Genomic DNA, 60,007 nt, shown 5'->3' on the forward strand with positions numbered 1-60,007 from the left:
AAGGTATGCATGACACCCATATTAAACTATTAGATGTCATTCATAAGAACCATCAATTACAAGATTACACAATATGAAAATCAATTGCACTAAAAGAAAATAAAAAAGATAGATTAGGCAATGATCTAACCCAATAATAAGGAGACCCACTCTCAACTCACATATCAAGAATCACTACAACCTCGGTAAGAAACTCTTGTTCGCCCAAATCATGGAAGTCGTAATGAATGCACGCGGTCATGAGGTTGGGTATGTGACTTACATGGCAAGGGCACAAAATCATAGATCATTTTCATTGGGATACACAGGAAAAAGATGCGTTATTCTGTATCATTTCCATGTTAGTCGTATATCCAACCGCGTACCAAAACCGTATGCATTCATCATTATTCTTATAAAAATAGTTATACTGTAGACACCCAATTTTTGCACCCGCTTGATTCAACAGTCTGTATTCCGGTTGTTGTGAATTCCTAATGATGAGCGCAGAATATGCAAATAAGTCAAAAGTTTGTGAGAAGTCATCTCCATATTTCTTCTAATTCTTTCTTAGTCCTCGTGATTTCATTTTTATTTGTTTCTCGTCAGACTCGACGTAGAAATTACGCAGGCTTAGAATCGTCACACTTGCTATTCGATTTAGCAAGTTCATATACTTAAAATTACTGCACATTTTGATAACCCAAAGACCTTGCAACGTTAGGAAAATAGGATCTTGAGACTTAAACATAATCACATTTAAACCAAACAAAGCCTCTCGTTGAAATTAACATAAATTGATAAAATGACAAAAATACCCTTGACGTTCAATTCATACTTGAAAAGTTCGCTTCGATAGAAAAACATGACTCCTAGACAAAACTAAACTATCTGACAATATTTGTAAGATCTAGAAACCCTTGCACTTATAATAACATGAAATGACAAATTCTGTGGTACGGAATAACACTCATTGTCACATAAAATGACGATTTTCATAACATGAAATGTCACCCATCGCCACATAAAATTATAAAAATTAAGTTACAATCAAAAAAATTAAAATCTTAATTCAAGAAAAATAAAAAATTTAAAAATTTGGGTACTGAATATGTGAATTTGTCAAATCTTAGAATTTTTACTCATCGCACTCCACTTTCAAAAAAGATGCGATGAATAATCGAAATTAAGTGAAGATGAAGTACAAGTATCATTTCTCTAATTAGGACTCATTATCAGCAAATCATATAATCGAACCAATCGACAAGTAAAAATAATATATGTATCAAGATAAAACCAATTGAATTAACAAAAAATTTGCATGGTTTAACCAACTTCATCCACCAAACATTGAGTTAAAACTTTAATTAAATACCCAATCAATTTAAAAATAAAAAATAAAAAATAAAAAATAAAAAATAAAAATGTCAATGCTTATAGATTAACCCCCAGTTAAACTTCTAAATTTTAACCAATCGAATCGACCAATAAATCAAGATCATCAATGTAAGATTATTTAGACCGATTGAACTGATCACCAATCAACTGAGCTCAATCTCGACGATCTTAATTGATTAATTGCAATTGGTAATGAAGTCCTTACTACACACATGTGATCCATAGGATCAATATCCACTCTAATATTTTCGCACGTATTATAATTATTAGTTCGGAAAAGCAAGACACATGATAGAAGGAAATCAGAATTTAATAGATCTGGATCAAATAAAAATCGGAAATTTAACATGCATGGTGGTCTTGAAATAGAGTTATTAGTTCGAGCTCACCACTTTTTGTTTATTGTCAATGCCAACATTTTTATTGTCAAACTCACCACTTATTATTATTGAGCTCACCACTTTTATTTATTGTTGTTGAGCTCACCGGTTTTTATTTATTGTCGGGGTCACCACGTTTTATCGTCGAGTCCGACATTTTTTATTGTTGAACTCAATGATTTTTAAAATTGTCAAACTCAACAATAAAAAATGTCAAACTCAACGTTGTAAAACTCACCTGATATTATTTTTCCAAGATTTTTCGACTAAAATACATGGAAAGATCGACTCAATTCAAACTTAACATAACAACTTGTTATCTAGATGAATTCTAACAAAAAAAAAACCATCTTTGATTGATTTTCTTCCGAAAATGAAGTAAAAATTTGAAAAACCCTGACTTCTTTCTTCTCAAATCCTTTAAGTTGGAATGGAGTCTCAGAAATTCAATGGATGTCAAAAATCCAATTTTTTTTATGCAAATGGTAAGTTCGAATGGTTATAGCACATTTCAGCGATACAATCATGAAAAATGTGACAAGTGAGATTCAAAGGACTGATTAGAAGAAAAAAAAAAGTTTTACCAAACCAACTACGCACATCTATTCTCACTTACTACCAACCCTCACCAAACATTATTTAAGGCTTCTTCTTTTTCATTGATTCCTTATTGATCAAACTAACTCCAATCCTTGACTCACATGTAGATCAGTAGATGTTAATCTCGATGCAAATACTCATACATCACAAAATGTCGGACCTTTCGACCTCCTTTATGAGTTGATTTGATCGTAGACCGTCCATTTTTTGTAAACAATTTTTTATATGATTAAAAGTTTTAGAATGAGCTGATTTTTGGTGAGAATGATCTCCTTAACATTTAGACCATCCTCGCCAAAAATCAGTCCATTCCAAAACTTCTAACCATGTAAGACAAAACAAGTATGGCTAATAATATGGTGCCGACCATTTTCCAAATCAAAAATCAAAATTTTGGGATTTGATCCAAGGTTTTGAAAATGAAGAGTAACTCCCACCAAACTCCAAAATTTAAAATTAAAATTCAACAGTAAGAAATAATATTTTTTTGAACCCGCAAGAATCGGATCATATTTTTTGTGATGTTACAATATATCACAATGTAATCTAACTGCACAATGTTTTTTGTAAGGGTAAAATCCTTAAATGAATTAGTAAGGCTGCAGGGACCAAAAAAATAAAAACAAAATCTATTTTGTCTTCTTGCATTTTGTACAATCCAAATCACAAACCCACATGACCCAATTTATCAAACCATAGATTTTAAAAAAATGACTGCTTGTTTATTGAAAGAATGTAACAGTAACATATAGTCCTCTCCCAAATAATTAAAATATCTGAATTACCCTTCCACAGCTTTAATGAGCCCAAGGACCGTTGCACGTGTCAAGTTGTAAGTGGGTCCCATTGACTACATTATATTGGACTCTTTACTCCTACTCACACCAGATCCAATCCAAGCTTCGAACAGAGACAAGAATGGCGGACACGACCGTTGGCAAGAGACTTGAAGGAAAAGTGGTGATCATCACAGGTGGGGCTAGTGGCATTGGCGAAGCAACAGCTCGTCTCTTTGCCCAACACGGTACACACATGATCATCATCGTTGATATCCAAGACGAGAAAGGCCAACACGTGGCATCTTCCATTGGTCTCAACGTATGCAACTATATCCACTGCGATGTAACTGATGACATCCAAGTCAAATCCATGGTAGAATCAACGGTTCAAGACTACGGACGCATAGATATATTGTTCAGCAACGCAGGTATCATCAACCCAAGTCAAACCATTCTGGATCTTGACTTCTCTAAATTTGACCATCTCTTCGCGGTCAACGTCCGTGGAATGACTTCATGCGTGAAACACGTGGCGAAATCTATGGTGGATGGAGGTGTGAAGGGAAGTATCGTGTGCACCACAAGTATACGAGCGAGGGTGGCTGGCGAGGCTTACGTGGATTACATTATGTCGAAGCACGCGGTTTTGGGTTTGGTTCGGGGAGCGAGTGTGCAACTTGGGAGGTTCGGAATTAGGGTTAATTGTGTCTCACCCTCAGTTGTGGCAACGCCTATGGCGTGTGAGGCGTGTGGTTTGGATCAAGAGGGTGTGGAGGAGAAGTATTCGTGTTTTTCGAGTTTGAAAGGAGAGTTCTTGAAAGTGAGACACGTGGCTGATGCTGTGTTGTTTTTGGCTTCTGATGAGTCTGCGTTTGTTACTGGGCTTGATCTGATGGTTGATGGTGGTTATCGGCCTGGATGCGTTGTATGATAATGGGAGATGATGTATGTTGTTATTTTCTATTTAATGAATAAAGCTGTTTGTTTTCTACTTATTTGTAAATAAATGACATGGCGGACCCACACGTGCCCATCAAGGCACATCATGCCTGCTCGGGCTCGTTAAGGTTTGGGCTTGGGTTGAAGCCTCGTGCTACCCCAATAAGGGTGCAACTTGGTCCGGTTCAAATCGAGAATTGAATCAAATCGATAGTTTTGGGATGGTTTGTTTTGGGTAGGAATAAGTTGCTGGTTGGTTCCAGGTTACAAAAATGAAGAACTGATCAATTTGATTCAATTATGAGATCAAACTTGTATAGAACCATACCAAATCGAGAATAGAACTCTTATATATATAGGGTCAGGTTCAGGGGACATATGAGAAAACATATGTAAAAACAATGTAATATTAATAAATTTTCAATATATGAAATAGAAGTTTTGAATTGAGTTGATTTTTTGTGAGGATGATCTTCTCATTATAGTGACCATCCTTAAAAAAAAACAGCTCAATCCAAAACCTCTTACCCATTTTTTGAAAAATCATTGTTTTTTCATATGTTTTTACATATGACCCTTGAACCACCCCTATATATATATAAGGGTGTTAATGGATAGCCGAAATTCGAATCCGAATTCGAATTCGAATTCGAAAAATCGGATATTATCCGAAATTTTCGGATATCGGATTCGGATTCGAATGTTATTTTAAAATTCGAATCAATTTCGGATACGAATTCGGATATCGCGATATCCGAATTCGATAATATCCGCTCCGATATACATATGTATTCTGTATTCATGTTTTACAACAAAACATTTATATATGTATACATATCATGTGTATTCGTGTTTTACAACAAAATTTTAATTTCTTTTTATCTTTTCTCACCGACTCACCCTCAACCACACGAACCAGTCGAACGAAACCCTCAACCGCACGAACCAGTCGAAGTAAACGGAACGAGGGTGGGGTTTTGACCGTGCGAGGTTGCGACTCCTTCTCCGGCCGGCGAGCGTGCAGGTACGTACTCTCTCTCTCTCTCTCTCTCTCTCTCTCTCTCTCTCTCTCTCACAGGTAGAATAAAACCCCATTTTTTTATATTCAAATTCGAATGGAGTTGAAAAAAAAAAAGAAAATCAATTTTTTCTTTTACAGATTCGAATAGGTGAAATTTTACTCACACACAAAGTAAAATCTCATCGTCTTCAGCCCTCATCCCTCATCGTTTTCCACGATCTCAACCCCTCACTGTCGGAATCTTTCTCAACGGCTCACCTTCGGCATCCATTGACAGGTAGAATCGTTCGAAATCTCTCTCAAAACCCATTTGATTTTCTTTGGTTTTTTTTTTTTGTTTTTTTTTTCGGATAAATTTCGGATATTTTCGGATAGTTTTCGAATTATAGATTTCGTATTCGAATCGGATAATATCGGATATCCGATAATTTATTCGGATACGAATTCGAATATGCGTTAGTGATATCCGATCGGATTCGAATTCGAATTCGAATTCGGATAGTACTAAAAAATTTCGAATTCGAATTCGGATATAACACTATCCGATCGGATATCTATCCGTTGACAGCCCTATATATATATATATATATATATATATTAGGAGTTAAGACATAGATTAATAGTCTTTTATAGATAAACTAATGAATTTTTATAGATGGATTAGTGATTTATTGTATGAAATTTTATGTTTATTATATGTTTATTTTTTTACTAAACTATGTTACTTACAATTTATAGAATATTGACAACTTATATAATCGAACTGAACCAAATCGATTCTTATTTACAACTTGGTTCGGTTTGGTTCCAATGGAATTTGGTTCAGTTCTGATTCTTGTTTAATAAAATCGACTGATGACGGTTTGGATCCAATTTGACCACAAACCGAACCAAATTGCACCCCTACTACCAAGTACCAACCTGTATTATACATATTAAATATAGAGAGCAACTATTGGCACAACAACTTTTACATATTACACCCCAATTTCACATATTATTTTTCATACCCAATTTAAGATTAAAACACACTCATTAATTTAGTTTTTATATTTAATTTTAGTAGTTGTTTACAATTATGATTAGGTTCATATAAAAATCAAAACCCAAACAATAAAAATCTTACGATAGAAAATGAAAGAGCTTCTAAGCACCCAACTTTTACTTATTATAAAATTTTCACTCATTTTCTATAGGGTGAATCTCCATTTTGTGTGTTTAATATGATGAAATTCTGACTTCGATACATTGTTCATTTTAATTCTCAAAACATGTTTTTTCAGTGAATTCATCACTTTTACAATCAAAGAATTCGTTGCTTTTATAATCAACGAATTTGCTGATAAAAAACCAACAATTTTTCCATATCAACGATCTTATTGGAACTTTAGCAACAAATTCATTGATTATAAAAGTAACTAATTCACTGGAAAAACCAAATCAACTCCATGAAACAAGTATCTGCATGTATAAATTGGCACTATGAGCATTGAACAAAATGCTATAGAATTAATGTGTTTACACTAGGGTTGCAACTTGGTCCGGTTGAAATCGAGAGCTTTGGAATGGTTTGCTTTGGTTTATAATGAACTTCAGTTCCATTTTGAGTTAACAAAATAAGGAACCGACCAATTTGATTTGGTTCTTGGTTCATGTCTTATATGGATTCGAACCAAATCCTTTTATTGATAAAATTATAAATAAATATTATTAATCTATTTAATAAACTACACGTATTTTCTATGGATAAATTGATTTTGTTTTTGATAGATTAAGGACATTCTTTTGGATGGATGGATTAATGACTTTTTTTAGATGGAAAAAGTATTGATTTTTGTTTTTATTTTTTATTCAATACATAAATGGTTTATTTATTTATTGATGGATAGATTACTGACTCATTATATGAGATTTCATATTCATATTTATTTATTTTTATTAAAAATATGTTGATTCGAATAAGATATTGGCAACCCATAGAACCAAATTAACCTTAGCTCGTTTCGAGTTGGTTTGGTTCCGGTTCTCATTTAATGAAACTAACCCAAGTCGGCTTGGTTTCAATTTGGCCTCAAACCAAATCAATTTGCACCCCTAGTTTACACTATGCAATTAAACTAATTGTCCAAGTAAACCAGATCAGCTCATGAAACCTTTTAAACCAATACAATTGGAACCATATTGGATACAATAGTTTCATGATTAACACAAGTAAATAAAAATATGAGTCGTGCTAGAGTAACATTGAAATGTACGTCAATTCTGACATTCTGATGTGGTGGTGCACGCATAACCATAGATGCTTTTCACTCATATTTTGATGAAAAACATCTATGGTTATGTGTGCACCACCACCTCAAAATGTACATTTAAATATTACTTCAAGATTAGGATAATGGTAAAGTCTCGATGAAAAGCATTTATGGTTCCTACACACTTACACGTCAGAAATGTTCCTCACAATGTTACTTGAAAATGACAATAAATAAATATAGGCATTTTCGTTACAAAATTAAATTTATAAAGTGTATTTATTGCACTTTAATGTTAGGGCACACATTAACAAGACCCATAAATATTAGGGGAGCAACTTAATTCGGTTCAAACCGAGAATCGAACCAAACCGTAAAATTTGGATTGCTTTGGTTAGGTTTAGATTGGTTTCGGTTCGATTTCGGGTTTAAAAACATAAAAAATCAATGTATTTGGTTCGGTTCTCAGTTTAAGTAATATAAAAAACCGAACCATTATATTTTTATTTATTTTTTTATTTTTTTCAAACCAAACCCTCACATCTCTTTCGTTTCCAGGAAAATCGTCTCTCTCTCTCTCTCCTCTCTCTCTCTCTCTCTCTCTCACTTGTCTCTCTTTGTGACTTGTTGCCAGTGGCTGCTGAAAAGCTTTAGGATGCTGATCAACGGATCGTCAGTTTCCAAGAAAACATTGTGTTAACAGGTACTGGAGGATTCAATACTTCCTGGATCGTTAAACTTCTGTTAGAGAAAGGTTGCACTGTTAGAAACCCAGGTCAGATCTCAATTTCTTTTAAAATATTCAAACAAAAATTAAAAGATCTTGAAGGGGTGAAAGAGAGATTGATTCTGTTGCCACCGGCTGATCTCTCTCTCTCTCTCTCTACAGCTGCGACTGTGATTTACTATCAAAGGCAGAAATGAGAGATTCTCTTGGCAACCCATGAAATCGAACCAAACCAAATCAAACCGAATTAAGGTTGGTTTGGGTTGGATCGGTTCTAGTTCTCATATGATATAATCGATCTTGATTGATTCGGTTCTGATTTTGCTCTAACCCGAACCAAGTTACACCCCTAATAAATATATAAGACAAAATATAGGCATTTTCGTTACAAAATCCTATTTATAAACTGTATTTATTGCAATTTAACGTTAGGGCACACATTAACAGGACCCATTAATATATAAGACAAAAGCTATTGAAAGAATTAAAGACAAAAACTAGTATCAAAGCAATAATGGGTGGAGTTATATAAAGTGGGGCACGCTTGTGGGATGAGTTTTGTGGAGGTTTGGTTTAGAGAGAAATTAATAGGTGGGGTGCCATGTGTTGTGTGCGTGGTTGAGAAATGTGAGAAAAGAAAGTGATTTGAAAAATGGGGGAGCATATCCTCCACAGCCCGTCTTTCTTGTAGCTCTTTGTGGCAATAATCAAATGCCGTAACAGAGAATAATTTAAATTTAGGAGTCCACTGACCGTTCACTTTTAAACACTTGATCTGACAAAAAAAAAAGTTTTTTATTTTTTTTTCTATATCTGATCCAAACCATGAGTAAAAGAGGACTTAGTTGTTATTTTTGATCAATGTGATGTTGTATGGTCTGTAGAACAAGAGTTACAGGAAAGATGGACTAGAGAGGATCCATTACCTTGAAATGGTGAGGTGTTTAGGGAGTGGAATGTACTGTAGAAGAAATATGCAGGGTGAGAAAATGTAGGTTGGAGAGTTAATGTAGGAAATGGAATACGTGTTACAATGGGGGTGTTGATTTGTCTTTTTGTGAGAAGAATTCATGAATTAAGTTGGTGTAAGTGGTGTGAGTGGAGTTGTAGGTTGTAAAGGGTTGAGTTGAGTTTGGATTTTGGGTTGGGTGATGTTTTTTTTTAGGTGAGATCTTTTAGTGTGTGTTTGGTAACACATTTGAAGTCTGAATGGAGGTGGTCCATTTTTAAAATTCAGACTTTAGAAGTTTTATTTTCATTTATTTTAGTTCAGATTTCAGACTTTAGAATTAAAATTCAGAAGTTTTGAATCAGTGATGGAAATATATTGAATGAAACTTCTGAAATTTGATTTTTTTAATTTTCTAAAATACTCTTATCAAAACCTTGATTTGTATCACTTATCATTTCTTTATATGAACCCTAAAACCTTTATGTTTAACTTTTCTACATCTCATTTCTTTACTACCTCTCATTCCTCTATAACTGTATTGTCAAGATCTCTCCCCTTTCTCTCATTTCGTGTTCGAAAATCCTATATTTTTATACGAATCTTAAAAGCCTATATTTTTCAATTTGAAAATAAATGTTGTTTATTATTTGAGTAGTACCTTGTTGGAATATAATTTCATATGAATTCAATTTAAAAGCAATACTTTTAGGGTATTTGATTTGTTAGAAATCGAAATTAAATATGTGGATTGTTTCATTATGCATAACATATAATGTTTTTCGATTAACAATTTATTAGAATTATAAAAGGGTAATATTGTCAAAATAACCATTATGTTTTAAAATTCTATTTGTAAGTATAAGCTTTTAAAAATGATAAATGTGAATGTCATTTTTGTGATTGACCTCGAGATTTAATCTTTAGCAAGATTATTCACCAATAAATCGTAGAAATAATAGAAAAATAACGAAAAAGATAAATAACACAAAATGTTTTTTACGTGGTTCAGCAAACGTGCCTACTTCCATGGGTTCGGGGAGCCGTTTCATTATAGATTTCACGAGTACATAGTTTTTTCTTTTCATTCCTTTACCTTCTTCCTTCTTCCTCCTAGCTACAATGACCTCAAGGCCTTTAAATAGAGAAATCCTAATTAGAATCTTAACCCTAATTAATTACAATTGACCACATTGTCCCTTATTCAAATTAATAATTACATAATAAGAAGAATAATCCTTTTAAATTTGAAATCATCCTTAATAAGATAGAACTCTTTTTAAATGATGCCACGTGTCCACCCCGAGATGCGCATTGAAGGTGTGAATGGACGATTCGGATAGGAGACAATTTTATCTTTCCACAATAAACAAACAACTTTTCCAAAATAAGATTTTAGATTTCAGAAAACAAACTTCAAACTTTAGAAGTGTTACCAAACATACCATTAGTTTCCCTATTTATTTTTCTTTCTTTTTTTATTTCTTTTTCTAACACAAATGCACGTACGTGATTTTGGATTTTTTGAAACTTTTTAGACTCAATTTCACATGATAAATATCGAAATTCTAGGTTTTAAGGTGTTAGTGTATTTTTAGGATCATAGAGAATCGGCTACACTTTGGACTCTTTTAAGTCGTTGGAAGAAATCTTATGAAAGAAATTCACAAAGGAAATTAGCGATTAACATTGGATTGTCTAAAAAAGGGGAAGGATTCAGAATTTTTGTTGGCATAAGAGAAGTTTTGGAAACATTGGATTCTAAAGAAAATCTCGTAGGCAATAAAGGGAAAAAAAAAACTATATACAGACTAGGTGTCAGACCAAAAGAGGGAACTTTCAGGATTTTTTTAAATCACTTCGCTCACTCTTTCACTCTCCTTTCCTTCTCATGTCCGCATCTCTTTTAGCCATCTTGATCATCGCCACTAACAACACCCATCTCAGCCTTCAACAACACCCATTCACAGATCTCTCTCTCCCTCCCGGATTTCTCAAAATTAATTATTTCTTTATTGTTGAGGTCACTATTATTATTCTCGACCTCATCACTTTTATTTATTGTCAAGGTCAACAATTTTATTGTCAAACTCACTACTTGTTATTGTTAAGCTCACCATTTTTTATTTATTGTCATGGTCATCACTTTTTATTGTCGAATCCGACATTTTTTATTGTTTAACTCGACAATAAAAAATGTCAAACTCAACGTTGTAAAACTCACCCGATATTGTATTTCCAAAAAATTTCGACTAAAATACATGAAAAGATCGACTAAATTAAAACTTAACGTAACAACTTGTCATCTAGATGAATTCAAATCAAAAGAACCACCTTTGATTGATTTTCTTCCAAAAATAAAGCAAAATTTGGAAAAAAAAAAATCCCTAATTTTCAACATACGACTTCAAAATGACTTCTTCCATCTCAAATCCTTTACGTTGGAATGGAATCTCATATATTCAATGGATGTCGAAAATCCAATTTTCCTTTTTTTTGCAAATGGTGGAGTTCAAACGGTTAAAGCACATTTCAGTATTACAATAATGAAAAATGTGACAAGTGAGATTCAAGAACTGATTAGAAAAAAATATATATATATATATTTACTAAATGGATCATTAAGAGAAACCCTAAAACTTAGGAACTAATTAGAAAGAATTCCCTCCCCTAAGATCTTCTAAGTAATTTTTTTTGTAAAATATTCTATCAATTCTCACTTACTACCAACCATTCTTTTTTATCGTTTTCTTATTGATCAAATTAACTCTAATCCTCGACTCACATGTAGAAGTGAATCTCGATGCAAATACCCAATCATAGATTAAAAAAAGTATAAGGAAAATGGATGCTCGTTTATTGAAAGAATGTACCAGTATCATATAGTCCTCTCCCAAATAATTAAAATAGCAGAATTACCCTTCCACAGCTTTAATGAGCCTAAGGACCCTTGCACGTGTCAAGTTGTAAGTAGGTCCCATCGACTATCATTTATTGGACTCTTTACTCTTACTCACATCATATCCAATCCAAGCTTCGTCTAGAGTAAACAATGGCGGACACGACAGTTGGCAAGAGACTTGAAGGAAAAGTGGTGATCATCACAGGTGGGGCTAGCGGCATTGGCGAAGCAACAGCTCGTCTCTTTGCCCAACACGGTACACACATGATCATCATCGTTGATATCCAAGACCAGAAAGGCCAACACGTGGCATCCTCCATTGGTCTCAACGTATGCAACTATATCCACTGCGATGTAACTGATGACATCCAAGTCAAATCCATGGTAGAATCAACGGTTCAAGACTACGGACGCATAGATATATTGTTCAGCAACGCAGGTATCATCAACCCAAGTCAAACCATTCTGGATCTTGACTTCTCTAAATTTGACCACCTCTTCGCGGTCAACGTCCGTGGAATGGCTTCATGCGTGAAACACGTGGCGAAATCTATGGTGGATGGAGGTGTGAAGGGAAGTATCGTGTGCACTGCAAGTATAGGAGGGAGTGTGGGTGGCGAGAGACACGTGGATTACATTATGTCGAAGCACGCGGTTTTGGGTTTGGTTCGGGGAGCGAGTGTACAACTTGGGAGGTTCGGAATTAGGGTTAATTGTGTCTCACCCTCAGGTTTGGGAACACCTCTGTTGCGTGAGGCGTATGGTTTGGATCAAGAGAGTGTGGAGAAGAAGTTTTCGTGTTATACGAGTTTGAAAGGAGAGTTCTTGAAAGTGAGACACGTGGCTGATGCTGTGTTGTTTTTGGCTTCTGATGAGTCTGCGTTTGTTACTGGGCTTGATCTGATCGTAGATGGTGGTTTCCGGCCTGGTTTATTGATGGATGCGTTGTATGATAATGGGTGTTGATGTATGTTGTTATTTTCTACTTAACGAATGAAGCTGTTTGTTTTCTACTTATTTAAGGGTATTTTTGTAAAAATAAAATAAAATTAAAGGCATTTTGGATTCAAAATCCAATTTTCAAAGTGCATTTTAACGTCAGACCGATGAATACATAAGACAAAAACTATTGAAAGCAATAATGGGGGGAGTTATACAAAGTGGGGGACGCTTGTGGGATGAGTTTTGTGGAGGTTTGGTTTAAAGAGAAATTAATAGTGGGGTGCCTTGGTTGTGTACGTGGTTGAGAAATGTGAGAAAATAGAGTGTTTTATGGTTTGTAAAACAGGAGTTACTGGACAGATGGGCAAGAGAGGATCCATTCCCTTGAAATGGTGAGTTGAGGTATTTAGGGAGTGGAATGTAATGTAGAAGAAATATGCAGGGTGAGAAAATATAGGTTGGCAAGTTAATGTAGGAAATGGAATACGTGTTACAATGAGGGAGTTGGTGTTGATTTGTCTTTTGTGAGAAGAATTCATGAGTTAAGTTGGGGTAGGTGGAGTGAGTGGAGTTGTAGGTTGTAATTTGTAAAGGGGTGAGTTGAATTTGGATTTTGGGTTGGGTGATGGTTTTTTTTTTTTTTTTTGTGAGATCTTTTAGTTTCCCTGTTTATTCTTCTTTCTTTCTTTTGTTTTTTCAGGCACAAATGTAATTTCGTGATTTTGGATTTTTTGGAACTTTTTAGACTCAATTTCATATGATAAATATCGAAATTCTAGGTTTTGAGGTGTTTGTATATTTTTAATCTAAAAGACGAAGCAAGTCCCACCAGGGACATTTTTCATCATTTTCTTTGAATTTGATCGTTTTGTCGATGTTAAGGAGATTCGTGATTATCTCTAATTAGTTAAGGAGAGCCATGACTCTCTCTATCTATATCCTTCTCCAACTATACCAACAAAAGGATAATATCTCGGTAAGAATCAAAATTTTAAATTGATTCCTACATTTTTTTAAAATCACAAGAAGTCCCTAAAAATTATAAAAGGCCCAATAAATTCAAATTAGGTCATTGATAAGGAATGGGCCTCCTAAAATTTGGGCTTAGACTTTCTCAGATAAATTTCGGTCTTACACCCAAATAATGAGTTTGGCCCATCAAAATTCATAAAATCCTCAAAATTGGAATTTGACCAAATTAACATTAGATTGACTAATCAAAACTCATAAGTCAAAGGCATAGTTAGAAAGTTAATTTATCCCAATTCTATAAAATATCAAAGTCTACCTCATTTAAGAAGGGACTTGGATCACTTTCTCTCAGAAGATTTCTCTCTTATCTAAAGAAGAAGAAACTCCCAAATCCTCATTTTAAGACGAAACAAAATTCTTTAAAAGATATTTAGATTATGATTCAAGAGAAGATCAAGCTTAAAAGCCCCTGTAGACATCCTAATTTAATCGAACAAACCTCAGATCTCATTTGAATCTAGTATTGAAGATCAAATTGAGAGAATTTCAATCAATCAAGAGGACCAAAATCTAACCAATCAAGAATCATGAAAATATTGGTTTTTTGCCTAGCCATACCTACCAAATGGCTCAACATAGGCATAGCTTGACCGTTTGATACATATGGGTCAAGTCATTTTTTGTGCTGACCTTACATTTGTGATGTGCAAGCTAACAATTGTACTGACCTTACCTCAAGTATGGCAAGGCATAATTCCTTCTGGTTGTACCTGGGGTACATCCAATTCAATTAAATAGTTAGAGAGTCTATATGTATACGAGATCTTTCACATGAAATGACTCCTTAAACTCATCTCTTAATGACTTATTCTCCAAGAAAACCTTCACTAATCCCCCTTCTACCCATGCTTTAAATTTTCAAAACTCACCCACCAAGGACCTTCTGGTAATCTTCTTATTTTTCTAAACTTGACTAAAGTTCTTGTTATATCCCCACTCAAGAATAATTACATTCTCTAACCTTAGTTTGTTGAGATACATTAGGTTCAAAACCCTCTTCCACTCTTCTAACATTTTTCAAATATAAAAAAAAATTCATGACATTCAAGGTAAATTGACCATTTTCAAATTATACAACCATCTTATCCAACCTCAAGAAATCTCTAGAATTTGTGTTCAAAGACCTTTGTATCCCTACTTTATTAGAGAGCTAGCTTAAGGAAGTTACCAAAAATGATAAAAAAAAAAACCTTCATCAAATTACATGTCATTTGACATAGATATCTCACAATTGACCCAAATTATAAGGTCTATTACCATTCTACTCCCCTCCCCCCATTAAGAATTTTCTAAAACTTTGAGTTCAAAGACTATTATATCCCTTGATTACATGTCCTTCGGCATAGATATCTCATAATTTACCCAAATTATAAGGTCTACAACTATTCTATTCCCCTTCCCCCCATTAAAAACTCTTTAGAACTTTAAGTTTAAAGATTATTTTGTCCCTTGATCATCGAGATTGGTGTAATTCTATACGAAGTTAAAGACCATCAAGGTCAAGGTTAGAAGTTGGAATTGATACTTTTCATCAAGATTTTCCTAGAATATTAGGTAATCAAGGTTTTAGGATAAGTTTATTTCCAATCCTAAAATCCTATAAATAAGAGACTCTTTCAAGACAAATAAGAGAGAAAGAATTAGAGTTTTAAAATTCTGTCAAAATCCTTTTTCAAAGCTCTTAAATCTTCCCAAAATTTTGTTTAAATTATCTCAAGAAGAAAAATCGAAGAAAGAGAAAGAAAATGAAGAACAAGGTAGAAGAAGTTCTACCATAACCCTCCTCTTTAATTTCCTCCCCACCCTCATCTCCCCATTATTTACTTTAGTTGTTTAATTTCAAGCTTTCGTTTATGTTTCTTTAATTATGTAGATCTCTAATCCTAGCTAGAGGCTTGAGGGTAGAGAGTAATCCCTCTTAAAAGTAATATCCACCAATAAACTCCTTGAGAGTATTAAAATAGGTTGTCTTTAAATTATTTACTTATGCAATTTAAATTGATAGTGTAGATGATTTTTTTTTTTTTTTTTTTTTTATACTTTTCTTGCATTCTAAATTTCTTAAAATAATGGTTTTTTTTTTTTAATTGATAGCAATAGAGCTATAAAGTAAAACTTCTTAGGAAGTAATCTTTTCTTATTAAATCTATCACATGCATACACTGTTGGAAAAAAATCTGCATTTCTATCCAGATTTTTGTGATCAAGTAGGGATATTCGAGCTACGATACAAGTGGGTCCCATTAATTTTGTGAGGATGGACCACTTGGAAACTTATTCATCTCATTGAAAAGAATAGTTTCATGTTTTAAGTTGTCAAAAATTCATTATGGGTGAATGACAAATCAGCTCCAAAGAACCCCTATTAGCCATGGTTTGTTGTATGTGGTTTATAAGATTATTGAGTTTATAAGAGAAACTCTTTAGTCCCACATCGGATAGGAATAAGAAAATTGTCTAGTTCTTATATAGAACTTCTTATATCACTTAAGTGTATATGAGAGAGAGACTTGGATAAGCCCACGCACGCGCACAAGGGGCCCATGGGCTCAAGAAGGATTTGATCCATTGGTCCAAAATATCCTTAATGCGTATGCGCGCACAGGGGGGGTTGCAAATCCCGTCAATTTGGCTTCACGTGGGTGCGCGCGACGGGCCCTTTTGCTAATTTCGTATTGGGCTGGGCTCAAACCATTTTCTTATGAAGGGGCACACGTGCAAGCATTCTGTTTTCCTTTTGCATTCTTTGAGAGTATAAACAGTAGCGTTCGGTTTGCTAGACGTGTAGATTGTAGTGCTGCCTCTGCACGTGTGATCGTTGTATCCTGGGAGACAATTGTTCATTGATCCGTGTGCACCAAGTTGCGGGAACAAAATTGTCTTAAGGACATTGTGTTCAACACAAGCCTCGGTCAAACTTTTATATTGTTTATTCTCGGGTAACTACCGCTTCAACTTTTCAACATACACATCCCCACATACATCGCATCTTACTTTACAAAAGGGTTAAGAGTCAAAGGTGATGATCTCTTTAGATCCTCACTTAACTCTTTATACTAATAAAAAAAAATAGTCTCAAAAGAGATATAAATCATGCATGAAGGTCCCTAATCTTCTAATGGTGATGTCCAACCTATGGACATCTCCTAAAGACTAAACAAATAAAAATTTACTCCTAAATGAGTACATAATCTTCTTTTAAAGTCTAAAGATTCAAAATAGTGCAATTCAAATGGATTCCAACTATAGTTTTTGACTCATAAAAAAATCAAGCAAATACCTACTTCTAGTAGGGGTTTGCTCATCAGCTTAATTTGCTCATTTTAAAAAAATAAACTATAGTCAAATTTTCTTAATTCTTTATAATCCCTCTGAAATCGCGTCGACCCATTTTCACTAAATAGCGAATAGGGGTCTGATTGGTAAATTGAAGATTTTTAGGGAATAAAGGAGTCGCCACCTAGTTTAGGTCTAGGAACAAAAAATAACTCCAGATGGATATGAATTGATCCACGGATCAAATAAATGGGTAAGGGGTCAGATTACAGGTTTCGGAAGGTGTTAGGCACTGAACCCGCTCGATCGAAATGATTGGTCTCTACTACGATCTAAACTATCATACGGCCAACAAGTAAAGACTAAAGTCAAACTAGGGGTACCATCATCATCAATTTATAACAAATGTGCTAAACGAATCTTACGACTAATACTTTTCCAAATATTACACAATATCTCGAATTCCGCACAAAAAGAAAAATATTTGAAAAAGCCTCAATTCTAACCTAAGCTCCAAAGTTCACAAGGCAATATTTCCATTACAAATCCAAATATATAAAGATTTTCTGAATAAACTAAAATAGGAATTTGCAAAAATTTTCTAAAATGGAAAATTCGAAATATGAAATTTCTAATTTGGGAATTCATGGAATTTCTAACTTTGAAATTTGGAATTTCCTAAATTGGAAGTTTAGAAAAAAATGAGTAGCTCCCAAATTGGAAACTAATAAAAAGAGTTGTCTAAATTAGAGAATTATCAATATTGGGTTTCTCAAATTAGTAATTTACAAATATTAATTTTTCAAAAATAGAAAATCATGATTTTAGGAAAGTCACAAAATCAATGAAAAAATCATAAATCCCCAAAATTAGCAAGCTATGGTTTTTCAAAAATTCATTTTTACCACGTGAATATTTCGAATTTCACTTAATAGAATCTCATGATTGAAAATGGCACAAAAATGATGAATTGATTTGGTCACACTTTGGAAGAAAAGAAATTAATTTTAAGGCCACATATGCACAAATCAGCGAGTTAACTTGATGTAGACATTTTGAAAAGTAAGATAAGTTTTCACTTCCCAATGTCCACAAAATCAACGAGTCAATTCACATGTCCATTTTATAGAAAAATTTATTTTAGGCTTCCAATGCACACAAATCAATGAGTTAACTCGATATCCATTTTAGTAAAAAAAAAATTACTTTTGAGATTCCTATGGAAACACAAATCAGTGAATTGACTCACGTGTCAATCTTGTTAAAAATTTGATTTTGAAATTCACATGCACACACAAATAGTGAGTTGACTCACGGGTCCATTTTATTAAAAAATCAATTTGGAAATTCCTAATCACACCCCAAATCAATAAGTTAACCCATATAACAAAATAAGTTGTTGAATAATAAAAAATTAGGAACGCGTTGCAAATCATCGAATCAACTATTCACATTTACATGCAAAGCTCTCGAATAAAAATAAAAAATAAAAAAAAACACACACACACACACACACACATTGCCAATCATCGAATTAACTATTCACACACACACACACACACACACACACACACACACACACATATATATATATATCAGGACCACGTGACAAATTATCAAATCAGAAAATATATGAATACATGATGAATCATCAAATCAGGAAAAATCATGAACATGTAGCAAATCTTTGAATCAACCGTTCGCACATAAATGCAACATTTTTTTTCTTATCCGAAAATTGTAGGACACTCGACAAATGTTAGAAACATGCTAATGAAGGTCGAATGATCATTCACGACATAAAAAAAATTAAGAAAAGGAAGAGGAATAACAATAAGAATAAACAAAATAATAAAAAAAATCTTAATTACCCCTATTAACGAACAATAGCTGCAATACGTTCCTTCAAAAATACTCAATTGCTTCCGCGACAAGGACGAAGGTAATGGGTTGCATGTAATGGGGCATTGAAGAGGGAATTAAGGAAGTGATGGGCTACCGTTAGGGGCGTTGGTGCAGGGATAAGGAGAGGTGTTTGAGGCTGTAAAAATGTTATGAATGGGCTATTAAAAAAACAGAGGATGGGTTAGTATTACCTCTTCGTAACACAATTGGGAAAGAGAGTGAGAGTTACCTCTTTATTTTTCGACGAGGTCGTAAGGTGAGGTGAGTGAGGGAGACGAACAAAAATGACGGCGGCTAAAAAACAAAGGATGGGTTAGTATTTCCTCTTCGTAACACAATTGAGAGAGAGAAAGAGAGAGAGAGTTACCTCTTTGTTTTTCGATGAGGTAGCGAGGTGAGGTAAGTGAGGGAGACGAATGAGAACAACGGCGGCTAGGTTTTTCATTTTCAGACTTCTTCTAACTAGAAGAAAAAGCGAGAAATAAAGAATTAACAAAAATTTTATTTTTAAATAAATAATTAATCATATATATATATTAAGTGGTTCGGTTTTCAGATTTACCCAATCCAATGTGCACCCCAAGTTCAAGGTATTACCCATTGGCTTAGAATTTGTTTTGGGCTCTATCAAGCCTATTTGAACCACCCAAGAGTTGGTCATGCCAAAAAATGCTAGGAGGAGGAACCAAGTAAACTCTGGGCCACTTGCACTAATTTATATTCATTTGGATGATGAGCTCCATAAAAACCTTGCACATTTTAAAAGAAGAGAGCTGCTATTGGTACTCCAACTTTTACTTATTACACTCCACTTACCTTGTTGAAGTAAGGAACCATGGCATATATGTTTGAAACGGATTCCATTTTTAGACATTTGAAAAAGCATTATCTCGTTGATAGGTTCTATACATTTGACGTTTCTTAACACATTTCTTTATACAAAGACCCTGTTTTTTTACTATTTTTGAATGAAAAATCTATTAGCTCGTTAGGTATGCACGTCTATAGGGAGAAGGAGAAGCAATCATCCTTCTTGAAAGGGAAGAACTGCATCGGATGCAACATCGATTGCCCCTATTATTCTATCCTAACTTTCAAATTAGGAATCTATCCCACACACGATTTCTACTGCTCTTGTAGATCTTGCATGAAAAATTGTTGTACTAGACAAAATGAGTGTCTTGCAAAAATAACTATAAGGGTATGTTTGATTGCACATGGAAAATAAGGTGGAAAATCAATTTCCATGGAAAATGATATTTTTCAAGTGTTTGATTGCACATGAAAATGGAAATTCATTTTCAACCTCATTCAAAAAGTCCACTAAATCATGGATTTCACTTTCCCACCCATATGAGTGGGAAAATGAAATCCACCCATATTTTTCATCATCAATTCTTGCTTACCACTACCACCACCACTACCACCACCACCACCACCACCACCATTACACTAACTCGCCGTCATCGTCATCGTCGTCGCCTCCGTCTCCGACCACCTTCTCTCTCTCTTCTTCTTCTTTTTCTTTTTCTCCTTCTTCTCCATCCCTCACCTCCTCCTCCACCACCACCACCATCACGTTCTCCCCCCATTTTCCTCACTTACCTCCATCGTCGTCGCCTCCACCATCGCTGTCGTAGCCTCCACCGTCGTTGTCGTCGCCACCGTCGCCGTCGCCACATCCTCCCCCCTCCCTCTTCCTCGTCATCTTCTTTTTCCTCTCATCTTCTTTCTCCTTCTCCTCTTCTTCTTTTTTCTCATATTTTTCCATGATTTTATCCAAGTGAAATCAAACAATGGAATTTGATTTTCCAACCCTACCTATTTTCCACAACTAATTTTTCATGGATTTCAAATTCCATGGAAAGTGACTTTCCATGCAATCAAACATACCCTAAGGGTAATTATAAAAGGACCCCACGAATTAATAAAGGCAACCTACACCATACCATAGTCAAATTGTTTTGTCTTATATGAGTTAAAAGTTTTGGCTCATTCCGAAACTTCTAACTCCATCAAAATAAGTTTAAGAATCGTAAATCATCCATTTTTTGTAAATCAATTTTGACAGGATTAAAAATTTCAAAATGAGTTGATTTTTTGTGAGGATGATTTCTTCATCATAAAGATTATCCTCACTAAAAATCAATTCATTTGAAACTTTTAACCCTTATAAGATAATAATTCGACTATAGTGTGAGTTGCTCTTATTAATTCTTGGGGTGCTTTTATAATTATCCTAACTAAAATAAGTGAATGATTGAAAATACGTAAACGTTGGGGTGCCAATAAAAACTCTCGTTTTTTTTTTTTCATTTGTATTTTTTTTTACTGGAGTGTTGTAATGTTGAGATTATAGTTTAAGATCTTTAATTGGGTTGTGATAAATAATTTAAGAAATTTGGGTGTACTGGGTAATGGCAGCTGTCCAATTAGAAGGCAAGACTTCCCCATCTTGTCAAAAACAACTTAGAAATTTTCGTGCTTTGCTGTCAATGCATCGGATCCGACCCAAAATTCGATCCATTTGATCCAATAACTTTTCTATTTAGATTGGGGATTCATGTTCACTCGTCCTGATAAGCACCCGATCCATAAAGGTGGGTCTGACTAGGGATCCAATAGAAAAGCTGATCCAACATGGGTTCCGATCCAATTCTTATCGGATCTATTCTGGGTCTGATTCGATTGGTCACAATCCGATCCGGAACAGACCAACTGCCACTACAACTAAGCTGAGCCTGGCTTTTGACTAATAGATAGATGTATGGATGGTATATATGCCCCTTCGATGTCTCCGAAAGGCCACACCCAAAAGACTATAATACCCTCACAGCTTCTCTCTCTCTCTCTCACAGACAGATAGAAGAAGAAGAAGAAGAAGAAATGGGGCAACTACGATGTAGTTTGCATCATCATCATCAACATTTCATGATAACATCATCATCATCATCAACATCAACATCACCATCTGTGTTTCCATTCTCTCTCTCATCCTATTTATTCCAAGAGAAGAACATCAACAATAACAAGAGAGAAAACCAAAGAAAATTGATTCCTTCTGAGATAAATCCAAGTGGATTAATAATCAGTGATAGAAGAAAAAGTAGAAGAAGCACCAAATACAAATCAACGGTTGTAGTTGCTTCTAGTAACTCAGTATCCCCACTTTGGGAATCATGGAAGCCGGATAAAGCAGCGTCCGCGCCTTCTCTTAGCGACGTCCTCTGGCCTTCAGCAGGCACGATTATTTAATCTAAATCTAAATCTAATATGTGTCTTTCTTGTCTCATTAGTATGATTACTTGTTAGGGAATGACGAAAATGCCCTTTATGAGAATAGTGTCTAATAATGATGTGCAGGGGCATTTATGGCAATGGCAATATTGGGGAAGATGGACCAGGTTCTGGCAACAAGAGGAATCTCAATGACAATTGCACCATTGGGCGCTGTTTCCGCCGTTTTATTCGCTACTCCTTCTTCCCCTGCTGCAAAGGTACAAATAATATCTCATCTTCCTTTCTAATCCACTTTTCTCACCTACCTCAAACCAACGTACGGCTGAGATGAGACCAAAAACGATGATTTCCCTCAGATGCGTTGCCAAATGGGAATCTCGAGGATACCTCTCATCTCAGCTCAGCCGTTGTTCGAAGCCATAATTTCCGTTATTTCTATTACCAAACTGTTGATGCACTCCATCAACCAGCGAATTTCTAGGGATTGGTGCCGATTTTTATAGGGATGCGTTTTTTTGGAAATCTTTGTCATCTCTTATCGATTATTTATTAGAAACGTCAATCTGATTGGTGATTTTCAAGACCATGATGAAAAATGTTCAAACATAGGGCCTGGGCCAAACATTCATGGATCAGTTGGCCCAAATGATTATCTATTATGACCTACTATAATAGAGATGGAGTGGCGCTATGTTACCCAATTCGTTTGAAATGAACCAATTTGCGGTATGATTTGTATTGGGTTCGTAAAATCAATCGAATCACAAATCCAACAAATTCGAATTGGATTTGACAAATAATTTTTTTAATTGGTTTGTATCAAATCTGGTCCAGAGCTTAGCTTAAATGTGGATTAAAAGAGAAAACAAGGATTTTTTTTATTTTTTTCATATTGTTATATAAGATATGACCATAGACAAGGGCCTTGTAATTCATTTTAAAACATAAGAGTACCTCAAATATTCTTAAATAAATACATTTGTTTAAACTTAAAAAATTATTAAAAGGTAATTATGACACTTCAAAAATCTTCTTTAAACTAATATTTGATAAAAAGAATATTAAAGAGTCCAAATTTTTTTTTAAAGGGGTTTTTTTAAGCACATATTTTCAAAACATAGGTATTTGTGGTCACTGTCCCTATAATTAATTAAGGGGGCACACGTTAAAGTGCAATAAATACACTTTGGAAAGTGGATTTTGTACTCAAAATGACCTTCACACACACACACACACGCGCGCGCACGCACATTTAACCTTGGAAGTCTCAATGAACTTGGCAGCCAATTTCCAACTCAGTTTAAAATTATGGCTTACATATTGTGTGATTTTACAGAAATACAACATGTTCATGGCTCAGATCGGTTGTGCTGCAATTGGGGTGGTAGCTTTCTCCTTCTTTGGTCCAGGATGGTTAGCCAGGAGTGTCGCCCTGGCTGCATCTATAGCTTTCATGATCTACACTCGGTCCACACATCCGCCCGGTAAAATATTTAAATTTGGTCCATACTTTTAACTTTCCATTATATTTTTATAAATTAATGTATTAAATTCTTGATATGTAGCTGCAAGCTTACCATTATTGTTTATCGATGGGCCGAAGCTGCATCACTTGAATCTTTGGTATGCTGTGTTCCCCGGTGCCACAGGATGTATACTTCTTTGCTTAATTGTAAGTCCTTAGTTTCTCTTTTTAATGTATAATATATATGTTATGTTATATAGGGCTGTCAATGGACTTGTTTAGATCCAAAATCCGATCCATTCCATTACGATAACTCTGGATTTGGATCGAGGATTTGGGTTCCGATAAGGACCTGATTTGATAACTTATGGGGTTAGGTTTTTTAGGAAGATTCTATTGCCACACCAACTTTTGCTAACTTCACTCCAATTCATATTGGTGTGGCAATAGAAGCTCTCTAAAATTTTCTTTATAAGTAATTTTAAAATTTTTCGATAGATAATCTAATTTTATAATATGTGATATAGGTATTTTTTGTAATTTTAAAAAATAACTAATGCCGTTGTTGTCAACAATAATTATTATTCTCTCATTGTAATATAATAGATTTTTGTAATTTTGAAAAATTAACTAAGGTTATTTGGTGTCTACAACACTCACCCTTCTCTCAGTATCATGGTCAAAGTATATAATTTTATCAAATCGGCTCAGATTGTTTTACGACTGGATCAAATTGGATCTAGATAACCATATTGTATCAAATGTGGTCCAGAGCTTAAAATGACGAATCCCATTGGTTCTAGGTCTAAGAAATTTCTTATCGGATTAGTACCAATCCAACTCTCCATTGACAATCCTAATAGTGTATGTACTTCACAATCTTATGATATATTTTGCCTAAAACTCGATATCAAATTAGAATAATGCTAAAGTGACCTCAAGATTGTAGCACATCCTGACGTGAAAAGTGTGTAGGAACCATAGATGTTTTTCATCGAGATACAAATTAAAAGCATCTATGGGTCCTACACACTTTCACGTCAAGATGTGCGAGATGAAGTACAATCTTGAGGTCACAGCAACATGACTCATCAAATAAACCTAGATAGTTGGGATATGGTGATGACAATGACGCTAATGATACCTTTAATTGTTTCTTTCTTAATTGTAGCAAGAGGTGGTATGTTACTTGAAGGACAACTTCAAATTTTGATTATTACTGCAAGTGATCAAACCATGAATAATGCTGCAAAGGGTGCCATGTTTGCACGATATTCAAATTGACCCTTAAAAGGATTTAGGGTTGGAGATGGAGAATTGGAAGGAAGAACCATCCTCGACACAATTAGATATGAATTCGATTCTTCTTGCAAGAGCTGGAATACTTTTCCTCACTAGTAAATGTTGTTATAATAAAAGTGATTTCTCATCACCCCTTGAAATGTAGTTGATTCCTCGTGAATTTTGGGTTGTGTAACGCGCCCCAACATTTTTTCTTCTTCAAAAGGAAATCCTATTGTTTTCAAATTTTCGAATTTGTGCACTTCAGTGTAAGAAGTTAACTTACCTTGCCCTACTCTAGGGGAGTGCTTCGTTCGTATTGTAGAACTTAATTCTTGATTCTGATTATGGATTATTAAAATCAGATTGTAAAACTGTTTTTCAAAATCTAGAAGCTTATTTGGCTAAACCTATTTGTGAAAATTGATTTTACGATAAAAAATCAGAATCCCTTTTGACATCTTCTTCACTTTGAAGCCCCCGAAACACTTTTGAACTCCAACAGTCCTAGGCTTCAAATAACCATTCAAGGTTTTAAAACACTATTCTCCTATCCATAAAAATAAAAATAAAAAAAATAAAAAAAATTGTTATTGACACTCCAACTTTTACTAATTTTACATTTACAGTCCAATTAAAATAAAAAGTATATTGTTTTGCTAAATAAAAGTTGGGATGCCAATAAAAACTCTATCTATTATTTTAAAGATTAATATTTGTTAGATTTAAGATTTTATATGAGCCCAATCCTAATTTTTGAAGTTGTTTGAATGCGTTGTAATGCTTTGTAACGTTGAGGTAATTCCTTGAATAAAAAAAAATTAATAAAAATTATACCTAAACTTCAAGCAAGTCTAACTAATGTAGGATAAATATAATTTAGTACAAATTTTCATTAAACCTTATTGATTAATCGGTTTGATTTGATTTTTAAATTAATAAAGAAAAATAATTTAAAATTAGTAAAGGACACAAGTGGTATTTAAAATATATTATATGAAAAAAAAATAAGGGTAAAAATGACATTTTCTTCTAAGAGGATGCAATTGGTATTTAAATAAAAGATGAACACTTATGCAGCCCGGGGCTTCAAAAATCTTTAGGTCTCAAAATTACGAGGTGAGGTGAAAGTGAGTTAGTGAGTCAGGAAAAAATTATGATGTATCAAGAGTGTTGAGAAGGAATGATGCTTCTAATCCCTGCTCCTTACACATGGTGTCTAAAATCTAGTGAGGCATGGGCCGTATATTTCTACGGCCCAAACGTTCCTTGGGCTTTTTGTTAGAGGACTAAATAGTAGGGGTGCACATGATTCGGATTGATTCGGATTTTGGCAAAATTGAAATCGAACCAAACATGATCGATTCTACAAATTTGAAACCGAACCAATCCAATCCAATCTTGGTTCGGATTAATTCTCGGTTCTCATACTTATTGAAGATAGATACCTTCTTCTCAATCCAAGCATTCTATCTCCTCCAATCTTCAAACCTTAAAAACAAGTAGGACTTTTTTTAAACATAGACTTTGGGATAATAAAAAAAATTAAAAGGAAGAAGAAGAAAGAAATAAAAAATTGAAATTTTTATTTTTTAAATAATTATATATATAATTGGTTCGGTTTTCGGATTGATTCGGTTCTATTATATCCTAATTCGGAACTGAACCAAATTAATCGGATTTTTTTTCTTCAATCCGTACCCGAACCGTGTGTGTTTAAACCGAACCAATCCAATCCAATGCAAAAGCTTCGGATTGGTTTGGATCTCGGATTTACCCAATCCAATGTGCACCCCTACTAAATAGAATAGAGTTGTCAAGATAGTCCCACATCGGCCAAATTTAACAGCTTTGCTAACTTCTTATAAGGAGGAGAACCAAAAAAGTATGTCTCTTCGGAGACATCCGATAAAATTGGAACGATACAGAGAAGATTAGCATGGCCCCTGCGCAAGGATGACACGCACAAATCGAGAAATGGTCCAAATTTTTTTCATTTTCAAATCCTTTTTTTCTTCCATTCTTTCATAAAAATTCAAGTGCGACTCAAGTTTGATCGAATTTAGAACCCTAATTCATTTCATTTCTTACTCATAAGTCGAAAGGTTGGTTCTATTGAGGTACACACTTACAGTTGAGAAATGCACGATAGATGTTCGATAAAATGCCTAAACCGCAAGTGTTTGTTTTTTTCAATCTATTTAATGCAATTTTTTTTTTTTTTTTTGGAGTTTAATCTAGATGCTGGTTTTTTGGGGTTTAATCTAGATGCTGGAGAGTGATCAAGACGTGCAGATTCGAGAGTAAGTCCTTTTGATCCATCTACATTTTATATTTTTTGCACATTTTTCTCGCAAAATCATTAAATTGAATCACCGAATTTTAGATCTTCAGAACACCTGATTATAGTTATAATTGCTGTTAAAATCGAGCTAATTGAACTGTTGGGTCTGTAAAAAACACTGTAAACTTCAAAGGGTCCTTAGTGATCAAAGAGTTTAATTGGCCTTGGAGGGAAGAAATTATGTTGTTTCATGAGAAAAAAAAAATATGGTAAGAAAAGGATATATTGTGTAATTCTCTATTAAAGATTGTTCCTTGAAAGTGTTAATTTATGATTTTCCTCTGTTCGAATTATTTGGTTATCGAAAGACATTCTTTATTAAGAAAATTGGGACTTTTTATGAAAAATTATATAGGGATAGATAGACCAGAGGTTTCATTAAAATCAGAATCCTAGGATGAAAACAGAAAGGGAAAAATAAAATAAAAGGATATCATGGCATTTGATACTTTTCTCCAATAATCTTAGTAAAATTAGAGAATGTAAAAATCTCAGTGTCTTATTAGTCTTCGCAATCTGTCGATCATGTTATTTCTTCAGTGAATTTCAGTAGTGAAAAAACCCAATCGTCACATGATGACACTCTCGAAAGAAATTATGAAAGATTGCAAATGAAAGGTAGAACAAAAGTTTTGAAAATCATACCAATAATTCGATTTATGATGGGATAATCATTCTTTACTTTAGAGATCATAGACCAGACCACTTCATGTGGCTTAAGGCCATCCTCATAAAATCCTTTTGCATGGGTGATTAAAGTCTCATATTCCAATAAAATTCAAATCCTTGCTCTACTTGTAGAAACTCTTTTGTAGTCATGGTCTGTAGCATTTTCATTATGATTGTTGTGAAAGAAACAGAAGAAAAATAAGAAAATAGGGTAGAAGATGGCTTATTTGGGGTAGTTGGGTATCTTAGAGCTGGTCGAGATGGTTTTTCTCCTAAATCCCAAAGGTTTATATTAATTATTTTTAATTAATTTCCCGATAAGTCGAGCCTTGATAAGCTCTTCAGGAAGGGTTGGTCAAGTGTTCAAAACCCCACGAAGCGGTGAATTCCTTGGAGGAGCCACCCTCAAGGGTCCAGTTGACCCTCGACTCAACCAGTCGCATGTAGGACTTTCCGAGGGGATGGTGTGTGCGACCATGGGATGAGTCTCACCCCATGATAAGAAAAAATAAAAAAATAAAAAATATATAATTCTTATTTATAGAGAAAATTCTAACACAATTAAAATCCACATCAAATTCTTAAACTTAACAACGAATATTACTAGTATAGAAGCAAGATTTCTCTTTACCTCTAGATCCTAATGTCTGACCTTCTGGATGCCTACACCACAAACTCTCTGACACTCAAGTTAGTAGTGACAGGAGAAAGAGTAATAGAATTAGGGTAAAGGATTAGGAATTTTTCATACCTTCTCCTCTGTTCACGGTTCACATTTATAGGGGTTGTGCAAGGAATCTTGTTGGCGGATTTCCCTCCGTGATTTCCTCTTTTTTGTTCTGGTGGGTGGTTTTAGGAACTTCGATTTGTATACGTGATTGTCGGATCTCCTTTCTTAATCAAGAATATCTTGCCCTTGATTTTTGAGATTTGAATTAAGCTTTAACCTTATCCATTCCTCGAATCTTTCTACTTTCCCTAACCTTTAGAGGTCGGGGTCGGTAGGTGTTCATCTCAGTTAACAGAGGACACGTGGTGGTCTATGGTAGGTTGATTAATTTTATCCTCCACAACTACTATGTGGTATAACCTATTGTGTTAGTTGTGTCATATTCTTGCACTATCTTCTAAGAAGAATTAGGCATGCAAGATTCCACCCCTCTTGAAAACGACCTTTTCCTTCAGGCTGAAACAACTTGGATCCCAAACGTCTCTTGTTGTTGTTGATGCCAATAACGTTGTCAACAATTCTATATTCTTGGAGCTTCTTGAAAATGATTGGCATGATAGAATAGACCTCAATTTCAACAAAAAAAGTAGGAACACCAAAAATCAATTTCTTTGTGTTTTTCAAAACTCTCTTACATCAATGTTGTACATCTCGTTACCAAATCTTTCTTGCCATGTTCCTTCAGTTTTAAGTTGATATTTAGCTCATGTTTAGGACAATGAGTGTAGGAATTGATTGCCTTGTTCTTCATTTTCATTGTTTATTCCTGATCTATTGGTGAGAAGAATGACAAGTCATTGAAGATGCAAATTTCTTTCTATATATATATATTTGTGAATGTTCAGAGATGACGTGGTCGAGAAAACAGTTCTATGAGGGAGGGTAGCAAAATATGACGAGGCGACGAGGACCTTTTGGCCATTTGTTGCCATTACTTGCTCTTAGAAATGCAGTTATAACAGAACCACAGATTTGGATGGCATTCTGAGGTGATTTATGAGGGAGCCATGCAGGTACAAAATGTCCTGTCTACAGACATTCTCTTTAACGGACTTCTAATTTCTTTGTTGTAAAGAAATCCAATTCGCGAAAGAATGCAATAACATTCATTTATGCTTATAGAACCCTTGTTTGCTCTATAAGAAAGGAAACCGAATTGACATTGAGAAAATACGTTCATACTCCATTTTTAATTTCTTCCTGCAAAAGTATTAAGGCATTCGAGGTATGTGATTTAAGATTTATTCACTTAAAACCCCAGCGAATTTATGTTTTGGTCAGATTTTATGAAAATAAGGTGTTCATCGATTTTCAATGTTGTTTTTTTATTAGTATGTAGTTGTTTCTGATCTTAGTATGAAATTAGGATTTTTATAATTTTTAAAACATATATACATTATCATTTATAATTTTTTAATTTCATTATCATACACTTAGTTTGCTCATTTCAGTAGTTGTTTATGGTTATGATTAGGCTAATATAAAATCCTAAGCCCCAAAATGTTAAAAAAAAAAAAAAATAGCAAAAAAAATGAGACGAGAGCTTCTCTTGGCACCCCAACTTTTACTTATTCTCAACCATTCACTTATTTTCTTTATTTTTAATTGGAATGTAATAAGTAAAAGTTGGGGTGCCAATAGAAGCTCTTGGCATTAATGCTTACTCATTCATTTGTTGATGCATGCTAGAAATCTACTAAAATAGGCTGATGTTTTAGAAAATTAATATATCTTCAACGATCAAAATGACAACCATGGGTCTAATGTCACTTGAGAAATTTCTACTCAATAAAGAATTCGCTAACCACTAGTTAATTGTAAAATTAAACTCATGATAATTTTGCGGATTGTAAGTGAAGCCTCAATATAAAACCCAAATTTCATTTACAAATAGAACTGAAATACACATATACGACACATACAATAGAGAGAGAGAGAGAGAGAGAGAATCGTCGTTGGACATGAACCACCCTTGAAGTCTCCTTAAAATTCTTATTGATCAAAGAGCAACCCAAGTGAAACTGCGACGAGCCTTGATTTTCAATAGAAGCTCCATGATTCCTCTTCGTGGATAACAATAGAAATGCCAGGAACAACGATCAGAATCCACATTGATAGATACAACTTTACCATAAACTCGAAACAACAACAACAACAACAACAACAAAAATTGCATATAAAAAGTCCTTAAACTCACGACGCTTTGCATTACAATGGGTAAGTGGGGGTGGGGTTTATATAGAAAAGGTTTTCTGGAAATTCATAAATTTTAGATTCAACAAAGATATGGAATTAATTGCAAGAGATTTGTATGATTATAACATATAAAATTGTTGATGTGCTAACCTATTTTCTCTTTCTTTCCTTTTTTTTTTTTTTTACCTTCATTGTCCAACTATATGTGACCTTGGAAAAATTAAAAAGATTTTGCCAATATTTTTCAACTTGTTGAAGCTTTCTCATTTAATGACCCTTTTGGACAAAACATGAACAATAATGAGTTTCCTTTTTTGCATTTTTTTTAATATTTTGTTTGTAATATAAGATACATCGAACCAAACACGAATGTTAATAATTTTCCTTTTTTTAATTTATATTTTCCTTTTATTCTATTTGCAATATACATTTAACAAAACATGAGTACATGCATGGTGAATTATAATCAATCTTTAAGTCTGGAAAATAACAAGTGTAGTGGAACAAAGAAAATTGAACTTTAGAATTCTCGTAAATGCAATAAGGTTTTGTATAGATTGCCCAAGTACGCCCACCATGTTATATGCATGGTATACAAATCGTTTCGTTTTCGTTTGTATCATTCGAAATGTTTCAATTTTTCGATCTTCTGAGAATAAACAACACTGAAATCAAAACTATAACCCAAATATTGATTTTTTTTATTTATTTTACCCTTGGATTTTTCTTGTGAATCTAATAGATGTAGAAGAAAGTGGTCAGGATGCCAAATCTAAGACATCCAAGAGAAAGAGAGAGAGACCTCAGTATTAGAAGTTAAATTGCCTCAGATACTCTAGGGTTGTTTGATTCAGATTGTAGAAGCTGATTCTCGATTCTGATTATGGATTATTAAAATCAGATTGTATAAATAGTTTTTCAAATTTTAGAATCTCATTTGACTAAACTTACTTCGGAAAATGGATTTTACAATAATAAAAAAATCAGAATCGCATTCGGCTAACACTTTTGCAATACAAAAGCACCGAAAAACGATAAATTAAAGCAATAGAATAGTTGATGAAAGGAGAGGGTCTAGGCAACACCTAGTTATCGTGCTTGTATAGTTTGTCGATTGGGTCTTCAATTACCAAAGAATACTTCGTCAAGTTTGAGGGGACGACTATCTTTTATGTATGGAGTTAGAACTCTAGAATTTCTTTACGTCAAATAAATTAGAGTTTGAGTCGAGATAATAGGACTCGCCAGGTGGCATACTCTAATGACTCCATGATGTGACAAGTTCAGGTACTGTAGATCTCTATGCCTTGGGATATGATTTCCTCGGGATACACATTTTTATGGGGAAATGTAATCATGTATCCCAAGGTGTACAGATCTACGGTACCCAAACTTGTCCATGTCATGGAATCATATGAGTATGCCACTGACGAGTCTTATTATCAGGACTCTTAACTATTTTCCTAGAGTATGAGAAACCACAATCCACGTGGATCCTAATCTAGTGAGACCTGGGCCGTATGACCGTAAGATTTCTACGGCCCAAACATTCCTTGGGCTTCTTGTTAGAGGCCTTAATATTTAACAGTAAATAGAGTGGTAAAGATAGTCCCACATTGACCAAATGTAAGACCTTCGCTACCTTCTTATAAAGAGTAGAAGAAGTATAGCGTGTCTCTTCGGAGACATCCGATAAAATTGGAACGATACAGAGAAGATTAGCATGGCCCCTGCGCAAGGATGACACGCACAAATCGAGAAATGGTCCAAATTTTTTTCATTTCCAAATCCCTTTTTTTTTTATCATCCTTTCTTCCATAGAAATTCAAGTGCGACTCAGAGTTTGATCGAATTTAGAACCCTGATTCATTTCATTTCTTACTCATAATTCGAAAGGTTAGTTCGATTGAGTTACACACTTACAGTCGAGAAATGCACGATAGATGTTCGATAAAATGCCTAACTCGCAAGTGTTTGTTTTGTTTTATCTATTATTATTTAATGCATTTTTATTTCCTTCTTTGTGAGATAGATTTCATGCTGGAAGAAGGTGATCAAGTTGGGCCAAATGGAACCAAAACGTGCAGATTCGAGAGTAAGTCCTTCTGATCCATCTACATTTTTTTTTTTTTTTTTTTTGGCACATTTTTCTCACAAAATCATTAAATTGAATCACCGAATTTTAGATCTTCAGAAGACCTGATTATAGAATTATAATTGTTGTGAAAATCGAGCTAATTGAACCGTTGGGTCTGTTTTTTTTTTTTTTTAACTGTATAGTTCTAAGGGTCCTTAGTGCTCAAAGAGTTTAATTGGTCTTTGAGGGAAGAAATAATGTTGTTTCATGAGAAAAAATATATATGGTAAGAAAAGAAAATATTGTGTAGTTCTCTATTAAAGATTGTTCCTTGCAAGTGTTAATTTATCATTTATGATTTTCCTTATTTCGAATTATTTGGTTATCAAAAGACGATCTTTATTAAGAAAATTGGGACTTTTGTGGAAAATTATATAGGGATAGATAGAAAAAAGGCTTCATTAAAATCAGAATGCTAGAATGAGCACGGGAAAGAAGAAAAAAAAAAAAAAAAGGATTTCATGACATTTGATATTTTTGGCGGATCATCTTAGTAAGATCAGGGATTGTAAAGATCTCAAGTCTCATTGTCCTCGCAGTCTGTCAATGAAATTGTTTCTCCAGTGTTTTCAGCAGCTAAAAAGACCCAAACATCACCTAATGACTGTCGATGAGAAAGTCCAAAGAATTGGCCATTGAAGTTCATATTCTCAAGAAAATATCTGAAAGACCTATACGAAGTTACTACTTATTGAAGAACATGGAAAAACAATAACGTTAGGAAGCTACGGGCAAAGATTTTGAGAATTACTTTTAAAAATAAAATAAAAAGATTTTGAGAATCATACCAATAATTGGATTTGTGATGGATCATCATTCTTTACATTAGTTTGAGGTGGTACGGTTGGTTCAAGGAGCACTTGCAGAAAGCTGCACAAAGTCGTCACTCCCACACCTCTATGTTATTTTGGAATGGCCCTTTGATGACGATTGTTAACGAACCAACTACTCCAAAAGACCGATCTGTTGAACAAGGGGAGAACAATGAATATAAGAGGGTCACGGGGCTTGACTGGGGTATGTCACACCCAAGAGTGGAGGAAAATACACACTCAACACTCCCCCTCACCCATAAGGGTGGAAAGATTTGAACCCTTGACCCATACAAACCTAGCACTCTAATGCCATGTTAACCAAACAACTACTCCAAAAGACCAATCTGTTGGAGAAGGGGAGAACAATGAATATAAAACGGGGCTTGACTGGGGTATGACACACCTGAGAGTGGAAGAAAATATACACCCAATAACGATGAAGTTTGATATGGACACTACGGGGTATGTGTGGCTATTGGGATTTGGATGGAGCCTTAGAGATGTTAGATCACATATGTTTGAGTCACATATTGCAATAAAGCTGGCATCCTTGCTCTGCTTGTGGCAACTCTTTAATAGTTGTGGTTTGTAGGTTGAGATTGGTCCTTTCAGTCTAGATGCCATCGCATGGTGCGCACCACTCTGGTGAGAATTCTATAGAGGGGTTGCTAGTAGGGCATAAAATGGATTGGACCCTGGTTGTATCTTAGTATATCCATATTCGGATCCAGATTTTTTTTTGTATTCGGATTCAGATCCTACTAACTACTACCATTTCCAGATCCAACTTGGGTCAGATCAGATAATTCTGGAATGTTTTTTTTTTTTGGTTTAAACATCTTTCCAAGCTTATGATAGTATTATATTTTACCATAATACTCTTTCATTTTATAAGAATCCATGTTGTAGAAAAGGATATCTTGAAGAACTTACAAATCTAGTTTTCAAGAGAAACTATATTCGGATCCGGGTGGATCTACGGATGAATCCATATCTGACCCGGATCTAGGCTGGGTAAGGGCTTTAAACCATATCTGACCATTTTTTTCATTCGGATCTACTCCAAGGATCCAAACCCTCTAAATTCGGTTTTTGAATCACTCGGATTTTGGTCAAGTCAGGCCTATTTTATGCCCCAGTTGCCAGGTGCCCCAATAGCTTAAAGATTATGGATGTGTGGCGATGAGGATGGTAAGAAGTTGACATGTCAGCTGGGAAAGGTGAGTTGAAGATCGACATTGTATGTATGAACAATGTTGGGCTTGTCCATTGGGTGACGATGAGAGACAATGTGTTGTTGGGTCCCTAAATAGCATTAAATGCTAAATTTCACACTTGTCAGGCAGCCGCCAGTCCGCATGCTTCCGGGCTCATAGGCAATGTGGGTACACTAACCAGGTCATTCGACTTCAGACACATCACTTCTCTTTCTTTACCTTGTAGAACCATAAATTCAAGAGTATAGAGAGGAAAGAGGATGTAACAAGAGAAGCGAATAAAAAAAAGTCCTTATTCAGCTCTTACAGCAATGTTTCTGCAGGATTGTTATGGAATAAATTAAAGAAATATAAGAAAGAAAGGAATAAGACGGCTGATTCAAGGTAGCTGAGTCTCATAGACCAATTTGAGATGGTTGATCTCCTAAATCCCAAAGGATTCTATTATCTTTTCTCATTGATTCTGTGATGAACATGCAGTTCTTGTTACTAAAAAAAAAAAAAATCTAAACTTTCATATTTCAAATCCAAATCAAATTTCTAACCTCAACAACAAATAAAAAAAAATAAAAAAATGTTACTACCATATAGCACAACCTATTGTGTTTCTTGCATCATATTATTGTACTTGCTTCTACTAATAGTCAGGTATGTACGATCCCCCCCCCCCCCCCCCCCCTCGGAATTGACCTTGTTCTCTAGGCCGAAACCACTCAGATCCCAAATTTATGAGGAAAACACAACCTTCTTAACTAGTGTTTTATTAGACAGTTGGACTAATGTCTCTTGCAGTTGACGATGATATTATTGCAAACAATGTTGTCGAAAATTCTACATTCTTGGAACTCCTTGAGTTCTCGAAAATGATTGGTTTGATAACATACACCTCAATTTCGGTTAGGAACATGAAATCAATTGTTTTGTTTTCTTCAAAAAACATTCCTACATGAAAGTCACATTTTTTTACCAGTGTTGTTGAAATTTAGCTCATCTTTCTAGAACAATGATTGTGGGAATCAATTGGATATCAACTCTTTGATATTGGATTCTGATCATTCCATCTAATACTAGGATATTGAAGACAGACTATGAGTGGATTCCATCACGAGCTCATTTCCTGTGGTATTACTATCTTCAGCAACACATTGTATTATCTCTTAAGGATGGTCGCAGCTTTTGAGTACCTCTTTAGCAAGACATCGACGGTCATTCAAATCTTCTCTCATTGACTATAATGTTTCAATAATAAAAAAATTCTTGTTCTTCATTCTTGTCATTTTTTCCTAATCTAGTGGTGATAAGAATGATAACTCATTGTAGATGCAAATTTCTTCTCAAAACGATTCGAGGATCACCACTCTGATACCAACTTTAATGTTCTAGTCGTAGCCAGACCTCCTATTACCAGTTCAGATGGTCAATCTCCTAAATTCTAAACGTTCTTTTAACTTTTCTCATTGATTTTCAAATTAAAATACAATGCTTATTCATAAAGAAAATGTTAAATTAACACAATTCAAGGCCAAATCAAATATCAAATTCCAATCTCACTAACTAATATCACTAACATCAACATAACCTATCATATTATTGCACTGCCTTCTACTTGTGGTTTGGTACATGTTCTGTTTAGTTCTAGGAATACTAGAAATTAGCTTTGGCAAATTCTCTCATGTTCTTTCTAGTATTGAAGAAATTTTAGGTTTCTTGCTTGTCTCGTTTCCTCACAATCTTCAGCAGAGAAACTTAGAAGAAGATGCCTACTTTAAAGAGGGTGTCACAAGGACTCTATTTGTAATCATTTGAATCTTTTACCACAACTAATTTTCTTATTTGCATCTAGGCACTCTTTCGTTTCTAATAAAGCATGGTTAGTGTAACATGAAAAATCAATGGTTCATAGAAGCATGTTTATCTCTGTGCCATTATCATGTTTGAGCTTCCTTATGTAAATGGTGATTCGAGTGGAGCTTTTTGTCACTTGAGAATTGAATAGAAAGATCTGTTGGCATATGGAACAGAAATAGTTAAAATTGGGAGCATGTGATTCTTATTTAGAATACTTTTCTGGTTGGATAAGGATATGGCCTATTTGCATTAGGTGGTAGTAGGAATGTGGTGGTTCTTAGATATATATATGTATGAGCTATAACGTAGGATCAGCTATCACTATGGTATCCTTGTCTGGCTAAGTTTTCCACCAAATCTTCAGTAGAGAGACATGATAACACAGGTGCAGCAAGTTAATTGTCATACCTGCAAATTCCAAGCAATGGTAATCTAAAATCTGTTAATTAGGCTTGTTTAGCCAAGTTACCAAAGGAAGAAAGAGTAAAAAATTTCAAGTAAACGTTTTATGTTTTAATTTTTCCATGCTATTAAATGATAGTGGAATTTTTTTTTTGGTTTTGTGAAATTGGGACATGTTATGAAAAGTCAGAGAAGTGGGAACATCATTCAAGAGGTTCCACTTGGGATATGTCCATGCATAGCAGTTGACTCAATTAGATGAAGGTAGCCATTTTGTTTTCCGAATGGTCAGAGATGACATGGTCGAGAAAACAGTTCTATGAGGGAGGGCAGCACCATATGACAAGCTGACGGGGACATTTGGTAATTTGTTTCTATTACTTGCTCCTAGTAACGCAGTTATGACAGAACCACAGATCATGGAGAACTCTTTCATGACCACTTTGGAGGTTTTCTCGGCGGGTATCTAGCTTGTCAAATTTATGTTTACCTGTCATTTGAACGGCTTGCGCACTCATGTTATGATCATTTACATTAGAAATAACTTTACATCTTCTACGGACTGTATTCTTGGAGCATCCACAACTAATATTTCCTAAGAACACTTTTGGCACGACATATGCAAGGTTCATGGCGTTGAGGAATTTATGTCCAGATGACTGCCCATTGGTGGAGCAAAGCTGCCCCGTGAGGTCCATGACTTATGGCATACACACTTTGTCTTCCCAACCAACTAAAATCCCCGATTTGGTCCTCAAGGTTATAGTGTTTGAGCAGATGTTCCTCCTCATGTGCATGCTATCTGTCATTGATAACTTTGTGAGGTTCAATGAGAAGAAAAGGACTCTATTCTTCGTACACTAGACCATGTGGACTGGCATACAATGCATTGGATCTCATGTGTGTGTACTATGAGTGGTACTTGCGCAAGGATTTGGATGACATTCTGAGGAGATGGGGGGATAACTCTTGCTCATGGGCTTCCAGCCACGATAAATGAAACAATCTGATCCATGGAGGAATTGTTTTTAAGCAACAGAGTGCATAGAGGTGGGTGAGAAGAGTTTTGGCTTGTTTACAGATTTGTAAATTGTCTGATTTGGTCAAGAGTTGTTGAGTGGCCCCAAGATGATTAAAGATTATTGTAACTTCTCCTTACTGAATAAAGAAGAGTTAGATCACTTACAAACATCAAAAGCAAGACAAATAATTATATATATCAAAATTAATGTGTGATTATCTTCATAAAACAAACAATTGCTCTGTTATTAATGCATTTGTTTATGTAATTCTACATTGTCATACAATGCAAATGTTTGCTTTGCTGAAAATTACGACTACCAATAAGTGAATTAAGATGGTAACTTTAGTTAATCATCATTTTCTTTTCTTTTTATTTAATTTACTTATAATTTTATATATGTAAATTTCGAAAATACAATTTTAGGACAAATAATTGTAAATTTTAAGTTCTTTTAAATATCACTTATATTTATACAAGTCCTTATCATTGCTAAATTATCTAATATTAATGAGGAATAAATTAATCTGACCAATCTGATTTGGATTGAGCATTTCAAGCCCAAGGTCGGTTGGACACGGGTTGATGTTTGTCATTTTGAATTGGGTGTGGGTTGATCCCCAACCCATCCTAGTTGCAGCCCTACTTAATCGCAAAGAGGATGTGGTGGGAATGAATGAACTCTAGTATATACAGGACTGTCAATGGATTGGATCCTTATCAGATTGGCATTTTATCGGATTGGGGCATGATTGTTCTAGATCCAATCCAATGCGATATCGGATCAAAACCTCATTGAAATCCAAAACATCAACCCAGACCCAAAGTTATTGGATCAGAACGGATCCAATTTTTGGTCTAAGCGGTTCCATTAACAGCCCTAAGTGTATCTATGTATCACAAATATACATGAAAACCTAGGGAAGGGGATCCTCTGTAGTGCATCTTCCTGTAGTTCCCTGAGTGCCTTTTAATTAGTAGAGATTGAAATCTTGAAAAAAAATAATAATAATAAATAAATAAATAAAATCTGAAAAATCAGCCTTGTAGGGACCATGGTGTGTGTCAGATTTGAAAAAAAAAATAGAACTCCTTGAGTCCGATGAAGGCTTTGAAGATGAACGGTCCATGACCTCCTATTTGTTAATGAAATAGATTTTGTGACTATGTGACTTGGCTGTCCTTCAATCGTCTAATATCACTACAGGGTACTGCAGAGAAAACATATTATAGAAGATCCGCTCCCTATTTGAAAGCCTTCTCTTATCAACTAATGAAAAATAATTTAAATAACTCAAAAACATTTGCATTTTCTTATCAAAACCAATCATCTTCAACATCTTGGATATGATGGTGATAACAATGGGATGAGACGATGATGATGGGATTGAGGTGGCATATCTTCAATTTGAAAAAATTATACATGAAACCTAGAGGGGACGTATGTCATCATTTTGGAAAACATAAGAAAACCACGTGTCGTCCTCAAAGTCTAGAGTGGACACAAGAAGAAAACGACACATAAGAAGACATGTGGCAAAGAGATGGCCTCTTTCTCTCATGCAACATAAGCATGAGGTGGCAGTATAGCATCAGCTATACATGTATAGGGCAATAGAGAGAGAGCATGAGTAATTGCATTCTATTGTTGTTGTGTGTGGTTGGGATAAAGCGTGAGAGAACACATTTTACAGCTGAGATGAAATGACCTTTGGGCATAATACACGACGAGAGCAGCGAGTACAGATGCTCCCGAGTGAGAGTGAGTGATGATGACATATCAGCTACTATTAGATTACTGTCCCCTCGACTCAACTAAATCGAACGTTCTTTGGCTGAGATGAACGCTAAACTAAAGCGCATGAATAATGATCACTCCACTCTCGTGCCATCTGTGGCTGTTACGAGGAATCACACAAATGACACAATATCTGGGGGACATTATTACCGTTAAAATGAACGAACATGTAATCTAGTAATCAGTTTTGTGCCTTTATTTGTCTTGTTGTCTAGTAATCAGCTTGGTGTGTTGATGATTTAGTGTGTCACGTTCTGTGTAGTCTTTGTTGTTTCCTACAATTAAAAATATAACAGGCTAATTTTTACACTTATCTTTGAATTGAGAGAAGTGGGGGAGGAGAAACTCATTAAGAGAAGTTTCTCTCCACCTGAATTGTGGTAGCTTTGGAATTTTAAAATCTCTTAATAGATATCTATGGTTACAATTGGAATTATAAAATATTTTAAAATGATTTCTCTTATAAAATATTTTAAAAGGATTTCTCTCCAAATCTTTTCACTTTTGGTCCATAACTGTTGATCTGTATTCTTCGATATACACGATTTTCTCAGGATACATTTTTTTTATGGGAAAGTGCAATTGTGTATATCGAGTAGCATAGATCTATGGTTACAAGCTTGTCACGTCAAGGTAGTCGATTGAGTTTGCCATGTGGGGTAGTCAGATTATCACTATTCCTCTTCCTTTTCCTTCTCTCCCCAACTTAACAATTCAAACAAGAGAAATGAATTGAGTTTGCCATGTGGGGTAGTCAGGTTATCACTATTATTTTTCCCTTTCCTTCTCTCCCCAACTTAACAATCCAAACAAGAGAAATGGAAGGAAACTCATTTACTTTCTCTCTTCTCTCCATTTCTCTCAATCCCAAGAGAGTAATGTACTTGAATTGGACGTACTTGAATTCAATTATGATTATCTTTTGACTTTTTTTAACTATAAAATAAACTTATGAATGAAACGCTTATTAGTAAAAACTAGATTTGATTTGAAGAGTTTTTTTCTCAAAATATTTGGTTAGAGGTTAAAGAAATGGGCATTTAAGTCATTTCCCATTAGTCTACGAGAGAGGAGCCAAGTCAAGGTGCAATATTATTAAAGATATTAAAATTAAATTTTTTACAGAGCTTGAAGTTGAAGTGGTTAAAGATAACTGATTTTATGAAGAAAAAAAAAGTAAGATTTTTGGGTTACAAGTGGAAAATGGGATTTTTTCAAATCATTTTTCATTAGTCTAAAAAGGAAGAAAAGGGTCAGGGGGGCATGTCATAACTTGAAAACGCATGGATATCTGAAATATTTACCAACTTGATAGAGGTTAGTCACATGAGAATTCTATAGTTTTCCAATGCCTTGCAACAATGAAAATGTGTGAGAGAGAGAGATTAGAGGCGTTTCAACTTTTCATATATGATACAGAACAGCCAAGAAGAACATGTGTAGAACCAAATGTCCATTGATTTCTAATTCTTTAAAACTAAATCTAATGGAGATTACACCTTGTGGGTTGGGTAGGGTAGACATTGAAACTTGGAAACACTGTTTATAATCTAAAATTCCCATAATCAGGACTAAAGAATAGACACGTAACCTATGATTTGGACGGTCCAGCACCTAACGATAATGTTCTGACTGCAACCTTGACTGCACCCACGGTACCAAGCTGCCTCATTTCCGGGCTCAACCCTTGGCCCCCCTCATTGGTACAACCTTCTTTTATATGAACACCAACATAAAATGCTATCTGCACGTACAAAAAAAAATTGAAGAATATGTCACAACATGAAACGTTTGAATTTAAAACTACTGCACTACTAATTATATTTGAACATTAAACATGATGCAACCCGTTCTTAAAATGGTGGACTTAGAAATGCACGAGTGAAGATTTCAAAATCACAAAATATTATCTAGTCCAATGTATATTATAAGAATAATGATTTTCTACATCAAGAACTGATCTCAATTTTGTTTTATTTCATTTTCCTTAAAACCTACAATGCCATTACTATATTTTCCTCACGTTTGACAGTATAAGGGTCAGGGAAATACAACTATACAAGTTCTCAACCACGTTAACTAAAGATTATGCAACCACAAACGAGAGACAACTAGATTGTCCTCATCCAGACTGCATAAATCAGTAAGTCTCCTGTATTCTTCAAGTCAGAAATTCAAGGTTGATCAATGATTGCCACAGCCAGTATAAATCAGTAGTTTTCCTTCAAAATGCATCTATTTGTCCTATTAGAAGCTTTGATCCACATCTTTACCGTGTTATCCTAATGCAGCTTCTAGCCATACTCGGTTTTTTGTCTTTTTCAAGGATGGCCCACTAAATTTTTTCAGTGCTTGAGGTAACATTTCATAATCAGAATAGAAAAGATGGCTTAAATCATTTTCTTGTGATGCTGGAAAACAGTAGAAACAGGCCAACAAATGAAGATTACGACTCTAGATTCTAATTAGCTTCCAAAACAGTATAGTCAAATGAGATTGGATTTAGAAATAAATTTCTATAGCTTCACTACCAATCAAAGACCATAACTCATTTTTCCCTTCAACTCTATGCATGGTCTACTTTAGGTGACCGTTCAGATCATCCAATCAGGCATGTGATTAAAATTTATGGTTCATACATTACATCGACATTTTTGTTTTTGAAGGCTCAGTGCAACTGTTGATACAATAAAACATTTGTAACATGTGGCATCATAGGAACTAGAAGGTGCATGTGCATCTGCACATGAATGTACCTGAAGGGCTTATGTGTAATTTAAAACATTGATTAAAGGGTTTGAATACTACATAGTAAAAATGATATTTTTGATCATTTTGATAGCCAACCAATGTTATTCTAGGGTAGTGGGCGGCAATTTTCTTGGATTTTGACCAAAATGGCCTTCATTATATTAACTTCAAATGTAAAGGTGGGGGAATTTGTGGGATCCAAATATTGGTGTCGAACCACTTCTACTCTGCCTTCTCTCATTATAATAGTAAAGATTTCAATCCTATGAAGGTGATGAAATTCAAATTTATGCACGAACGGAGCAGAACTTTGGTTGATAGGATATCAAAAAGATATTCCCAACAACATTCGCATGATCAAATAAAGCATGAGACTGTCCCTAAGAGCCTTATGATGACGCATGGGAACAAGGAATTCTAAAGTCACATTTTGTTCTCCAAAAGAATGTGTGAAAACACAAATATTACTTGACGATAAAAAAAAATAACATAGAAATAGAGTTAAACGTGTAATATACCTTGCCAGAAGCATTCCGAACAGGTGATATGTGAAGAAGATTCCAGAATGAGCTTCCATCCTTCCTGAAATTGAAGTATAATATAATGGTCAAGAGCAAGAATTGGCTGGTTCACCTTGCGTAAAACATGATAAGTAATGTAGAAGATTATGCACCTATAATTTAAGATACGTACTGAACAAGCTTGCTCACTTTGAATGCTTTCCCTTATCTACAAAAATAAGGACAAGGAGATAACTAATTTTAAATGAATACATGCAACAGGAAAGAGATTCTATTAACAAACTCTATGCACCCCAATCAAATTGCAAACAATGACCGGATATCTACCTGGCATATAGTCTTTGCATCTGTATTGGGTCCATTTAGGAATCTACAATTGCGGTCCAACACTTCGTGTCTAGTGTAACCTAGAAAGGAAAACAATAGTTACTCAGGACCATAGATGTATATTTGAGTGAAAGCATTGCAAAGTTCATAGGTAAGAGAAACCAAATTGCAAGTCTTGACCAATTTGTATGCTGGCCATATCTCTATATGATAAAATACAATAGTGGACCCCACTTCCTTTATCCCTCACATAAAGAGGGATTGGGATTTAATCTTTCCTAGGAATCTTGAGGACCACTTTTGACTTTTTGTCATCCCCCTCCCTCATCCTTTCCAAGAATAACCTTCAACCTTTATTGCATTTCCTCTACTACTCCTTTCCAAAAATACCCCCTACAACTTTATATATTACCTTCATCTTCTCCCTTTTCCAACCCTTCCAACTTTATTGTTTTTCCTCTTTTACCCCCTTAACCCAAAAGAGGATATCCGTGCAACAGGCATGGGCAAACTCGTGTGTGTGTGTGTTACACAGTTAGGTCAGGAGAACTATTATCTACTCATAAAAAATGAGAGACAAGACGATAGTGAAGCGTGTTGGAGAGAAGGTTTTTGAATCAGAAAATCATGATGAACAATATTCTTAGAAGGAACAAAAGGTACAGCATTGATCACCTGTCAAGTTTAGGAAGGCATCACTTGCATAAACAATGGGCATGTCATGTGAATGGGGATCTGTTCTGCAAAGCAAAACAAAGACATTATAGAGCAAAACAAGTTCAGACGAACCCTTTCAAAGGGGCACAATTTCTACGGTAAAGCAACAGAAAAGTAGGAATTTGTAAAAACTCACAATACAAAGCTCTGTTTGATTCTACCAAGAGATATATTTAAGGATGAACCAAGGGAGCCCATCCTGATGGAGCTGCCTCTCTTACCACAGACCAATCTTCCTGTTGGCTTGCTATGGTGAATCAGTATAGATAAGATGTTGTTAATGGCCGTGGCAGCTTTTTGTTTCACTAGGTCGCTTGCCTTAATAGACTCTTCAGCATCCAATCCTGTAAGAAATACCCCATGAAGAATCCGATTCAATTATTTGAATTCCTATTGTAAAAGGCAAAGCGCTAAAGTACATATGTTCATAGAAGTGAGCAATCAGACAACATGAATAACTTCACTTGAAATCAAGTAAACTGTAAGGAATCGGATGGACTAATTTGAAAGAAGAAAAAAAAAAGGTAAGGGTCATCATGACAACATGAGTATAATGGCAAAACTGTAAAAAATGCAAACTACAAGATAAATCAAATTTTATAGATATATTCTAAATGTCAAGCAAACGGAAAATACAATTAACTAATACCATATCATAAAACCAAAACTAGAATAAGGCATCATTCAAATGAACTCCAATTGAGCACTACATAATGCATTTCAAGTAAAGAGAAAGAAATATCCTGATAATCGACAGAAAGAATTTATCTAAAATAATAAATCAAGCAATAAAACCATATGAATTACCAACCAATAGAACAATAACCCACAATTAGACAATCTCAACTCAACGAAAACTACTATTGAAAAAACTAGTGAACTCGAAACCAATAAATCAAATTTGTAGCGACCTAATTACCTTTAGGACATCGTGCAAAACACGATCCTTTATCTAGAACATTAATCAATAAATTCTCTTGATTTATCTCTTCGACTGATTCAAAATATAATGTTATTAGAAACACCTTGATTGACTTGTTTCTCTACAATATAATGTGAGCATTGATTTAATTTTCATAGATATTCATTCCAACATCAGCTACAGCTAATACCATAGTGAGAAAATCGATAGCTCACAATCACAATCTTAGTAGTAAAATATATTACCATTTCAGTTAATTATGAGTAATTCGAGACTTGAAGACCAAAAGACAAACCTCTATTATTAGAATCCTCGAAAGAATCCAATCCCTGGACACGATCCAATACTGCCACAGAATCACTACACACCTCTCTCCGACACGAACCAAACACAATTTCCCGCACTCTTGATCCATTCTCATCCAAACCACATCCATTCCTCCCAACCCCATTTTCAAAATTCCTCGATTTTGGTGTAATGGGCACTAAAACTGCAACAAAATGAATCACTCCCCCATCTTCCTTATTAAAAACAGGACTCAAATGAAACAAAATCCAGTACGGTTCCCCGTCTTTCCTGTAATTCAGCAAACTTATCTGAATTGCTCTCTCCTCTCGAATTGCCTCTCGAATCTCCATTACCGACTTTCGATCAGTTCTTGGGCCCTGAAACATCCTCCCATTCTTCCCAATAACCTCATCTTTCGAGTACCCACACATTTTAAGGAATCCTAAACTGGCGAAAACGATTGGGTGTCCAGAAATGTGAGGATCAGTGATCATAAAATTATCGGGTAATTCTGCGAGGGATTCTCGAACCCAAGAAGAGTATCGAAAGCTAAATGATTGGTCGATCAGACCCAATTGAGATTCCATAGTCTTTAATGTAGGGTTGAATCCCCAATCCCATGTGCGCACGTTAAGGGTATGTGCGCTCCTCCTGCGCAACTTAGCTTGTTCAATCAATCTTCAACTAAAAACAGAGATTTTGAAACAGAGAAAGAGAGAGAACCCATGAACAAAGAACAAAAGAATTAATTGGGTTTCCACGAAAGTCCATAAATTTCTCAGAATTTACAGAGAATCGTGAAAAAATTACTTACAAACAGAAGAGCTACATCTCTTGTAAGAGAAAGATCAAAGAGAGGAATTAAAAAACGAAAATTTCTTCTGAGAATCAAGAATTCGATTCAACATCGAGGGCTGTCGCATACCCATCAATCGATTTTTCAAGAATGAATCTCAATCAGAATCAATCAGAGAGAGAGAGAGAGAGTTTGTTATGTGTAAGGCACCGTGGTAAGGAACGATGGAAGAGCCAAAGAAGCCTATGTGAGGTGGAGAACAGAAAGCTGTTCACCAGTGCTTCCGTCCTCCTGAGGATGAAGACCTCCCTATATCCACACTGTTAATGGTTACCTTGAACCACGAAGCTTGAAGAAAATTCAACATTATTGAATTTAGGAATAACGTCGTCCTGAGGATGACATCATCATTTTCTAGTGTGTTCTGCTGCTGGTGGTGAATACGGTGCCGTATCTTTCACTACAACTTCCAACAGAAAAAAAAAACGGGGCCGAATAATTAGCTCCTCTAAGAGTCAATTTTCTTTCCGGATCTAGATTGAGGATTTGGATCCGATTTGATAACCTATTGGATCAATTCCAGATAAAACAGACCACTATCCAAGAAAATATGAGAAATTATATTATATAATTTTTTTAATCACATGAAACTTATTTATATTTCATATATGAAATCAGATTTGATCTAGTTCGAACCTGATCGAATTTGGATTCTACTACTGAGATTCAATTAAAAAAGTGGATCAAGATCGACCCGATCCACTAACAGCCTGAGATCCATCTCTAAATTGTGGGGCGTAGCTCCAAAACTATATTCTTTGAATACTGAAGTGGGCCCCACAATTGAGTTGTCATCAATGGTGTATTCTGCTTGTACATATCCATCCACGTATTCTCCATGTGGACCATGTCATTGTCTTCCTCTAAAATAGCAAGAAATTAAGATATTGTTTGGAAATTTTGTTTAAAATGTAGGTTTTAAGTAAGTAAAACCTCACTCGTGCATGGTTTGACGTGAGCAAGAAATATAGGTTTTCGAATAAAAGGAAAAAAAAATTAAAAATAACCAATCAGATTGGTTCTAGATCAATCATGTTGGAAAGGGTGGTGTTGTGGTCACTATAAATAGAATGATCCACCATACCACAAACACCAAACATAATTTTTTACTTTTGAATTTTATAAAAATAAAAATGAGCCGAGATTTTTTGACTCGAGTAGTTTCACTCAGTTTGACATCGAAATGACACAAAATCGTTGATTGATTTTTTCGAAATGCTTTAGGATACACTAGAAACCATCAACAGGTTTGTTCCCTTGCCACGCTAGCTCGAGTGAAAATATATATTCGAGTCTGAAAATCATTAGCGAAAAAAAAAAAAATGGTTTGGATATATATATATATATAATGCTAGAGCAAGAGAGAGAGTGAGAGAGAAAGGCTAGAGAGCTCAAGCGAGAGAGAGGCTAGAGAGCCGAACGAGAGAGAAAGGTTTTGTCGAGAGTAAGAATGAGAGAATTCTTTCTCTCTGTTTTTTTGCTTTGGTTTTAAAGAGACAGGGAGGACATATTAGTTAACAGATTTTTGAGGGATGGCGCTGTAAATAATCACATAATCCCTCATTTAAACCGATCAGCTGTTGTTTTAAATCTCGACCACCCATTTGATTGTTATCCAACGCAGGAAAAATGTTTGCCAAAATGTTTGTTATACAGTAGGGTGCCAAACGCCTCACATATCCCATATATATATATATATATAGGGAAATGTTCAGCACCCTAAGTTTTACCACACACTTTAACAAACGTTTTTTGTCCTACATAGGTTAGAAGTTTTGGAATGGGCTGATTTTTGGTGAGGATGATCTCTATGATTAGAAGATCATCCTCCCCAAAAATCAGCCCATTCCGAAATGTTTAGTCCCATGTTTACAAGTTGAAAAACCGTGGACCGTCCATTTTTTATAAATCATTTTTGATGGGATTAGAAGTTTTGGAATGAGCTGATTTTTGGTGAGGATGATCTCCTTACCATAGAGATCATCCTCGCCAAAAATCAGCCCATTCCAAAACTTCTAACCCATGTAGGACAAAACGTGTTTGTTAAAGTGTGTGGTAAAACTTAGGGTGCCGAACGGGACCCATATATAATATATATATGGGTAGCGTTCAATGGCCAACTTTTTGGCAAAACATTTTTCAAAACATGAGTTAGAAGTTTTGGAATGGGCTGTTTTTCGGTGAGAATGATCTCTACGGTGAGGAGATCATCCTCACCAAAAATCAACCCATTCCAAAACTTCTAACCCATGTTTACAAGTTGAAAAATCATAGACCGTCCATTTTTTATAAACTGTTTTTGATGGGGTAAGAAGTTTTGGAATGGGTTGATTTTTGTTGATAATGATCTCCTCACCGTAGAGATCATCCTCACCAAAAATCAGCCCATTCCAAAACTTCTAACTCATATTTTGAAAAATGTTTTGCTAAAAAGTTTGCCATTGAACATGACCATATATATATATATATATATATATATATATATATATATATATATATATAATATATATATATATATATATATGGGAAATGTTCAGCACCCTAAGTTTTACCACACTTTAACAAACGTTTTTTGTCCTACATGGGTTAGAAGTTTTGGAATGGGTTGATTTTTGGTGAGGATGATCTCTATGATTAGAAGATCATCCTCCCCAAAAATCAGCCCATTCTGAAATGTTTAGCCCCATGTTTACACGTTGAAAAATTGTGGATCGTCCATTTTTTGTAAACCATTTTTGATGGGATTAAAAGTTTTGGAATGAGCTGATTTTTGGTGAGGATGATCTCCTCACCATAGAGATCATCCTCACCAAAAATCAGCCCATTCCAAAACTTCTAACCCATGTAAGACAAAACACGTTTGTTAAAATGTGTGGTAAAGCTTAGGGTGCTGAACGGGACCCTATATATATATAGGGAAATGTTCAGCACCCTAAGTTTTACCACACACTTTAACAAACGTTTTTTGTCCTACATGGGTTAGAAGTTTTGGAATGGGCTGATTTTTTGTGAGGATGATCTCTATGATTAGAAGATCATCCTCCCCAAAAATCAGCCCATTCCGAAATGTTTAGCCCCATGTTTACACGTTGAAAAATCGTGGACCGTCCATTTTTTGTAAACCATTTTTGATGGGGTTAGAAGTTTTGGAATAAGCTGATTTTTGGTGAGGATGATCTCCTCACCATAGAGATCATCCTCACCAAAAATCAGCCCATTCCAAAACTTCTAACCCATGTAAGACAAAACACGTTTGTTAAAGTGTGTGGTAAAGCTTAGGGTGCTGAACGGGACCCATATATATATATATATATGGGGGGCGTTCAATGGCCAACTTTTTGGCAAAACATGAGTTAGTGGTTTTGGAATGGGCTGATTTTTGGTGAGGATGATCTCTACGGTGAGGAGATCATCCTCACCAAAAATCAGCCCATTCCAAAACTTCTAACCCATGTTTATAAGCTGAAAAATCGTGGACCGTCCATTTTTTGTAAACTGTTTTGATAGGGTTGGAAGTTTTGGAATGGGCTGATTTTTGGTGAGGATGATCTCCTCACCGTAGAGATCATCCTCACCAAAAATCAGCCCATTCCAAAACCTCTAACCTATGTTTTGAAAAATGTTTTGCCAAAAAGTTTGCTAAAAAGTTTGCCCTTGAAAGCTACCCTCTATGGGGGGCGTTCAATGGCCAACTTTTTAGCAAACTTTTTGGCAAAACATTTTTCAAAACATGAGTTAGAGATTTTGGAATGGGCTGATTGTTTGTGAGGATGATCTCTATGGTGAGGAGATCATCATCACCAAAAATCAGCCCATTCCAAAACTTCTAACCCCATCAAAAACAATTTACAAAAAATGGACGGTCCACGATTTTTCAATTGGTAAACATGGGTTAGAAGTTTTGGAATGGGCTGATTTTTGGTGAGGATGATCTACTCACCGTAGAGATCATCCTCACCAAAAATCAGCCCATTCCAAAACCTCTAACCCATGTTTTGAAAAATGTTTTGCCAGAAAGTTTACTAAAAAGTTTGCCCTTGAACGCTACCCAGGTTCAAAGGACAACCATTTTTACACACATATAGACAACGTGTTTTGTCTTATATGGGCAAAAATGTTTGGAATGGACTGATTTTTTGTGAGGATGATCTCTGTGATGAGGAGATCATCCTTGCCAAAAATCAGCTCATTATGAAACTTCTAGACCGTCCAATTTTTGTTGAAAAATTATAGACCGTCCAATTTTTGTTGAAAAATTATAGACCGTCCAATTTTTGTAAATCAATTTTGATGGGGTTACAAGTTTTGGAATGGGATGATTTTTTGCCAGGATGATCCCCTCATCACAGAGATCATCCTCACAAAAAATCAGTCCATTCCAAACATTTTTACTCATATAAGACAAAACACGTTGTCTATATGTGTGTAGAAATGGTTGTCCTTTGAACCTGACCCTATATATATATATATATGTGAGTTCTTTTTATAAGAAAAACCATGTAAGCGACTTGTTAACTTTAGGATCTAAATCCGTGAATAGGGTTTTGATAAGGATTTGATTTGATCAATTGAGTTGGTTCCAGATCAATCATCCCAGTCCAATAAAATGTGAGTATGTAAATTGTATTATTTATTTAAATTTTGTTTATCAAATTGTATTTGGATCTTAATACTAAGATTCGATAAAACCCAGTCCATATATCGAGTGTATGATCCAATGTTTATAGGATCGGTTCTCAATCCGATCTTTACTGTATTGGTCCTACCTTGATCCAATCAAGAAATAATTCATTAATAGCCCTAAAGCTTGATGGGAGTTGTAAAGATGTTTTTATAATTAAAATGTTCGACGTTTTCCTCTGGAAATAAACTTATGGTAGAATTAAGCAACAAAAAATAAAAAATCTCTTACATTTATGATTGCACATGAATAAGAAGCGGAAAATCTATCTTATGCGAGTTTGATGGTTTTTTTTCTATAAAATATATGAATTTTCACTTTTATTGAAAAATCTAGCAAATATTGGATTTCAATTTTTCACTTATCCCTATGAGAAAATAGAATCCACATCCAAATCAGAATCTTAATCTTCTTCTTCATCTTATTTTTCTTCCTCACCACCATTGCTATCATCATTGACGTATTTGTCTTCATATCAACCACCGTACCTCTCTCATCATCTTTTTCACATGGTTGTCGCCACCACCTTCTCTCTCTCTCTCTTCCTTCTCTTTTTTCTATTAAAAAAGGGTCTCACTACTTGCATACCACCCATTATCAATTGCATTTCATCACCTAAAAATTCTCCTTAGCACTCCATTTTGATGATTACACTCTAAAAATAATTTTAAAATAAATCTTGCATTACTCTTTTTTTCCTAAGGGTGGCGAACGGGACCCATATATATATATAGGTCCCGTTATTTGGCCAACAGTTTGGCAAACATTTTGGCAAATACTTTTTCAAAACATGGGTTAGAGGTCTTGGAATGGGTTGATTTTTGGTGAGGATGATCTCTACGGCGAGGAGATCATCCTCACCAAAAATCAGCTCATTCTAAAACTTTTAGCCCCAGTTTACAAGTTGAAAAATCGTGAACCGTCCATTTTTTGTAAATCATTTTTGATGGGGTTAGAAGTTTTGGAATAGGCTGATTTTTGGTGATGATGATCTCCTCACCGTAGAGATCATCCTCACCAAAAATCAGCCCATTCCAAGACCTCTAACCCATGTTTTGAAAAATGTGTTTGCCAAAATGTTTGCCAAACTGTTGGCCAAATAATGCTACCCTATATATATATATATATGGGAAATGTTCAGCAACAAACATTTTAGCAAAACATTTTCAAAACATGGGTTAGAGGTTTTGGAATGGGCTGATTTTTGGTGAGGATGATCTTTATGGTGAGGAGATCATCCTCACCAAAAATCAGCCCATTCCAAAACTTCTAGCCCCAATTTACAAGTTGAAAAATCGTGGACTGTCCATTTTTTGTAAACCATTTTTGATGGGGTAGAAGTTTTGGAATGAGCTGATTTTTGGTGATGATGATCTCCTCACCGTAGAGATCATCCTCACCAAAAATCAGCCCATTCCAAAACCTCTAACCCATGTTTTGAAAAATGTTTTGCCAAAATGTTTGTTGCTGAACATTTCCCATATATATAAAGTGCCTACTGGATGACTAAGATTGTCCATCGATGAGATCATACTTGAAATCCTATTTGTTTTGACTTGTTAACTTTGGGATCTAAATCCGTGAATAGGGTTTCAATAAGGATTTGATTTTGATCAATTGAATTGGTTCCAGATCAATCATATCCCAATCCAATAAAATTTGAGTATGTAAATTATATTATTTATTTAGATTTTGTTTATCAAATTGTATTTGGATCTTAATACTGAGATTCGATAAAAACCCAGTCCATATATCGAGTGTATGATCCATTGTTTATAGGATCGGTTCTCAATCTGATCTTTACTGTATTGGTCCTACCTTGATCCAATCAAGAAATAATTCATTAATAGCCCTAAAACTTGATGGGAGTTGCAAAGATGTTTTTATAATTAAAATGTTCGACGTTTTCCTTTGAAAATAAACTTATGGTAGAATTAAGCAACAAAAAATAAAAAATCTCTTACATTTATTTGATTGCACATGAATAAGAGGCGGAAAATCTATCTTATGCGAGTTTGATGGTTTTTTTTCTATAAAATATATGAATTTTCACTTTTATTGAAAAATCTAGCAAATATTGGTTTTCATTTTTTCACTTATCCCTATGAGAAAATAGAATCCACATCCAAATCAGAATCTTCATCTTATTTTTCTCCCTCACCACCATTGCTATCATCATTTATGTATTTGTCTTCATATCAACCACCGTACCTCTCTCATCATCTTTTTCACATGGTTGTCGCCACCACCTTCTCTTCTCTCTCTCTCTCTCTCTCTCTTCCTTCTCTTTTTTCTATTATTAAAAAAGAGTCTCACTACTTACATACCACCCATTATCAATTGCATTTCATCACCTAAAAATTCTCCTCAGCACTCCATTTTGATGAATACACTTTAAAAATAATTTTAAAAAAAATATTGCGGTGCTTTTTTTTTCCTCTCTCAACTACATAAATAATTGTTGGTTCAATAAATTTTGTAAGAAATATTTTGCCTTTTCAGAACCATGTTTACAAAGTTATATTCTCTTGAAATACACAACTTCACATTAATTTCTAACAGCAATTAGAAAAATCAGTACTTTAATCATGTTGGAGCCAAAGAGAACACCAACAAAATCAATCACAAAACATGAGCAATATAGATCATGATCATGGATTACAAAACTATAAGCTAAAAAAAAAAAGATTATATATTGAAGTGCAAGCAATAAGTTAATATAGAGATTATGAAAATAAATAAATAAATAAGATTTTTTAAGGTTGGTGTGCAATCAACTATTAGAGGTGTGCTACTAGTTGATCTCTTAAAAAATGAGTCGTGATAATCTGACTAACCCACGTGGCACACAAAGTTAACTCTCCTGACGTGACAAGTTCGAGAATCGTAGATTTGTACACCTTGGGATACACAATTCCCTCATGATACACATTTTTATGGGAAAGTGCAGTTTCGTATCCCAAGACATACAGATCTATGGCTCCCGATCTTGTCACTTCAAGAGAGTCGATTGAGTATGTGGGTGGTGTTTAGCCAACAATCCTAGGATGACAAAATGTTTGTCCTATGTGGATTAGAAATTTCGGATTTGGTTGATTTTTAGTGAGAGAGATCTTTAGGGTGAGGAGATCATCCTCACCAAAATTCAATCAAATTTGAAACTTCTAAGTCCATCAAAAATGGTTTAGAATTGTGAACCGTCGATTTTTTTGTTGAAAATTTGTAAATTACTTTTGATAAATTTAGAAATTTCAAATTCGGCTTATGATCTTCTCACCATAGGGATCATCCTCGCAAAAAATTAGCCCAGTCAGAAATTTTTAAGTCACATATGACAAAAAATTTGTCAGCATTTTATCATCCTAATTAAGATTGTCCCTTCAATAAATTAAAAACCAAATATTACTCAAGAAATAAAACACAATTTGAATCATGCAAACACGAAATCCAAAGATCAGAATTGTATGCATATCCCAGTGATACAATGTCCTATTGTTACTTATCTCGAGATAAGTTCTGAGCACATATATGATTGAGAATTGGGATTGTGGGTGTTTTCTCAAACCGTTTTTTATAAATCAAGGAAACCTAGCACTGTAAATAATTATAATTCTTTATAAATCTTATTGCAAGTTATAACTAGTTAAATTATCATCAAATAGGATTATATAATTTACTTAAAATATAAACATATTCATCAGTACTTTATTTAATTTAGTGAGTGAGACACACATGATCACATATGTTATTATTATTTAAAACTATTTGGTAGCATGGTGCAAACTCACATTATTACAAAATTTTGGATTACTGTTTGATTGATTTTTTATAATTATGTAAAAAAAATAAGACATTTTTTTATGACGGGTGCCTCGACTCATAACTAGGCCTGACTAACAAGGGCACAACTGGTCTCATAGAGCATCATATCTCACCCAAATCTTCCGGGTTCATGCAACACCCTTACAAACTACACATATTGGTAATACAATATAAATCCTTGTGAGTGGTCAACGTGATTTTGAGAATAACATAATAAAAATATAATTTTATAATTTTAAAAAATTAATTTGATTAAAGGGGTCATCCCCATAATGACTTTTCTCTAATTTGTTATATTAATTAAGGTAGTTTTGAAGATATTATAATCGATACACTGGGATTATCAATTTGATTAATACTGGAATGACCTTAGTAGGGGACACATTGGGGGGGGGGGGGGGGGTGGTGGCACATACATCCCATAAATGTGTTTTCTCCATGATACAAGTAAAACATATACATGGACATGCAAGTGCCACCACGTCAAGGTGTCCCCCCGATGACATCACTCTAGCACGACTCTTATAATGTATTATTTTTTATAAAATTGATTTTAATAATAATAAGTTGGGAAAATTATTTTAAAAAATTAAAAATAATAATAATAATAATTTACAAAAAGAACCAAATTTTTTAAAAATTATCAATGAGAATTATTTTCAATCTTTTAATGGTCAAAAATAATTTTCTCTCTCCTCTCGTGCATTTTTAATAATAAAAAAATTAAAAAGAGGAGAGAAAATTTTCGACCCTTAAACGGTCGAAAATAATTCCTATCCATAATTTTTTTTAAATTTGATTCTTTTACAATTTTTTTTTTATTTATAATTTTCCCTAATAAGTTTAAAAACTAACATGAGAGCATTTTCAGGCATCCAAATATCACCCCCCCCCCCCCCTTCTTCTTTTCTCTTCTTTTTATTTATTTATTTATTTGGATAAAATACCCAAATTGTTTATCAAAATAGAAAAAACATAAATCAAATAGATCTTGTGAAATTTTAGTCTCCATTTGCGGGGTAGGCCAATCAAAATAACAGATTCTGTCTTCATAGGACCTTTTCAAGTCTTCCTTCTCAGGGGCACATTTATAAATAAATAAATAAATAATCTTACTGAATTGAGCCTGATCGGACCACAAATTCTATCCGATTCCGCTTTTTAAAACACTAATAATACAAATTCCATTAAGGTTTCTGTAATAATATCATCCACAATCCATATTAATCAGACACATGAAATCCAGTACACAGAGATACATACATAGATAGATAGATAGATACTAATTAAAGAAATTAAATTAAACTAAACATTCTCCAAAGGTAAAATGTAGTGGAAAGACTTGATTTTCTGATCTTGTGGACTCTCCTGTGGGTACATAAAGAACACATAGAAGCCACAAGCACTAGTTATTGCTGCCATGCTGAGAATAAAAGCTGAGGCTATCGGATGGAGAAACGCTGCAAATTTAAGACAAATCCCAAAATTAAGTACAGTCGATAAAACCCATACTGCAATCTTCAACACAAACTTCCTAAATGTCTCTTCAAACTGAGGCATTTGTTCTAATGCTCTCAAACTTCCTAACAAAGAAAGGAACCCAAAGTAAAGAAAAAGAAGAAAAACAACCATAGAGTTGTCATTCTGTGAATGAGCTCTAATGACTGCTATAACAGTGTTGAAAGTTAAGTAAAATATTGAAACAATTGATAATATAGATCTTTCTTCATAGATATAGATGTTAGGAGAATGAGAGATTGTTGTCCCTGCAGGAATTTTCAGGGGTTTTGTAATTGGTTTCTCAACCATGATGGTGGTGGTGATGGTGGTAATCATCCAAGTTTCCAACTTCTCACAAATATATGGCTGTGGTGGTGTTCCAAGTTTCCAACTCAACATCACATATATACATGGGGGAGGTTGTAACTTTCGTAGCGAGTGCGAGTCTCAAAGATCACTAATATCTCGAGTCTTATGCAAGTGCGAGGAAATTACTTTTTGTATCGAGTCTTGTGACTTACAATATGTATGCAAGTGCGAGGAAATTACTTTTTGTATTTCTATTTCAAAATTGTCCTTGGAGTCGTTACCCAGCAATCCTCGGAATGGTAAGATTTTTAATCTTACTAAGTTAGTCATGTTAGCATGATTCATAGAATAAGGTTTGTTAAAGTAACAAATTTGATAAAGTAAAGTAGTTTTTGTAATAAAATTGCAACAGATGGGTCTGTTTGGTATAAATCTCTCTACTTTGGTAGGCCATCTTTGTCGGGTAGATAAGGACTTTCTATGAAAGGAAGTTTCTGGGAAGCTTACGTTATCGTTTTGTCAAAGAGACTGAAAGTGCCAAGGAATTTTCATACTTTGCTTTATGGAAAGCATCAAAAGAGGGTTATGGATACTGTAGTGCAGGGAGTTAAGTAATTACCTAACTCAATGTCTCCTCTATACGTACCACATGGCATATTATTTTAGGCCCAATTATTGGACTTACAAAATATAAATTAGAAATTTGATGATTTTTATATAATAATTACAAGGGTGGACTCCCCTCTTTTTAAACCCCCACAAGACTTATGCGGCTATTTTTCAATATTTATTAATATATAAAAAAATTAGTATTTTTTGTCAAAATAACTCATTTATTTACTTCATATTTTCAACGCTTATTACTGAAAATAAATAAAAAAAATTCAGCACTATTTTAATACTGAAAAAAAAGTGCTGAAGCGATAAACACTTCGTTTTTTTTAAATGGACAAGTATATCCTTATACTTAAAAGGATATTACCTCTTATATCTCAATGGATAAGTATATAAGCACCCCACAAATTAATAAACTCAAATCATGGCCAAATTATTTTATCTTATATGGGTTAAAAGTTTTGGAATGAGTTAATTTTTGGTGAGGATGATCTCTACAATGAGGAGATCATCCTCGCTAAAAATCAGCCCATCCCAAAATTTCTAACCCCTTTAAAATAAGTTCAAGAATTGTAAATCGTCAATTTTTTCTTTAGAAACCATTTTTGACATGGTTAGAAGTTCTTGAATGGATTGATTCTTGATGAGAATGATCTCTAGACCATATCGATCATTCTCACCAAAAATTTACTCATTCTAAAAGTTTTAATCCATATAAGACAAAAAAAAAATTGACTATGGTGTGGGTTGCCCTTATTAATTCAAATGGTACTTTTATAATTACACATCCTTCATTTCCTTTGAAAATTATTCATCCAAAATTAAGTTCTTTTAATGTTGATTTCAAATTTTAGTGACTTGTATAACATTATTATTTTTAATTTGAAATTTGTGGACTTTTAGAAATAAAAATTTTTATTTACAAATTGAAATTTTGAGTATTACTTATTATTTAAAAATGAATTGTGTTTTAATTTTATAAGAAATAATATATTTTATTATGTTTGATAAGAAATAGGTATTCGAAAAACATGCAAACAATATATAATATGATTGTAAAGGTAAAAAAGATAATTTACTAATTTCAACAATGTGAACAAATATGATTCAACATCTAAACAAACACCTTTTTTTGCACTTAAATTCAGCACTTATAAGTTTCAGCACTTAATGTTATTCAATATTTTTTTTTTTAGTTTAACAAATAACACCTTAGCTGCTATAATTTTATGGATATAAAGATTGAGACAAATCACACAACTCCACTTTATTGTCTTTTCTCTCCCCGTTTTTTTAAGATTTTGTTAATATGTGTCAAGTGCAATAAATACACTTTGAAAATTGGAATACAAGGGTATTTTAATAATAAAAAAAATTAATGGCATTTTTTGTACAAAATCCAATTTTCAGAGTGTATTTATTACACTTTAACGTGTGCCCTTAGGGTACACATTAACAATACCTTTTTTCAAATAATACCCTACAATTTTACTATATTTCTTTTTTTTACCCTTTTAACTACAAAGGGGATATTTGTGTCGTGGGCATCGACAACATCTAGTCTATATAATAAAACACAATGATAGATTCCACTCTCTTTATATTCCTGCTAAACTGTAGTTTGAAATTAAGATACATCTTTTTAGGGGTATAAAAATTGAGACAAATGAGTGAAATTCATAGAAGTCACTTTATTGCCTTTTGTCTTCTTCTAAATATCATATCAACCACCCGAAACTCTAGCTTCTCATTTGATTTTAATCTCGACTAAAAAATATTGAAGATCCTAGAAAATGACATGTGCAAATGCAAAAAGGCACGCTATCTATGTCTACATTTTTGCTTGCTACACCTATTTACTACTTTAACCCACTGTACTTGTAGGTGTATGTAGTGAAGGATTGTCTGCTAGTTTCACCAATCGACTTATTATAAAACAAACAGTAACCTATCAAACCTTCCAATAATTTTTGGTAGATACATACCGAACATTTTCAAAAAAGTTCAGTAATAACATACCAAATGCTTTTCACATGGGATCTCATGTAATGAATTGTTCAATATGTAATTAATGATCTAAGAATGACAAATTCAGTAGAAACATATTGAAAAATATACTATTATACGACATGTACATATTGAACATTTCTTTACATAGGGATCACATGTGAAAAAATGCATTCGATAGTTACCTACCGAACAGTGCTTGTGAGTTCAATACTAACTTACCGAACGCATTGAAAATTTTGGATTTTTTTTATTTTTATGCAAACGATAAAAGATAAAATCGATTTTTAATATGGTTCATTTGAAAAATGATTAAAAATAATTCCAAAAACAAAAGATGATGAAAATAAATGATAAAAAACTTGTTTCTATCCATCAAAATGCTTAATTATACTAAATAATGATAATAAAAAAAATCAGATTTTAATGAATAATATCTTTACAAAT

General features: G+C 34.3%; 2 protein-coding genes, 2 long non-coding RNA genes, 2 other non-coding genes and 2 pseudogenes across 14 annotated transcripts; 7 read left to right on the top strand and 1 right to left on the bottom strand.

Annotated features, from left to right (window-relative positions):
- Positions 1-3,232: 3,232 nt before the first annotated feature.
- LOC147405728 (short-chain dehydrogenase reductase 3b pseudogene) lies at positions 3,233-4,127 on the top strand (annotated as a pseudogene).
- A 553-nt stretch (positions 4,128-4,680) lies between these two features.
- LOC147405729 (uncharacterized) lies at positions 4,681-5,373 on the top strand. The gene is made up of 2 exons (XR_015175744.1): positions 4,681-5,099; positions 5,235-5,373. It is a non-coding gene; the product is annotated as an uncharacterized LOC147405729 (long non-coding RNA).
- A 6,598-nt stretch (positions 5,374-11,971) lies between these two features.
- On the top strand, positions 11,972-13,216 carry LOC147405730 (short-chain dehydrogenase reductase 3b pseudogene; annotated as a pseudogene).
- An 8,613-nt stretch (positions 13,217-21,829) lies between these two features.
- LOC147405731 (Integral membrane HPP family protein) lies at positions 21,830-25,317 on the top strand. The gene is made up of 5 exons (XM_086433559.1): positions 21,830-22,322; positions 22,445-22,578; positions 23,658-23,805; positions 23,887-23,993; positions 24,958-25,317. Exons 1-5 carry the CDS (start codon positions 21,845-21,847, stop codon positions 24,997-24,999), a joined length of 909 nt encoding a protein of 302 aa, XP_086289685.1. The 5' UTR covers positions 21,830-21,844; the 3' UTR covers positions 25,000-25,317.
- A 1,397-nt stretch (positions 25,318-26,714) lies between these two features.
- LOC147405732 (uncharacterized) lies at positions 26,715-38,714 on the top strand. Of its 6 annotated transcripts, none has more exons than XR_015176046.1 (5): positions 26,715-27,187; positions 27,336-27,370; positions 29,656-32,770; positions 33,039-33,101; positions 36,247-38,714. It is a non-coding gene; the product is annotated as an uncharacterized LOC147405732 (long non-coding RNA). The 6 variants fall into 6 exon arrangements; XR_015176045.1 differs by having other exon boundaries at positions 26,716-27,172; positions 27,309-27,370; positions 29,656-32,902; XR_015176047.1 differs by having other exon boundaries at positions 26,716-27,172; positions 29,656-32,902.
- On the top strand, positions 26,957-27,059 carry LOC147405733 (U6 spliceosomal RNA). The gene has a single exon (XR_015177152.1). It is a non-coding gene; the product is annotated as a U6 spliceosomal RNA (small nuclear RNA).
- Positions 32,680-32,782, top strand: LOC147405734 (U6 spliceosomal RNA). The gene has a single exon (XR_015177153.1). It is a non-coding gene; the product is annotated as a U6 spliceosomal RNA (small nuclear RNA).
- Positions 38,715-41,629: 2,915 nt separating the features above from the next.
- LOC147405735 (protein TWIN LOV 1-like) lies at positions 41,630-46,882 on the bottom strand. 4 transcript variants are annotated; one of them, XM_086433562.1, is made up of 8 exons: positions 46,585-46,881; positions 45,778-46,421; positions 44,697-44,904; positions 44,519-44,583; positions 43,844-43,923; positions 43,669-43,724; positions 43,514-43,577; positions 41,630-41,988 (listed from the first exon to the last, which is right to left on the bottom strand). In XM_086433562.1, exons 2-8 carry the CDS (start codon positions 46,355-46,357, stop codon positions 41,836-41,838), a joined length of 1,206 nt encoding a protein of 401 aa, XP_086289688.1. In that variant the 5' UTR covers positions 46,358-46,421; positions 46,585-46,881; the 3' UTR covers positions 41,630-41,835. The 4 variants fall into 4 exon arrangements, with proteins under 4 accessions (XP_086289688.1, XP_086289687.1, XP_086289690.1 ...); XM_086433561.1 differs by having other exon boundaries at positions 45,778-46,454; XM_086433564.1 differs by having other exon boundaries at positions 43,689-43,724; positions 45,778-46,882.
- Between the last annotated feature and the right edge of the window lie 13,125 nt (positions 46,883-60,007).

This window comes from Akebia trifoliata, chromosome 3 (genome assembly GCF_017979445.1).
Source record: "Akebia trifoliata isolate Shusen 1 chromosome 3, ASM1797944v1, whole genome shotgun sequence".
Classification (NCBI taxonomy): Eukaryota; Viridiplantae; Streptophyta; class Magnoliopsida; order Ranunculales; family Lardizabalaceae; genus Akebia; species Akebia trifoliata.

What these genes read in the sequence shown, in the direction of transcription:
- LOC147405735 (XM_086433562.1), bottom strand. Translation starts at nt 46,357, where the DNA reads ATGGAATCTCAATTGGGTCTGATCGACCAATCATTTAGCTTTCGATAC. An exon ending in TGCCTTCCTAAACTTGACAG is followed by an intron (nt 43,924 to 44,518) that starts GTGATCAATGCT and finishes TTTCCTTTCTAG; the next exon opens with GTTACACTAGACACGAAGTG. An exon ending in GTACGTATCTTAAATTATAG is followed by an intron (nt 43,578 to 43,668) that starts GTGCATAATCTT and finishes CTTCAATTTCAG; the next exon opens with GAAGGATGGAAGCTCATTCT.
- LOC147405731 (XM_086433559.1), top strand. Translation starts at nt 21,845, where the DNA reads ATGTATGGATGGTATATATGCCCCTTCGATGTCTCCGAAAGGCCACAC. An exon ending in CTTCTTCCCCTGCTGCAAAG is followed by an intron (nt 22,579 to 23,657) that starts GTACAAATAATA and finishes GTGATTTTACAG; the next exon opens with AAATACAACATGTTCATGGC. An exon ending in GTATACTTCTTTGCTTAATT is followed by an intron (nt 23,994 to 24,957) that starts GTAAGTCCTTAG and finishes TCTTAATTGTAG; the next exon opens with CAAGAGGTGGTATGTTACTT.